The sequence below is a fragment of the Leuciscus leuciscus genome (genome assembly GCF_965113295.1).
Source record: "Leuciscus leuciscus genome assembly, chromosome: 17".
NCBI lineage: Eukaryota > Metazoa > Chordata > Actinopteri > Cypriniformes > Leuciscidae > Leuciscus > Leuciscus leuciscus.
In genome coordinates, this window is record NC_138741.1 from 33,303,798 (window position 1) to 33,375,886 (window position 72,089).

The 72,089-nt window shown below is 39.8% G+C and overlaps 2 protein-coding genes across 3 annotated transcripts in view; both read right to left on the minus strand.

Moving 5' to 3' along the window:
- Positions 1–1,087: 1,087 nt before the first annotated feature.
- On the minus strand, positions 1,088–30,310 carry LOC309479769 (D-beta-hydroxybutyrate dehydrogenase, mitochondrial). Of its 2 annotated transcripts, none has more exons than XM_082143959.1 (5): positions 30,259–30,310; positions 4,992–5,428; positions 3,821–3,973; positions 2,586–2,719; positions 1,088–1,637 (listed from the first exon to the last, which is right to left on the minus strand). In XM_082143959.1, exons 2-5 carry the CDS (start codon positions 5,374–5,376, stop codon positions 1,275–1,277), a joined length of 1,035 nt encoding a protein of 344 aa, XP_082000085.1. In that variant the 5' UTR covers positions 5,377–5,428; positions 30,259–30,310; the 3' UTR covers positions 1,088–1,274. The 2 variants fall into 2 exon arrangements, with proteins under 2 accessions (XP_082000085.1, XP_082000086.1); XM_082143960.1 differs by having other exon boundaries at positions 30,195–30,262.
- Positions 30,311–59,252: 28,942 nt separating this feature from the next.
- Positions 59,253–72,089, minus strand: part of pxdn (peroxidasin) — an 88,498-nt gene continuing 75,661 nt past the window's right edge. The window contains exons 17-23 of the mRNA XM_082143403.1: positions 70,001–71,504; positions 69,794–69,928; positions 68,842–69,050; positions 66,643–66,760; positions 65,584–65,713; positions 63,757–63,870; positions 59,253–62,570 (exon numbers count right to left, since the gene is read on the minus strand). Coding sequence (XP_081999529.1) covers positions 62,436–62,570; positions 63,757–63,870; positions 65,584–65,713; positions 66,643–66,760; positions 68,842–69,050; positions 69,794–69,928; positions 70,001–71,504 — 2,345 coding nt within the window. The 3' untranslated portion in view covers positions 59,253–62,435. The remainder of the gene's footprint in view (positions 62,571–63,756; positions 63,871–65,583; positions 65,714–66,642; positions 66,761–68,841; positions 69,051–69,793; positions 69,929–70,000; positions 71,505–72,089) is intronic.

Sequence of the window (72,089 nt, forward strand, 5' to 3'; positions counted from 1 at the left end):
AACCTGTATACAGAAAAGCAAATAAACATGACTTGAAACTCGAATAACATCATAACCATGAAAGCAGGAAATATCATAGGATGAAAACCCGACTGGAGAAAGAGGCTTTTCAACCGTCGCTACAAAACACAAGTTCTCTTTTCAGTTTATTAATCTATTTAAATGCAATACATTTCCTCATACTACAAACAACACTGAATTTGCATACACACACACGGCATCGTAAAGCCCCTAAATGGACAAGTTCACCAACCAGCTTTTATTAACATTAAGTTTCTAGGTGAAAGTCTCTTCTGCTCACCAAGGCTGGATTTATTTACCAAAAATACTGTAAAAACTGTAATATTAATTTGTGAAATATTATTACAGATTAAAACAGCTTTTTTATATGTGAATATATGTTAAAGTGTAATTTATTCCTGTGATCAAAGCTGTATTTTCTGCATCATTACTCCAGTCTTCAGTGTCACATGATCCTTCAGAAATCACTCTAATATGATGATTTGATGCTCAAGAAACATTTCTGATTATTATCAGTGTTGAAAACATTTGTGCTGCTTTGTATTTTTGTGAAAACCGCAATACATTTTTTTTCAGGATTCTTTAATGAATAAAAAGGTGATTAGAAATGTAATATTATTGTAACACTGTAAATGTCTTTACCGTCACTTTTGATCAATATAATACATCCTTGCTGAATTAAAGTATTAATTTAATTTCTTTAAAAAACAAAAATCTAGGTTAGACTATTTTAAGGTGGCCTCGTTGTGTAATTATATAAATAAGTGCTAATATTTAACAACATGTACTTACTATAGTAATAACAGTAAATTATGCATAAATACAAGCAACTAGCCCTGATCATATATAGTAAGTACATGTAAGATGTGTAACAGAGACACTGTAAAATAAAGTGTTACCAAATGCTTATACCCAAACTGTAAACTGAAGTGTTAATTAGTCACCATTTCACCTTTAATAGTTTCAATGATCCTGAGGTGTTTTTGTAAAAGTATAAATAACAGTTTCTCTCTAGGAGAATAAAGTGAAAAAAAGAAGACTTTTTAAAAAAATCAATTCTTTGATAAATTCTTCAGCAAGATTTTCTGTGATAAAGACTTTATTATTTTACTCAGACAAAGAGAAGGGAAAGAGGTACAGAACAGCTGTCCAGGAAACCTTTGTAACATGTTAAGAGTTACATCAGCAAAAAATAGGAACTGAGTCATTTATGTAAAGAGAGCTCTCCTATTCTGATTATGAACAAAGTTAAATTACGAGTACAGCATTACTTTACGCTTGTGGTACATGGAACTGATTTGAAACACAGAATCAGTGAGGTATGTGGGGAGAACAGGGCATATGTAGAAAAACAGCACCTCAGCCCAGGAAACGAGCAGGTATCGGGTCTGAGGTCTGGGAGCCGTGAGAGCATGTAGCATGGCATCGATAACCAAAGTGCAATCCTTAAACCCAGAAGTGCACACCGAGTAGAAATATTCACATGCCATCTCAACGTATTTCTGGTTGAACTTTAGTCTACGTGAATCGTCAAATCCATCCCATATGTCTTGCGGCGTTTTCTTGCGCAGAATGTTTGTGGCTCCGCCAAAATTTCCTGGTTGAATAATGCTGACCTACAAAAAAGATACACAACAATTCACCATCTTCAATTTGTAATGGATACTAAATCAAGAAACAGATGATGGCATGTTTTAATTATATTATTATTACTATTTCTTTAGGTTCATAGTCTTTTAATATTTTGTGTATAAATTGTCAAATGGCAAATACTGTTGAATTTAAAATAGTGATTTATGTGATTGGCCAAAAAGGGGATTTTTGATTTAATGTCCCTTCAAGCTTGGTTAAACCATAAAAATAAAAAAAAGGAAAATATTTCATATTTTTGTAAAAAAAAAATGTTTTTAAATATGACAAAGAACAAAACACTTAACTCAGTAAAGGTATTTATCTGACAAAATAACTAATCTGATCAAACAAACATAGCTACATGTTTTATTTTATTATGCAAAAAAAAAAGCATAGAAAAACAAAAAGCTCACAGGAAAAAGTGACTACAACATAATCAGTTATCAATTTTTGGTTCTCTCATTTTTGCATGTGATCATAATTTTTTTGTATGACAGCCTGGCCAGAATTTATGTCGGCACAAACTGTTTCATTGCTTTATTATCACAAATAAAACAATTGACACAACTACGCAATATACTTTAACAAATTTATAATAATATTTGAGGTATTTTAATATTTGTGAAGATGTCCATTTTCCAAGGCAGGACATTACTTTTGGCCACTACTGTCTCTTCAGTTTATCATTATGGTTTGCCTGAGAAACGCTCGATGTCTGATGGATGAAACTACATTGTTTTAAAGAAAGATTTTTTTGTGTTGAACCTTCTCAACAGTTAGTTGAGCACCTGATTTTAAATTTCGGTCTATTTGATAATGAATAAAATAATATTTTTTTTACATTTATTTATAATAATAATAGGAACAGTCCACTTAGGTCAGTACATGTGTGAGTTCCTAAGATTCCTTTCCCAGAACGGATCAGTTCTCACCTTAACCCCAAAACTGGCCATCTCTAGTCTCAGGCAGTCTGCGAATGCTTCCAGTCCCCGCTTGGACACAGTGTATGCTCCCATGTTCAGACAATTGAAGAAAGAAAAGATACTTGACACATATAACACACGACCTAAGAAGGAATTATGAAATTAATGACAGTAGTAAGTTATCTATACACATAACACTGTCAGTGGGGCGGCACCCTTTCAATTATTGACTTATTTACCCCTAAAGGATGCATATTAGTGGCTTAAAGGTACATATTATTACCTAAAGTATTATAATTAGAATACCTACATGGTAAAAGTTAGTGGTTGGATGATATCTGGCACTTTTAAATGATCGACCGATTACATTTACATTTACATTTAGTCATTTAGCAGACGCCCTTATCCAAAGCGACTTACAAATTAGGACTAAATTCAGCGAGTCATCATAAAGAGGCAAAAGCAACAACAACGCAGGAAGTGCTCAAAATACGAAGTTCAGGTATTATTCAGAGTAGCATAAGCCTGATAAGTGATGTTTCAAAGGGAATTTTTCTATAAGGTTAAGTGCTCACGGAAGAGATTGGTTTTCAGCTGTCTTTTGAATGTTGTCAGGGATTCTGCATTCCGGATGAGGGTGGGGAGAGCGTTCCACCAGCATGGAACTGTAAATGAGAATGTTCTGGAAAGTGATTTTGTGGCTTTCTGTGATGGAACCACGAGACGTCGCTCGTTGACCGATCTTAGGTGTCTGGTAGGGATGTAGACTCGTAGGAGATTAGATTTTTTAAGTCTGGAAAGCAGCTTTTGTTTTGTCAGAGCTAAGCTTCACAGTGCAGCTTCAAAGCAGCTTCACAGTGATGACATGAAAATAATACAACAAAGTTTGTTTCTAGAAGAAAATTGCATCATCGTCCACCTTAAGTAAGGCAGATCAATAATATTGTTGAATATTAAATGTGTCACAATGATTCATGTTACAATTAATTATTTCTAATTTAGTAAATATGTAAAATAAATTTCATTGCAGCTATTTTTACGCATGTTATTATTAATGGCTTTATATCAGCCACTCTGCTCTCTTAAATATCCATATCGGCGACCACTAGTAAAAATTCCCTTTTGAAAGGATGCCACCCTAGTGACAGCTTCAGGATCTTTTTTTTCCTGAGAGTGAAGGAATACATCAATCAACAAGGACTTTGGTACATTATATTCAAGTCAGAATAGAAGGAATCAATGACCTTTGGATGCTCTAACAAGTGACAAGAATGGGATGGTGACTCTGATGGCACCAAACAGGTTGACATCAGCCATCTTCTGGAAGTCCTCAGCGCTACTCCACTCCGTCTCTCCCCAGTCACTGATGCCAGCGTTATTTACAACAGCATAGAGACCTGACAAAGCACAACAATATAGAGAGAAAGAGGGGCTTTCCATTTTTGACATTTTTAAAGAGGCCATATTATGCCCTTTTACAAAGTCTTGATTTTGTTTTTGGGGTCTACTTGAATAGATTTTCATGCTTCATGCTTCAAAAAATACATGGGTATGCTCAGGGGTGCGTTTCCCGTACAATGATGTAAGTTGCTGTTCTTACAAACTAGACACACGTTCGCTCATGCACACTCTTCAAAAACGGTGCTTTAAATCTCTTGACAAACTAAAAGACATAAATGACATTTGTATGTATTCTAAATAAAATATATAGATTGTACTGAATGTCAGCTTGCTTATTTTGCTCAAGATAAGGATTTATTAAGTCCACATATCATGCAAACTCGAAACTCTGCTTCTAACACAGGTCGAGAGCTGTCGTTCCAAACACACAACTTTGCGATGCTGATTGCGAAATTTTGTTGGAACGATGGTTTCGGGAAACACTGACTCGTTGAACTATGCTGATAACGACGGAACATGCGAACATAGTTGGCTAACGATGCTTTCGGGAAATGCACCCCAGTTTAGTTCCTGTCTCTGTGAAACTCCTCCTCCTGAAAAGCACAATGTGCTCTGATTGGTCAGCTGGACTAGTGTTTTGTGATTGGTCAAGCACTTCGAGTGTGTTGGGGAAATTACCATAACTGCGAGTTTCAACACACTACTAACTAACTCATCCAGGCCCTGCCCCTTTATTCTGCGTATGAATTATTTAAATGAGGAATATTGTGACGTGTTCGTTTCCGGAAGAAACTCAAGACTACAATGGAGGCGTTTCAGGAGTTCAGAAACAGTGACACTGATATAGAGAGTCATAGCCAATATCTTTGTGCTTTGAAACTTTGCAGAGCTTTTTCATGCTCAAACAACAACATTACACACTAAAGATGAACATGGAAAAAAGCATTATAGGTCGTCTTTAAATACCATTATGCCTTATAATATAAATAATACAAAATGAAGTGTTTAAGTTACCTTTCTTTGGCAAGTTTGCTTCCACAAAATCTTTGGCCAAGCTTACATGTTCATCTTTGGTCACATCCAGCTGGAGTACCTTCATACGGTCAGAGCCTTCTTCAACCAGACTCTGAGCTCCGGGCCCTTCAGGGCATAGACATCCAGCAAACACTGTGAAGCCCATGCTGTCCAGTTTCTTTGCTAGGTGATGTCCAAATCCACTATCACAACCTGTTACTAACACTGCCCGGCCAACTCCATCAGACAAGCCATTTCCCGCCTGGCGAACTGCGTTAGCCAAGAGCACAAGGGAGACGACGAGACCAAGATACATGCATATATGATCACCCAAACAGATGTAGGAGACAAGCAGGACAGTCATGCTGAGTAAAACTGGCTTCATTGTGAATTAGGAGCTCACAAACTCAACCATTCACGAGCTCTGATTGAGAAACCTAGGAATAGACAAAACAAAAAAAATAACAACTTGTAAAAATTACAACTGAAATTAGCGCTGATATCCAGGTGGATTAAAGAATCTCACAATTATTAGCAGTTGCATAAGAAGACATAATAAACATGCAGAAATGTTACACAACATAGTTCATTTTTATTTTATCTTGATTTAGCCTATCCTTAAGGTACCTGTTGACACACACACACCCACACACACCCACAAAAAGATGAGTAAGATAGCACTTTACCCTAACCAGGTCATGCATAAAAAGACAGATTGATCCACTGATTAAGAGCTGCGGTCGGTTCATTTACTGTAAATTACAAGGTGTGATTGAAGATAATCTGCAGATAAACAGACACAAACATTCCAATTTGAGGTTTGATAAACATATTCCATGGTTTGTTCACAAGAATGATTGAATTGATAATAATTTACAATAATTTGTGTCGATTCTTGTATTTTTTTAAAAGGAAGATTGACACAATTTCACATGCACATTAATACTGTACATTTAGATAATTTATTACTGTTGATAACTCTTTGACTCTATAATATATTTTAGAAAATAAAATTATACAGAGTCTAACTGGGAGGCTAATTCGCCATGGGTTCCTTCAGGAGATTTCCTATAGGATATTAGAAAGGCAGTTTTTTTCTTATACCTTTTATCCCTTTAAGTACAGAGAAACAGTACAAAGAGTTATGTCTTAAATATCTTAAAGGTATTTAAAGTGATACATGGATGTAAATGGGGTATGATTAGCTAGGGCTGGGCAATATGGCCAAAAATATTATCACAATATTTTTTTTCCATATGATACGATATCAATATTTATCACAATTAAATGGGGCAGGAAATGCTTTCCACATACTTGTTAGACTTTGAGAATGTTAACATGCAAACTTGTTTGTTCACAATTAAACTCCACAGAGTAGCTAACTTTTAAAGGGTTAATTTATGTCATTAAAGGGTAACTCTCACCAAAATGCAACCTATGGTCTTTTTGTTCATCTACCCGAGGCAAAGTTTCATTTAAAAGCATAATTAGAATGGAATTTCGGTCAAATTGCCTTTTGAATGGGAGTGCTTGGGGCACTTCTATGATAGCATCAATAATCACAAATTTTTCAAAAAAAAATTTGCGGGGGAATTCTGTGTTTTATGATTTAATACAAATTTATATAAGCGTTAACAATTTAATCAAGCTTTTAAAATGTAAACAAATTAAAATATAACAATTAATTTATTACAAAACATTGCATTTTTAATTTTTTGTCAAATAGTAGACTACATAGTATACAGTAGTGATATATTTCTGAAGTTTAACCGGACTTTTATTTTGACGGTTTGTCGTGAAGATCTTTGTTTCAGTGTTGTTTGACGGTGGTTTTTCTCAAATGAAACGGAAAAATCTCTTTTACTGTAAATTTATTTTACTGTCTAGGTGAAAATCTTGTGAAGTAACTCAGAGCAGCTCTGATGGGAAGTCCGGTTCTTTTCCGCGAACCGGTTCTTTCGGACAGTTCGTTTCAATGAACCGGTTCAAAAAACCGGTTCACTAGTTCTATTACGTCCTCACGTAATGACGTGAATTCTATCATCCCGGCGGATAAAAATACATTTAGATAAAGGCATTTGTAATCATAACTTATTTATCAGCAGCACAGCATGCAGTTGGCCGAAAGAAAGTTCGGTTCAGAGACGGTGCTATCACGCATGCGCAGTATCTCCAGCTCATCGGTTCAACGTATCGACCGTGTCCGAAAGAAACCGTTCTCGGTTCTGTAACTTTACTGGTGATTCGAGAACCGCTGCAACCAGTTCTTGTCTTGACTCGAGAAACTCTGTTGCAGTAGGTCTGTATGTGCTGAGCTTAAGTTACAACTGCTGAAACCTTACAATGGAGATGAGGTCCATGTGCTTATTGAGACGCAGACGCTGAAAACATCGTGAGCATCAGTGTGAGTTTGTTTATCAGTTTGTGTTTTCATCCACACAGAAATCACTTCACGTTAGCGTCATGCACTGACTGGCTGTTGTCGCGTTTATTTCTGCTGTTAGATGAATTCATATCGAGTAAAAATGTCCAGAGCTTAACGTCATCGACGTCAATTTGATCGCGATCTCAATAGCCTCGTTTATCACACAGACCTATGATTAGGCTAGGTGCTTTCAGACTGAATCTTAAGCTGCAAAGAAATTAATACTGAAAAAAAGTATTTTTATATTGCTCTTTCTTCAGGTCACTTTTACTCACCATCCTCCGTGTTATAGACCTATGTAGCCCCGCCCCTTTTCAGCGCATCGCTCGTTTTGACTTCCGGTCTGTATTTTCACTGCAATCTTGCGTATTTATGAATGAACGTCTCGTTTTAAAATCTTCCCGGTCTACTGACATTTGTTAAGACATCTACTTTAAACATAACAAACAATCCTCATGATAACTTTAGTAGAAATATACAGAGCGACCGCAAAAACGGAATTTCAAAGACAATATTCTAAAGATGGCGGCGCCCTCGTTTCTCTGGCGCATAAGGTCTATAGCATTGCTGTTCACTGTGTCTGAACGTCATTTACAGGCTTAAACTAAATAGGCCTAGGCCTATAGAGTTCGGGATCGTTGCGTCACGCCGCAATGCATTGTGGGAATCACGGTACGGAAGTAGATGTACTGTATAGTAGGCAGTGGGTAACGTTGATCATTTGGTCATTAATTTAGGTTATTTTTTGGAAAATGGTTCAGTATTGCTGTATTGTGAACTGCTGTAATCGGTCTCATGATCGACAGGGCAAACGCATCATAAGTCATATTAGTTTTCCCTATTTTCGTCGGATGTCTTGGGTCGCCGCTGGTCGTCAATATACTAGCAGCTACCGGACGAAAACAGTGGATTATTGCACGTATGATAAATTACTCCTGAAGTGTAACAAACCCGCATAGACAAGCTTCGTAGCTCACAGATTCTGACAAGTGTGTGTGTGTCACCACTGATGCTTGGTTAACGGTGCGAACGATTGTTTTCTCCGCGTTTACTTTGTAGATCTGCAGATCTTGCACTCATTCATTTGTGAAATGCAAGTGAGCCTCCAGTGACAAGTTTTTAAATTGATCGGAGCAGAGACTTCAAACAGAAAGCACAAAGCCTTTCTTTAAAGTGAATTTCGTTTTGCAATAATTTGTATTTTAATAAATATATCTATATAGAAATGTCTACTTTTAAACAAACAATTCAAAACGAAAGAAAACAGACAGCTCTCTGCTTATGTACGTTAATCCGTATGCAATGTGCATTTCTCTCTGGCGCGTTCACTACAGCGAAGATCGCCAGTCCTCAACCTCATCTTTGCAGCCGACTGACAAAAAAAACCCCCACTTGTTTATTAATAAACAATTAAAATGTGTGTGTGTGTGTGAATGTTGTTGCCGAGGGCACATGAAATTGTTAATCCGGCCCTGGATAGGAGAACATATCAGGGAAACTGAGGCTTGGTAAGTTTTCATATTACTCCAGGCTTTGTTCATAGGGATCGATTCCGCCTATAATCAACTTTTTTTTTAAGTAGCGTTGTTTGGCTTCATTATGAAGTTTGTCCGTATATAGTATAGCCAACTTTTTTGTGTCACGGTCCATAACTCTTTCTGGATACCGGCCGGCTACGCTAATATCTTATCAACAGGCTTTTGCGGTGCCTCTAAAATGGCCGCCGTTACCCACAATGCACCATTCCATAACATCTACGCCCGAGCTCTATATGAGGATCAAATTGCGAGCCGTACTTGTTAGTGTAGGCACCTGAAAGCAGCCTTCAACAAACTATTCATTTCAGCTGTCTCGTTTGCTGTTCTCTCCTCCCGAGTGCAAATTAAATTCAAACACTAGGATGCGCTAGAGAGCCAGCGTTCGGAAGTCGGCTCGTTTTAAATTGATTCTTTTGAACTTTTTTTTTTTCAAGCACTGAAATCGCCCCTTAAGCCGCGTTTCCACCGAAATTACCCGGAACAATTTGTCCCAGGAACTTTTTTTGCCCCAGACCGGTTGCTTTCTGCATTTACACCGCGGTCTAAAGTACCGGGAAGGTAAACTGCGTGCAACTGCTCCTCCCAGTCTGCGACGGACAGTAATCAGTTTTGAGCGCCACATTTATAATAAGTATGGAGGAGATTCAAACTGTGCTGCAGTTATGTATTGGTTTACTAACGAGGTAAATAACAAAACAAAATAGACGAGCACTGATACTAAAGCGTGTTCAGAAAGCTCGTATGCGTATAAAATTAGACAACGTATGTTATCAGTTATTGTGAGATGCCTGGGACGAACGCGCAAAAATGTCTTCTTTCGCAAATACGCTTAAAAAAAGCCTGAACCCTATCTATCAATCATAAATAGTAGGGCTGTACTCAACCAAAGAAAATCTTGGTCGACTGAAGTCCTGAAGTTTTCGACTAAAAATCGACTAAAATCGACTAAAAATGACGTTAGAAAAAAAACGTTAAATTAATTAGCTGCGCACTGTGCGCAGTACTTGGTAGCCTTGTTGTCCGCCTAAATGAATTATAAATAAACATAAAAAAAAACTAGTAGGCTATTTGCAGTATTAAATCGTTTTTGACGTATTAATGTGCACTGAAATGAGTCTGACACACGAGTCTGTCGGCTCTGACAGCGTTGCATCACGTGCACCTGCGCAATATCATAGCCTATGATTTCCGAAAATAGTACTATGTTGTCAACTAGTGATATCATGACAACTTTTGAGGAATATGTAACATAATTTAGACAATTGTTTCTGTCATATGTATTATAATAACTGACAGACTCTATAATTTCAGCCGCTCTGTGCAGCTCGCACAGAGTGAGGCTGAACCTATTTTTTACAGTCTATGCTATGGGCTGAACATAGGAGCTCAGCTTCGCGGCTGAGACACGAATAGACTATTAACTTAAAGCTTTTACTCTTAAACACAAAAGGCACGTCCACTTTAATAAAAAAATAATATTTATTAAACAAACCAGATCAAGTAATATTCAGCAAACCTTCTAGTAGCATACTTTCTTCAATCTGTCCGTCTTCTCCGGTGAGTTGGGCTAATCCAAAAGAAGTGAAAACAAGGGGGGTGTTCTGAAGACAGACTGTTACCTGTGAAACAGGGGTGCTCTGAAAACACCCCCATTAGCAATTAGTGCTTTCCACCTGATGAAATGAACGCGGCAAAACTGATGAAATGAACGCGGCAAAACTGATTACCGGTAAATGAACGCGACAAAACTAATGCAATGAACGCGGCAAAAAATCGACCAATCAGAATTTTAGTCGAGCCAGAACGTATCGACCAAATAATCGACTGGAAGAATACAGCCCTAATAAATAGTGAATAGTCTTGTAAATAGTTGTTTGTTACTAACCTCAAAGCGCTATTTCAATCCTGTTATAGTAAATTTGTAACACTGGTTTGGAGTGCCTTGCAATAGATGACAATGTGTAAACATAATGACTTAATAATAAAAGCTGTGGCAGAAAAGAGACGAGCACTGATAAAGCGTGTTCAGTAAGCTCGTAATGCTAACGTTAGATATCAAATTTGTATGTTATCAGCTATTGCGGACATTGACCGTGAGATGGCTGGGACGAACGCGCAGAAAGTTTCCTCTTCCACAAATACCCTTAATAAAGCCTGAAACTCGTCGCCAGTCCACCAGTTTTTTTTTTTATTAAATTCCATATTTGCAGACAGACAACTCTTACTGCATGAAGCCACGACACAAACCGCAATAGATTTTTTAAAAAGGGAGGTTAAAAATAAATAAATGCTGCGTGGAGTCATCCAACCAAAATACAGCGTGAACACAACCAATCAGCTTGTGCAGCACACAAGTCCCACCGCTGAAAGTTCCTGAACTTTGAAAAAGTACTACCTCATGAGCAGGGACTATAGGAGGGGGAAATATTTACCCGGAACTTCATTTAGACCCTGGTTCCTGCGGTGTAAACACATCGAGTACCAGCCCAAAGTTCCTAGTTCCTGGGGAAAGTTCCTGCGGTGGAAACGCGACTTTATATCATTAAATAGGGCACTAGTTGAGGGGACTGCCATTTTTAGTGGTGTCTGAAACCATAGTGGATGTTATCGAGTGCACTCATTCAATCCCATAACGCACTGCAATAATGAGTGTACAACCAATGTACACTGGGTGCGTTCCACGTCGCGTTTAGACATACACTCGTGAAGTTCCCTAAGCACTTCCCCTCGGGGGATCCCTGCCTCCATTTTGAAGTGAGTTTCACTTTGTCAAGTGGGCGAGGGAAGTTTATGTTATTATAAACAAACATTATAAAGGCAGTCGTGATAGGCCCTCGTCCCCTTGATTTTGACAGAGTCTACTCTGATGTACACTTCAAGCAGCTCTATATCCCACAATTCAACTTTGATGTGATGTCATAGCAGATCGTGCTTAACTGTAGTGTATGATATATCAATTGTTTATAGGCTACTATTGATATATTTTTTTCCTTTGTGTAATTTTATTTTTCTCCAAAGGGTCACCTAGCCTATAGGATTTTATATATTTTCTCCATGAACTTATATGCATATAGAATGGTGCATAAAACAATTCATAAGTAAAAAGGGGGTTTAAATAATAAATCAGCTCCATAGTGAATTCCAAATGATCAATGAACAAGTTCTGCCAGTAGTGGGGACTCATGCCATGTAAGCCATGACACACATCCGCGTCCACGAAACGGAGTGAAGTTAACGAGGGCATACAAATTTGGAGTGGAACACAGCCACTCAACGGCCAGAGAATACCCATAATGCACTATGATGGTCGTGGTGAATGAATTCCCACATCTCGCCATGAGATGGCGCCTACAGATGAATCATCCATCCACTCAGCGCATTCAGTGTCCGAATTCACTCACTCGTTTTCATCCACTGCTTCAAGTGGACTATATTAGTGGTGTAATCTAGGGAATAGTGAATGAGGGTAAAGGGGACGATTTTGAACACAGCCTATAAAGGGCTTCACACAGCGCGTTGATCCTGGGAAATTGCCGTAAAATTGCTAGAGTGCCTTCTGTGTGAACGCAAACACGTCCCGGGATTGATTCCGGCATCGATCCTGGGATGTGGACCTAGTAACATTGCTGGGATCAGTCCCGGAAAGCGCTCCGTGTGAACTAAAGCCATAATCAATGCCGTAAGGGGTGTGTCGTAGTGATGACACTAAAGCTGAGATCGTTCACCAGCTTAGTGAAACGGTAAGTAATGCGCTTATTTATGATCGAATCAGAAAAAAATGCACGAGCGTGGAGAAAAATTGCAGATCATAGGCAAACTTAAGACACTGCAGAGACATTACCCGTCACATCGATGTCACATGTCTTTATGGATGTGTGTGAACTAGGGATGGGCATGATTAATCGACGATCGATAATTGATCGTTAAGAATTTCGTCGATCACGTTTATTTGTTATCGATTAAACTAATGCAGGTTGCGTTGCGTAGTGTGAGTCTTGAAGCAATGGAATTAATTTTAGCGCGGAGGTACCTGTGCATCCCGGCAACGTCAGTCCCCTCAGAGCGGGTGTTTTCGGCGGCTGGACTGGCTGTCACCAGGTTGCGGTCGCGTCTGATCCCAGATCATGTCAACATGCTTATCTTTCTCAAAAGAAATCAGTAGACTGGTGCAGAAGTTCTATGGGAACTTCATGCATTTTCTCAAATCGGATAGCTATCTGATTTATCAAAACGATTCCATTTACACCTGGTCACACAAATGTGTTTTTGCAAAACGGATATAAATCCGATCTTGAATTCCCGCGCTATATGCATATTTAAATTGTTGCACGTCATCGAATCGAAAGCAACTGATATGAGCTGCATTTATTGATCATCAGCGAAAATTTCTAAATCAAAGACCGCAACAAGATATTGCGGCAACAGCCCTGGTAAGATCATTTCGGTTCTTTACTTTTAATGAAGATGATTGTGTGTTGATGAATGACTTTCACTTTGATTTGCGATAGTTTGCACGTTGGCTTGATGAATAGATGCTCATCTGTGGTGATGCGTGTTGAAGTAGCGTCGTCATATCTGGATATAACATGACATATAGCCTATAACACGCTCTCACACGTTTATTTCTTATCCTTTTTGGGATAAGTCAAATTTACATATGTGGTTTCAACAACCAGATGCATTTACTCTTGTCCAGTTTCGTCTGGAATGCGTCTCAGATCTCCTCCTGAAGTGGTTTGAGCGATCGGATTTAAATCCGTCTCGAATGCGTTTCGGAGGGCATTTAGATTTGGTCTTTTCACGAGCGGATAGCTATCCGATCACAGAAAACGGATGAAGTGGCCATGGGTCTCTGTTTAAGAACGCCGGCTCGCAGCTGCAGGTTCCGCTGGTTTAGAGCACCGCAGGAATCTTCAAGTCTACCGAACGTCCAGTTTCACTGCCACAAGTTGATCTTCTTGTAATAAAGATCTCATCGAGGACATACAAACTGTATTTTTGTATTTTCATTGCATTTTTAATTTATAAAAAGTTAAAGAAATAATGAATTTCAATATAAAAATATTAATGATTAATCGATAGTCGATCGTTAATTCTCCCGACGATCGACTAAGAAAATTTAATCGAATGCCCATCCCTAGTGTGAACGCACGCACAGACAAATTCCGGGACACATTATCAGTGTATTTTCTGGAATCTCTGTGTGAAAGGGGCTTATGTGAACGTTAACAGATCTGACTCGTAAAGAACCAACTCTTTTGATCTGCTCGTTATAATAGGTGTGTTCGACTTGAGGCGGCTTTGCGCAGACTGATCAGTGTATGACTTAAGCTGGGCTCAGACTGCAGGAGCTTTTAGATCTTAACCGATTGTGAAATCTGGTTGCATTACGCACATAAGGAGAATCTTCACAGATTTTGCGGCAACTTGCTGTAGACATTATATGAGGAGACATTATAAAGTAGGGCTGGGACAGTAAATCGCTCCATCACGATTCGTGCAACGATTGCAATATTTTCTGAATTCATTGCGATTCTCTCTCGAATGTCTGAGAATGTACTTGCACCTCAGAATGTTTTTATGATGGCAGATTAATGTAACAGCCCACTGCAAACACCCTTGTAATTCGCTTCACCCTTTTCAAATTTTATGAATGATTATTTTATAGAAGGTTCAGCAGTGTCATCTGCTGTTAAAGGTGAACTAAGTAACTTTTTTTTTTTTTCGAACAGCTTCGGAGTCATTGGAATTGTTATATGACTTTTTTCGGGTTAAATGGTGGTCGTCTCACACCCCCCAAGCGCCTGTGAGCCGAAAAACCACCCTTACAACTTTGAGCCGGCGGGCCGCCGGCCGCAGCGTCAGGAAGTATCGCGTGATATCAGGTCTCGCGATGTAACGAATTCCTTTACGGCCAAAAAATCTGCTAAAATTCTGTCATTATTGCGCTCCCTCACGCTGTTCGAACCCGAATGAAGAAGACGTTTTAAAGAATGTCCCATCTGCTTTGATGTCGTTGATCTACTAGCCTCTGGTATCTGAGAGTCGCCAACGAGTTTTTCGACAGTGTTGTCAAATATCTATTCCGAAGCTGTAGGGGGAGCTCTATAGAGAAACCTGCGAGCAAAAAGCGAGAATACAGCGAAGAAATTCCCGAAACTGCATAGCCCTGCTTTAAAAACTAAGCTCAGAATCGATTCGAAAGGAAATCGTAATGCATTTGGAAAATCAGGAGTTACACATTCTGACTAGCATCTGAGGTGGCGTAAGTGACACGTTGTATTAAGGCCCTTGCGAAATTCGCGTCCGAAAGTTTCGCATGTTATGTCAATCACACTTGCACACTGCCTCCGAAACTTTCGTCCGTCAAAAAAAATTTCGGATCGGGTTCGATTTTCTGCATTTTTCGCATCCGTAACAAGCGTTTGAATGGTGTTTTGACAGTTTAGAGCCACAGAATGACGGATACGAAAAAAAGCATGCGAAAATTTCGGATTCAGTGTGCAAGGACCTTTAGTCGTTATATTCGATTGTTAAATAAGTAATTTAATTAATGATCAATCACATCAACTCATTTGGTGTAACATTCTCATTTTCCACTAGATATTTTCCTCTACATCTCATCAGCAACTTCGATTTTGGCACGCTCTGCAGCAGCTGACCACTAAGGAGCGAATGTAGTGATGTGACATAACTGCCAGATTCAAACTGTGCTTTCGCGCTATGGCTGGCGCTAAGCCAAAGACGGACGCGCTCAACGCTTGTCATATATCACAACTATTCTGTGTTTTTAACCACATAATGTTTATTTTAGGTTTCAGACATTTAAATACATATAATTTATTGCAAAACAATACATTTATAGTTTGTAAAATACACAATGGTGTCTTTGGAAGCAGCAATAACAATCCATTCAAATATATTTGCCAACGTGTTTTATAGATACACTATAAGTAACTATAAAGTTTACTCTATTCTTCTCTCAGTTCACCAGCCACTTATTTTGGGAGCCATCATGTATTCGGAAGAAAATGATGAATTCACGTGCTTTAATAAATCCAACAGACAGGAATCTCTGAACTGCGGCCCAAACAGACATGGTGGCGCGCATCTCCCGTTACAGATCAAGATCATTTATAATGGTTTTTAAAACGACAAAACAAACTCACTTACACGTATTGGAGAAGCGGAATAGAAGATAGTTGATGACATGGTAAGCAAGTTTGTTAATATTTAGAATTAAAAGCGCTACATCTGTCATACAGCGCTATTTTGGCTATGGTGAATCACGTGCCAAGCACAGGGTTGCCAGATGCCAGCAAGGTTTTCCAGCCCAAAACCTCGTAAAAAACGCGAGAATGCCCAAAAAGAATGCCCAAAATAGGTTTGGCTTGTTTCTAGTTTAAACATATTGAAATCATTAACAAGATTTAAAATTACCCATTTTTCGACATAGCCTATCCGATTTCAGAAACAATATTCAATAAAATGAATGCAAAAGTAGGCTACACTGACCTCAGTCAGACTTTTCTACTATTAAAGCCACACCGTGGACTTTGTGACCTAAAGAGTTGACGCATACGAGTTATTTTAAATGATTCCTCAGGCCAATATACAGCGTTTGACACTATTAATGCTCCGATCGGGGCTGCCCTCTTGAAATACCGCCTATGTAAGTTTGGAGAAGACGGACCGTCGTTGGCCAGGTCATGTGACCTGGAGAACGTATCGCTTTACGGCCGTCACGTGACCATAGGCTCTCTGATATACTCATGGAGCTAAGGCATTTGCTACTATTTTCCTGCCTGCTCGGCTCGCGGACATGGCTGAGGCAATAAAAAAAATTTAAACTGCTTCTGAGGAGGCAAAAAAGAGATGTCCTCCGCGTCCTCCTCGTCCTCTCCCTGTTTCGGGAGAGGACTCTGAAGATTCTTCAAGCGGTGAAGAAAATGACTGACAATAAAACGAACATCGGCATAAATGTGGATATATAATGTAATATTTACTGCGAAGTCTGGAAATCGTGTAACAAAACTGATATAAGTCACAACATAGCCTACTGCCGTTATTTGTAGGCTTCAGTTTCTTTGTCCTTTTACACATTCATATATGTGTGTATTATTATTAGTGGCTTATATGATTTTAGATACAAACGTGTATGTATTATTAGAGGCTTATATGATTTTAGATTCAAATTCATAGGTTACTACAAGAAAAACACAAATAAAACGATGTAAGTCCGATCTAAAGATAAAATGACTCCAAAACAAGCACAATAACAACTTAGTTTTAGGTACAAAACGTCTATAACCTGCTCCCGCCGATCGACTGTCCTGACCTGCACAGTTTATCTCCAACCCTAATCAAACACACCTGAAGCAACCAATTAACGTATTCAGGATCGCTTGAAAATTAAAGACATGTGTGTTTGATTGGAGATGAACTGTGCAGGACAGACGATCGGCAGGAGCAGGGTTGTGCACCCCTGGTCTATGCGACTTACCTGATCAGACATTATTTTCTGTTCACTTTTTGTGCAATTAATTTATTAAGTGGATGTCTTCTAGGCTTTTGCGACAGTGCTGCGGCGCTTGTGGCCTCTAGGGGCGCTAGACGTGAAAGTTACAGGTCTAGCGCCCCTAGCGCCCGCAAAAGTTCCGCGGTGTGGCTTTTAATAATAATAATAATAATACTACATTTTATTTCTAATGCGCTTTTCTTAGACTCAAAGTGCTACAATACACAAAAGAGAATAACAACAATAAAATGCAATAAAGCAATCACAATTCAGTATTCAGTACTTCTATTAAACTATAAGCTTATGTTATGGAAAATAATGCGATCAACTTAGGCTCTCAATGAGTCTCTTTATTGTCAATAAAAGTCGCTTGGAACAAAAGCATTCAGTAACATAAAAACATTGAGTGGATAATGGACATACAAAAGAACCCACTTTAACATTTCAATTATTTCAAATAGCAACATGAAGCATATTCATGAATAACATTACATGAATATCACATTGATTATAGAACAGGGGTGTCGACTCTTTGAAGAGGCAGTGCATTCATGACTGGTGGGCAAATTCTAGGCTACACAAAAACAATTTTTCACAGGCCTACGCCAAATATAGGCTAAAGGCAAACTTGAGTTTGACACCTGTGATTTAGAACAATTAATACCAAGGAGTTATGCTATTCCTTGAGACAGGCAGTTAAACCTAGAGTTTTCATGAAAATCACGTTGAACATATTGTTTAGAACAGGGGTGTCAGTGTGCTCTTTGCAGAAGCAGAACGTTCATGCATGGCGGGCCATCTCTACACAAAAAATATATATTTTCATATGCCAAATATAATAGCAAACTTGAGTTTGATACCTGTGATTTTGAACAATTAGGCCTAATACCATAAATGTATAGCCTATATTCCCTGAGACAGGCAGTTAGGCCTAGAGTTTTAATGAAAATTGCTTTGAATAATTGTTATTTAGAATAATACACAATAACATAAACAGTAATGTGTTAATAATCATTTTAATGTGTTAATAAAATTATTCTGAATAACATGTTCAAAGCGATTTTCACAAAAACACACAGGTCGAACTGCCTGAGCCAGGTTATTCTCCGTCAGACAGTTAGGAGTGTGAGTTTTCGTGAAAATCGCTTTGAACAATTTTAAAGTCAAAATTAAGTATGTGTTCTGAGTTTGTCACTCCACAGAAAAATTTGTTATTAGCCACCCAGCCAAAATGTAATGATAAAAAAAGCAGCCAAGTAAATAAAATAAGCTATCAAAATCTTGCAAAAATGAGCAGTGGTCTCTGCTCTCAAACGCTGGGGGCGTGTCCGCTGGCTGTGCTGAAACCACGCCCACTCGCGGGAAAGTTGACTCGCGGGCACGCACTGCTGATGATGGCACCAGTTGTCGGCGCTACGGGAGGATGAAGGGCGAGGCAGGAGATAGTCGGTTCGACCCTATTCACCAGTAACAGCGGATTATCAGTGAATCCCAGTTGTCTCCGACGAAAGTTTATAAAACTACCCTGTGTAAAATGATCACTACAGATGCGGGTGTTGGTGGTGATCCTCGGCTCTCCATCAAGGTGGCTCTTCACAAATTTAATCCACCTCTTGTTGATATGATCGTTGTTCGGAAATTTAAATAAGGACACCGATATGTTTTGTAAGTGATCGCATCCAGGTAATACGCATTTTCCATGACGAAGGCATAGCTAGCTAGCAAACTGTAGGCTGTAGTAAATAGTACTGACAGTAACTCGCGATTGAGCGGCAAACTGATAGGGGAGGGGGCAGCCTCGGTGGCTCCAGTGCGTCACCGACAGTAGGGGCGGGGCCAGGAGCTCAGCGGCTCCAGTGCGTCATCGAGCCACTGTTTTAGCCCCTCCCAAAAAATCCTGAACACAGCAACTGTGAAAAACTGTTTGATGGTCTAACTCCACAATTCAGTACTTCACAGTTCACAGTCTTTGTAATGTGTTTTAGCAATACATTTCTAACATTTCTAATTAGGCCTGTCGCGATAGTCAATAAATCAATTAATCGCACGACAACAAAAAATGAGCTCGATTATTTTTCCGGCCGCGATAATTCCATTTGCATGCTTGTTTGTTTTCCTCGTCTCTCTCTCTCTCTACCAAAGAGACTGGATGACCACTCTCGGTTCCTTAGCGTATAGGAGGAGTGAACCCTCTTGTCAGTTGCATGGTCTTTGTATGGGAAAGCGCCGGCGGGACTGCTTGCGGCGACTGTCGGGAGAGAGAAAAGACGCTAGTTGTGAGTTGGAGGAAAAAAAAAAGAGAAAAAGATGGAATTGGTTTCAAAGCCAAACGCGACAGCGAGCCCGATCTCATGAAAATGCGTATTTATACCACGAATGTTATTTCTCGTGCCATTTATACGCCAAAAATAGTTTTTGCGTGCATATGATACGCTCTTTATGGCGTGTAATACGCACGCACTCCTCACCCCTAATCCTAAACAAGTATTTTCAGTGCGTAGCATATACACGCAATAAAGTGCGTGTAACAGTAAGTTACACAATCACTCAGCGTTTAGTCGACAAAGTCAAGTCAAGTTTATTTGTATAGTGCTTTTCACAATACAGATTGTATCAAAGCAGCTTCACAGTATTAAATTAAAATAGTACAACAAAGTTTGTTTCAAGAGGAATTTATTGATTGATAAAATTAAATGAAATATCCCCAAAATATCCCCAACTGAGCTAGGGGTGTAAATATTAATCGATTCGTATCGATGCATCGATTATACAGCCGACGATTCGATGCATCGATGCGTCCGCAAGAGTATCGATTCATGTGTTTATTTTCAGCGATCTGCTCCGAAAAATGCGTACAACCTATAAGCTGCGGGTGGCGCTAACCTCATTATTGTCTTCTACTTCACACGCTTCACACGCGTTACTTACGTTTCACAGTCTATCAATGTTCACACACATTGTTGAGTCTGACTTTCAAGAGCGATGGATCCTTCAGAGCGAGCTGGCAATGACAGTGAAATGTTACACACTCCAGTCGGCGTCAAGTCATGGGTGTGGATGTATTTTGGCTTCAGGAAAACAGATGGAGCAGTGGTAAGAGATGTTGCCGTTTGTCTGATTGCGCCCGTTTCACACATACTCCGTTTGCAGTGCGTATGCGGTGCGTATTGTTTTCAGTACCCATGTTAACAGGTCAGAGCTTTCACACTGCACGCGGTTGCGGTCCGTTTATCCGTTCCAGTTGTGGTGCGTATACAGCAGTGCAGAGATCGTTTCCACACCGAGTCTATTTATGCTGTGCTGCACGCGCTGATTTAAAGTAACAGCGCATGTTTTGTGGTCAAAATGAACACAGATTGACATGAAAATGTAGTAATTTCACCAGAAATGAGTTTAATGAAATAAATTGTAGTAATCTCACCATAAATGTATTTAATTTAATTCTACTATTTTTCACAGTCATCTTTTTTACTTTAAGACCGGGGTAAAGCAAGGAAAACTACAATTTACCTCAACAAGGCGACATAATGAACAACATTCATTTGTGGAGGTGGAAAAACAATTTCTTTGTGACATGCAATTGTATTCTGTATACTCAATAAAAGGCAAATTATATATTATTTTTGTTGATTTATTTGAAACTTAATAGATATCATGTAAAAATCTAGTATTGAATCGTATCGAATCGAATCGTATCGCGGGGAATTCTGAAGTATCGAAAATAATCGAATCGTTGGCTTAAGAAATCGGTATCGTATCGAATCGTCATGTAGGCTCCGATTTACACCCCTAAACTGAGCAAGCCAAAGGCAACAGTGGCAAGGAACCGAAAAACTCCATCAAGTGACCTAATGGTGTCCTAAAACTCCATCAGGTGACCTAATGGAGAAAAAAAACCTTGGGAGAACCCAGGCTCAGTCGGGGGCCAGTTCTCCTCTGGCATTTATGAGCTAGAGGCTGGATTGTAGTTTGAACTATAGGATTATATGAATGCCTGGCTGAAGAAATGCGACTTTAATCTAGTTTTAAACTGGGAGAGCGAGTCTGAGCAACGAACAGTATCAGGAAGACTATTCCAGAGTTTTGGAGCCAAATGTGAAAATGCTCTCCCTCCTTTGGTGGTTCTGGATATCCTAGGTATGACCAAAAGCCTTGAATTTAGTGATCTTAAAGAGCGCGATGGATTATAGGGCGATAGAAGATCCGTTAAATAGACTGGAGCTAAGCCGTTTAGGGCTTTATAAGTCAGTAGCAATACCTTGTAATTAATACGGAACTTTATAGGTAACCAATGCAGTGATGATAAAATCGGTGTTATATGATCATATTTTCTTGATCTCGTAAGAACTCTAGCGGCGGCATTTTGGACTAACTGTAGTTTGTTTATTGAGGATGCAGGACAACCAGCTAATAAAGCATTACAGTAATCCAGTCTCGAGGACATGAATGCATGAACTAACTTTTCTGCATCAGAAACTGATAGCATATTACGTAGCTTAGCAATGTTTCTAAGGTGGAAAAAGGCTGTTTTTGTAACATATGAAATATGATTTTCAAAAGACAGGTTGCAATCGAGTATAACACCCAGGTCTTTTACTGTAGAGGATAAAGTAACAGGACATCCTATGATGTTAAAGTTGTATTGTGCGAGGTTTTGTGGGCGGTTTTTTGAACCGATAAGTATTACCTCTGTCTTGTCTGGATTTAATAAAAGAAAATTACGCGTCATCCAATCTTTAATATCGGTAACACACTCTGTCAATTTGGAAAATTTAGCGGTTTCATCCGGCCGTGATGAAATATATATTTGAGTGTCATCAGCATAACAATGGAAACTAATTCCATGTTTCCTTATAATATTTCCGAGTGGCATCATATATATTGAGAATAACAGAGGGCCTAATACAGATCCCTGCGGCACTCCATTGTTTACTGGAGTTATGATCGATTTTTCTCCATTTAAATAGGCTAGACAAAATGGTAGCGGTCAGATAGGTATGATTTGAACCAGCTTAATGCTTGTCCTTGAACACCAGTATATTAATTTTGTAGTCGATCTAAGAGTAATGTGTGATCTATAGTATCGAACGCAGCACTAAGATCAAGTAAAACTAGTATTGAGATACAGCCTTGGTCAGAAGCTAAAAGTAAATCATTTGTGATTTTAACGAGCGCAGTTTCAGTGCTATGATGCGGTCTGAATCCAGACTGAAACTTTTGATAGATATCATTTTGTTGCAAGAAAGAGCCCAGTTGAGCGGACACCACTTTTTCTAATATTTTAGACATAAATGGAAGATTTGAAATGGGTCTATAATTTGCTAGATTATTATGATCTAATTGTGGTTTCTTAATGAGAGGTTTTATAACTGCCAGTTTAAATGTTCTTGGAACATGACCTAAAGATAAAGACGAGTTAATAATATTGAGGAGAGGCTCTTCCACTACAGGTAACACTTCTTTCAGTAGTTTAGTTGGTATAGGATCTAATAAACATATTGTTGTTTTAGATGAAGTGATAAGTTTATTTAACTCTTTTTGTTCTATAGTTGTAAAGCACTGTAATTGTTCTTGCGGGGTGATAATTGAAGCTGAATTATAAGGCGCAATTGAAGATTGAACGTTTACAATTGTGGTTCTGATGCTTTCTATTTTCTCAGTGAAGAAGTTCATGAAATCATTACTACTGAACTGTAACGGGATATTTTGTTCGGGTGACGTCTGTTTATTTGTTAGTCTAGCCACGGTGTTAAATAAAAACCTTGGATTGTTTTGGTTGTTTTCTATTAGTTTGCGGAGGTGCTCAGCCCTGGCCGCTTTTAGGGCCTTTAGTAACAGTAACAAAGTAACAGGAGGACAGTGCAAAATGGTGTGATATGGCCTGTTGAGGCTTTTTTTAATTTGTTTACAAAGGTTTACCGGCAGTTTTGCCTGTTATGGAATGTATCACTATTTATGTCTGAGCCTAATGTTTAATATTTTTTGAAGTGCAATTTTGTTTACATCCATTTTATTTATTGTTTTTGGTATTTATTCAAGTGAATTTTTTTGTTAACAGACACTGAGAGTCCATTGCTTTTATTGTTTTTGGTTGTTTTGTTCATTTTTTGTGGATATTTAAAATGTTTTCCGTTTTCAATGTTTAATATTTTTAAGAAATAAAAGTTTATAGATCTTTGAAAAGGTGTACCTGCATCATTATGCCATTATCATTATATTAGATGAAAATGGTCTCGAACGACAATATTATAGTTTATCGCAATAATTTCTTGGACAATTTATCGTCCAGCAAAATTTGTTATCGTGACAGGCCTATTTATAATGTGTATAGATTTTTATTTAATTTTTTTATTGCCTTTACAGGGACAGAGACAGAATAATTTGATCAACACAAAAGCTCTAGTATATACCAGTGTCAAACTTCCTCGGAATGTAGCTGATGTCAAGCCATTACGCGCAAGACCTGTGCGCACGTCCATCATCCCTGAAAGAAGGGGTAAGCCCATCCTGCTTCGTAGGTCATCTTTCAGCAGTGTGACTTGAGAAAATGCTCTTTCAACTGGAACGTTGGATATGGGGAGGGTGAGCAATTTTATAGCACCAAAAGCTATATCCTGGACAGTGGTTTCCTCCAACATCTTTAAAAGATTCCACCTCAAGCCAGAATGCGTCAATGGCCAGGTTGGGAGAAAAACCTGCTGAGGCAACATTTCTCAGCCGAGTCTCAAGAGAATCGAGAGAGCCAGAAAAAAACTCTGTCCGTTGGCTTGAAGGACATCACGGCAGCAGGACATAGGAGCTCCAGCTTCGCGAGCAGCTCCATGGATGCAGGCAGGCGCATTTGGTATTGGACCAGGAGTTCTTTCAAAAAGTCTGTGCAACGTGTGTGGACCAGTAGCTTCATTTCAGGGGACAAGGTGCTTGCTTCCAGCTTCTGGCTGAATGTGGCCCCCAGGTCAGCATCTGCAGGTGAGAGATAGACACTGGTGGAATTTAGGTCCAATTCTCTGAGTTGTTTTTCATTATTCATGCGGAAAATGCTAGGCTTCATCACGGCTGACATATAGAGCTGGTTAAGGTCTTGGAATACAGTGAGGCTGTCCCCAGTCTCCAACTGGAAATTCTTGTTTATGGCCTTAATTTCAAACAGCAGCGGATGTAGAAAATGCAAGTACAGACGGTTTGTCTTGTCTTTGTACATCTCGCTGAGGAGACGCGTGGCATAACAATGCTCAGCATTAGCAGCCAATGTAAAATGTAAGGTCAGCTCCTCTTCATGGTCCAGAATTCGGTCTATGCAGTCTGCTGTTGCCAGCCAGCGGGTGACGCTCGGGGATAGTAACTTTAGGGGAGACCCTCCATTGATGGTCTTGTATATGGCTTTATAATCGGTCTGGCGCTTTGCGGAGTGTGAGAACCAGTTATACGTCTCCCTGATCAGATAGTCTATATTGCTGGGCAGCTGTTTCATCGCTTTGTGGGCAATTATATCCAGGGAGTGGCACACGCATCTTATAAGTTGTAAATTCTGTTGCATCTGTTTCAGTAACGTGTACACCGAATGCTGTCTGCCGACAATTACACTGGCCCCATCTGTTTCTATCCCTACCATATTAGCAATGTCCAATGCACACTCCTGCACAAATCGAATGACTGCCTCCACAACTCCATTAGCATCAGAATCTGAGAGCTAATAAACCGGTTGTGTTTTTTGGAGCAATATTTATTTTACGATATAAAATGAGGTGCTAGCAATGACTTAATAACAGCAGTGCATTTTGTTCTGTGCATCTGGAATGCACCTGTCTCGTCTTTCAGTATATCAGATAGTTCATCTAAATAAAACAAAACTATTTTTTAAACATTTTGGATTATATATCTAGATTTTTTTATATCATTATTAGCTGAAGCATATGGAGAGTTCTGGTAACATGCAAAATCTGAGTGTATAAATAAATAATTATATTTCCTTCAAGCAGCTGACATTAGCCAGCAACCCTTGCTTCCCTTTCAGTTACAGGCAGGTGATTTTTTCAGGGTTGGAGCTAAACTCTGTAGGACAGTGGCCCTCCAGGACCGAAGTTGCCCATCCCTGACCTAAGCCCTGTCCCATCTCCGCCTCAATAATGTGGGGGGATCAGGAGGCTTTTGTTCAGGCACTAAAAGGTGGCAGCACTAGTGGCGTTTTAATAGGGATCCCAATCAGTCGGCACAACGACTACGCCGAACGTGAGCGACTGAAAGGGAATGTCTCGGTTACGTATTTAACCCTCGCTCCCTGAAGGAGGGAACAGAGTCGTAGTCCCGTCGCCACTATTGCTGGACCACCACTGACTCCGGGGTCCGCTCGGCTCCTCAGTGAAAAACAAGTGGTGCGTGCATCCACTTCCGTATTTATACCCGCGCTGCGGGGCGGAGCATGGATGCAAAGCTTGCACGCCAGTGTGTGCATTGGCTCGTTTTATCAATACTCGAAGATGACAGGCTCCCTAAGCGTGATTCCAATCAGTCGGCACGTCGACTATGTCTTCTTTCCCTCCTTCAGGGAATGAGGGTTACAAATGTAACCGAGATGTTATAGAGAGTTGACATGGTATCTCATGTAGGTCACAAATGGCATGATCAAATAAAAAAATTGTCACAATATATTACTATGTATACAGTATTACTGTACATTTATTTTTTAAGTATATCATTAATACATTATATTTAAAGCAAATTGCAATATGGTAAAAAAAAAACAACAACATATATTTGTTTTTTTTTGTTAGTGTTACTGACTTGATTATGTCATGTGCTTCATTGGAGTAGGTAGTTGCTGTCTTTTTCTGATTTCAACAGTAACAATGGGTGCCTATACCCACACTTTGGGTACTGCCTATACCCGCAGTCTTTGCACTGGTCTACTTTATGTATTTCCTGTTTTTGGCCCAGGTGTTCAAGTGGGCATGAAGATCACAAGTGTGCGTAGAACTTTTGATTAACCAATGGGACACACTTTATGAGTCTGATTTAGGGATGTCAATTTACATAAATTCCCATAATCTATTGTTTAAATTAACGATCAATTAATCAATTAAATGTTAACCAATCTCTTAAATCCAAAGTGGGGGTGCTACTAAGGCTATGTTGAGACTGCAGGCAAAGCAGATCTTTTCAGGCAGACTGTCCGCACTATTAATTGCAAGTGATCAAATAAGATTTGTGTGTCCAGATATAACCAACCTATCTGTATGGGTTAGTTTGGTAACAATGTAGACGGACCCATGTATGTGACAAGGCTCTCAAAATGGATACAGGAAAAATGGAGGTGCATCATCTACTCTCCAAATAAGAGTGAGTTGCGGTGCAGAACTCCTACGTCGCACAGGATAATGCAGAAATCTTTGGATATGCCATTTGAACACCATATGAATTCTTCTGATATTTCTGACGCCAGTTTGGTGTTATTGTTGTGTGTCACTTTAAGAGTGAGGCAAAACATGTTAAATCCGATTTGAGCAATGTGGAAGAAATTTTATCTTTCAGATGTGTGTGACCATCATATTATGAGAGTAAAAGAGCACACACAAACCTTATTCTAATATGGAATTTTATTGCAATGGTAAAGAGTGTTGGTACGTGACAGGAGGGCCTCCACTCAAGGATAAAATATGATGAACAAGTCTAAGAATGTTCACATATGGTTGAAAATACCATCATTGGCCTAGAAAGATAACATTCTGGGAGTCAAAATTATAAAAGAGGAAGGATGCCCTCCCTTTACTGTCACACTCTGTAGCCACTCTGACTGTATGTGACTGTATGACTGCTGACCTTTTCTTAAATAAACCTCATCAAAGACTATTGGAAATGTTTGTCTCTTTAATCAGTGATATAATTTTCTTTGCCACCACAGCAGACAGAGCGTCCAGACTGAGACACATCTGTAAAAATCTAATTGGAATTGCATTTCAAACCACCTCCATATGTGGTTTGAATCAGATTTTATCCGAATTCATGTGTTTTTTGCTGTCAGGACTTTCAAAAAGCCATCTGGATAAAATCAGTTTATGCAAGAAATTGCCTTTTTGCTGGCAGTCTGAACATGACCTTAGTTGTTACTTTACGACTTACTTAACCAACACAAAATAGGCTACAGTAGGTGTCGTATTTAAGCTTCTAAGCTTGATTTACAGTGAATATAGGAAACATGATCATCAATTAACAAGTGCTTTCAAATTTTCTGACATATTAGAAGTGCTCTATTTTCAGAGCGTGAAAAAATAACTGCTTTACATGAAAATGTGATCTGTAAAATCATCGTACATAACATATAAATTGTGTCATATATCGTTGAAAGGTCTCAAATTGCAGAATACAACTAGCATATTTGTTTCAGTTAGAGACCAAACTATACCAAGTATTTGTATGAAAAGCGCACATATGCTTATTTAGAGCAGGTGGTCTCGAATGAGCCCAAACACAACATAAGACAATGCTGTAGATCCCAGAGTGACATGACATGCTGCTTGGATAAAGCTGACTCAGTGTTTTCCAATGTCATTTGAAAGTTCAACTATACGAAACGCTGCGTCCGAAAACGTAGGCAGCTGACTTGTTGCCTTACTGCTTTATCAGGCAATGACTTTGCAGGCAGCATTTGCGCATGAAGGTACCTCAGGAAACTGATTTCAGACAGACTTCTTAGGCAGCGTTACAGTTTAATGATCTACAGCAAAATACAGCAAGCTTTGGTGATAATTAAGCAAATATTTAATCACTACAATAGTAATTATGTTTCAAAATAAATGGCTAGCCTAGCTAATCCATTGCATGGTTTGAAGACATAAGGGCTGCTTTCGAAAGCTTAAAAATGCTTCCTTCAGAGGATGCATTCCAAGGTAGGTCCCAATCCAATGTTAGCTTCACTTCCTGTCTCCTGAGATACCTTCATCTGATCGATTTTCGAAGGATAGCCTACATCTATGCTGGCTTCTGATCGAAGGCAGCATAGATGTATCCTTCGCTGCCTTTGATATCCCACAATCCTTTGCTTTCCATTCTGTGACAGTTGAGCTAGAAAAATAAAGATTTGCGTTTGATGGTCAGTTTGTGTGTAAATGTACATCTTTGACAAACGTTTTCCACTTTAGATGTAATTTCTAGCGGGAAATTACTATTGTAGTAATTATATATTCACTTAGATTGTACCAAAGCTCGCATTTTGCTGTAGATGTGTGCAAACGCTGCCTGCAAAGTCATTGCCTGATAAGGCAGTGAGGCAACAAGTCAGCTGCCTACATTTTCAGATGCCGCCATGATGACCTTGCTTAAACAAGCATCCATAAGTTTTATCGATTAAATTATAATCAACAATTAAATGATCGTTGATAAATCGTTAGCATCTTTACTAGTCTGCTCGATGAATCCAAGAAGATGCTGCTATAATGGTTAGTGTTATTCTTCACATAATATTCTTATTTTCTTATTATCATTACTTCTCATTACTTAGTACATTGCAGAGCTGGTAGGTCTGCCTTACAAGAAATCTGTTTCATTGCTAAAAATCCATTTCTCTATGGAAATAATTAATGGGATTTTTTATTTACTTTCATACGTAACCCGAAACATTTTCGTTTATTCGTCTTTTTGGTTTATAATGTTGAGTGACAGATGTTATGTTTAATTTAGCCAAATTTTCTCTGTGACATCTTTTAACTGTGTTGACAGTATCATGATAAGACAAAAATAACAAATAAAATTCTTGTATAGCCAACATTTTACATTTTATATCCCCAATGTCTCTTTCTTTAGGGGAAATTTAAATGTGAGATTCTGGAAACAAGATATACATTTAGCTGGACCGGTCTGGTTGGGAAGAAAATAATTTTAAGCAGATAGCGGATGAACACAGAGGGAATTTTTAGTAGGAGTGGGCGGATGCGGAATAGAACCTAGTGGGAGCAGGCGGGAGTTGGACGGAAAAAACTTAAAGCACTACTTTCATATAACAGAAAGATTTTCAAAATGGGTAAGCATAAAATAAGTTAAAGCTTTTTGTGGATTCAGTATACGTGTAACGCGCTGATCCAAGGAAGAGGATGATGAGGATGATAAAGATAACTCACAATTTATTACGCACACAGAATAACAGGCAAACATGCTTGACAGTGTGCTAATGCACAGACAACAACCGACAAAGACCATAACAAAGGGAGGAAGTTAAATACACAGAGATGATTAACAAAAAGATTGATCATTAGTGGTAAATGATATAGTGGCGGGAAAACAAAGACAAAAAAACATGTGATGAATGAAAACAAACTAGCAGACTGGAGTCAATGAACAGAACTAAAAAGGAACATAATGTGACTACAGGAGTCTGTTCTAGAAACAGCACATCAAATTGGCTTGAAATGTTGTCCAGTGTGACAACATGTCCTGTGGCATTACATGCTGCTATCTCCATCTAAAACTATTTTAAATTTAACTTTTACAGTTCTATTATAATTATTATACACGCAGTTTTTATTACCACATAATAATTGAGAGACAAACAGATTATATGTACTTAAATCAATTAAATCAACTTTCTCATATTTTGTCAACTATTGAATTGACTTATTGAATTAGTATCCGGCAGGGACAACATCTAAAATATACACTTTCTCCACAATTTTTGACCTAAAATGGTAATAGTATTTCTGTCCACGATGCAATGCATCCCTCCCCAAACTTACTTTTGACTCTTGTGATGAATATCCTGGAATATGAAGAAAAAGTTAATAAAAAAAAAATACCAACCCTTTATTTTTAATCTGCTGAAGAGTTTGACGTCAGTCTCACAAGAGGTTTCTTGAGCTGAATGATGGTGGGGAAACCTTCTTTCCCAACCTAACCAAATACAATGACATCATGGCACTCGTGATTGCAGTGGGAAATGCCATGCATGAATTTGAATGAAAAGGATAAACATCTTATAAGTATCTGACAAAGAGTATAAAACTGAAAACATGATTTCATGTCTTTGTGAATCAGATTGCTGGAACAAGAGCAACTGTAGCTGCGAGCCATACGAAAGCTTAATGTCAAATCTGATAAAAAAAAAAAAACATTGAAATGCAAAGTTGCCACTCAATAATATCATAACACTACTCATGTACTAATACCTGAATTAATAGTTACTTAAATATGAACTCATGATTAGTGAAGATATGAAATCATGAACCAATGAAGAGTGATCCTTAACTACGACAGAAGTCATAATGATTCATGTATGAATAACAGAAACCTTAAACATGTTAGTACATGTTGGATAGTTAATGCATTAATAAACATTTAGGGGTAAACTAAATCAATCAGGCTCCGTAAGAATAAATAAGAAGTCATCTAAATTTGAATTAATTTTTTTTTAATACTACCATAATTGAAACTGTAATATCATAATCTGCCATCAGCTTTGTGACAAATAATTAGAATGGCACATAATTATTTAGCCATTCATTTCACAGATCCGTCTAACCAAACGGGGTTTTGTTGTTTAAATATATATGCTTCGATTAGCATTAGCTTATAGCTTATGCCTTATTTTACATGTAAACGTGCCTTATGTGTGTCTTTACAGGAATGTTTGGGCTTTCTTTTAAGTCCATATATGTTTAATTGTAGAATTAAAAATAAAAGAACTACACATTTGTATCTTTTTTTTTTTTTTTTTTGGTACCATGGGTGTAATGGAATAAGGATGGCACTCTTATTGTATGTTTATTCATATTTCAGTTAATGATTTGTAAGTGCATCATTGTGTCATGACTTTACTTGAGGGGGCACATAATTACTAACTCATGATTAACTAACCATACACTAACATAAAGTAATGTCTTGTTAATGCATGGCTGTGTCATGACCTTACTTGAAGGCAGACATGGGGACTTGTGACTTGGTGACTTGGACTCGAGTCGCTATTTTTATGACTTGTGACTTGACTTGACAAAAAATTAAATACTTGAGACTTGACTCGGACTTGGAAGTTAAAGACTCGGGACTTGACTTGAGACACGATGACTTGAATGACTTGAGTGTTAATCACATCATGTTTTCAGTTTGAATATATATAAATTATAAAAAAAAATAAAGTTGATTACCCAGCTGGAGCGCAGGCTGAGAATAGCGTTGTCATGACTGGATCATGAAACTATCATCAGTAATGCCCTCTCGTACCTTACGCACACCACGCCCACTTAGATCAGATATCACATCAACATGTCAGCCGGAGGGGTACCGAGGGTCGTCGCTTTCGGCTTCAAGAATTATTCACAAGATGGCAAAAGACGAACAGCGCTTTGCAAGACATGCAACATTAACAGCCATTCTGCCCAGTAAGTGCTTGTCAGTTTGTTAATTTTATCTGGTTAGTTGGTAGTTAGCTAATGTAATAATAGCTAAAGTAGCCATTAAGGTTTTATCAGTGATTTCAGGCCCAAAAAAGGCCCAAATATAAATGATCACATTCATTTAATCTTTACTAACGATACGCTAGCTGCCCGCCCCATAAGCAGGTGGTCAAAAAAACGCGTCTCTGTAGGCCAGTATTGATAAATGTAACTATAACTATAAAGATCTTACATAATGAACCGTTATGTTTTTATTACCTAAGAATGAGCCATTTCTATCTACATACACCACGGGTCCCCTTACATTGAAATGCCATGTTTCTACAGTAGCCCTAAATGGACAAACGCGTTTCGTCACTATGTTGTTCTTCATGCAAAGAAGCTAGCTAAAGTCTGTGAATAAAACATTGACACAATGATAAACAAGTAACAATAATATTCACAATAACATATCGTTTTACTTAATAATTAAGTAAACCTAATTTCTTAATTTATCTTTGTAAAGAAACCTCATTGGTTAACTGTCTACTCTACGACATCTTTTCCTGTCGGCCACCGCAACTTCTGTTGGTTGCAATTCGCAACCTCACCACCAGATGCCGCTAAAATGTACACACTACACCTTTAACACCTTATAGATTTCTTCTTGAAACTCTGGATTCTGATAGAGGGACATAGACATGAGTGCAAGTTTGGAGGCTCTAGAGCCTTTCAAAGCCTTACACGTTCGTGGGTCATATCCAATCTGTGCCATATGGGAGGGAAAAGCGGAATTGGGTAATTGAACCATGCACTGTAAATGCGGCCTTACGCCGCCTTCACACTGGCAGTTGAAATCAGCTCCGTAATACGCAATACGCCCCCAGCGGACGTCGTACTACACTGTTGAAAAGCTTCGGAAGCGAGTAGAACAAAAATGGCAGAGAGATTAACGGTTGATTTTGTCAGTGTCAGAATGTACAATTCTGTATGATCTCTCTGATGAGGGTTATAGAGACATTAATCGGAAGGCTGCTGGTTGTGGCGGGATACGTGATCCAGGGCTACAAACTGCGACTAAAATGGTCGCATTTGCGACCAAATATATTTATTTGCGAGTGAAATTTCTGTCAAGGTCGCCATTGGCGACAATTCAAATTTACTCCCTTTGATTGTAAAATTTGCATCCTACGTGCATGTTTTATAACCAGTAGCCTATCGTTTCATTTGTTTTGTTAACGTCATGAAATGAGATGCTTTGTGTGAACGTCACTGAGTGAAAGCGCCAAAATATGAACGGGTAAAGCGAATGTCACCTTTCCGCTCCAGAAAAAAATGTCAAAGCGAAAAATATCTGACTTCTTCAAGCAATCCTCATCTCTGTCAATCACCAGCACGGATGACACACCTGCTAACAAAAAAGCAGGCTCCAGCAGCTGTGCCAGCACGACACAGACACAGGGATTCATCTTTCAGTCAATGAACACCGTGCCGAAAGACATTTCAAAACGTCCTGGATTCAGGAGTTTTCTTGGCTGAGGTATGATCACGAGACACAAAAAATGTTTTGTGACTTTTGTTCAAGAGCGGGCAAAGAAATAGCGGGGAAAATGGAGTTCATTGCAGGAACTAACCATTTCAGAAAAGAGACTGTGAGAAAACACGGGGACAGTAACAAGCATAAAAATGCAAGTGATCACATAATCGCGAAGAATGCTCCACAGACTACACCGTTAGCACGTGCAGTTTCTCGTGCAGGAGTTAAAAATGAAATTTAACACAGCCTATATGATCGCACGGGAAGAGCTGCCGTTCAATACATTTAGTTCACAGATATTATTAATGAGAAAAAACGGACTTGATGTGAGCAAAACGTATGATAACGACACATCTTGTGCTGAGTTTGTAGGATGCATTGCAGATGAGCTCAAAGAACAAGCACTGACAGACACACAGACAGCTAATTACATCTCCATTATCACTGACTGTGGCACAGACGTTTCTGGGAAAGACAACGTTATTGCATACTGCAGGCACATTTCTGCAGGTGTGGCAGTGAACAGGTTTATTGGTTTAACTGAGCTTGAACACTGCCATGCACATGGAGTATTAGATCAAATAAAATGCTTGTTTAGTGATGCTAAACAAACTGATCGTGATTGGTGGCACTGCATTTGGAGCAGATGGGGCTGCCGTTAACATGGGTGCTCGAGGAGGAGTAGGTGCTCTCTTAAGAGAAGAAATAGGACAGCACATTCTTTCCTTCCACTGTATGCCACACAGACTGGAATTAGCCATGCTGGATGTTCAGAAGTCTGTTCCAATGATTCAAAATGTCTATGACTTGCTACAGCTAATATGGAAAACATACCATTTTAGCCCCAAAAGCAAGCGTGAGTTGAAAGCCTTGCTGCATGCTGTGAAGACCCAGCGCTGGCTGCCTCACATTTACAGAGCCCTTTCTGTTTTTCTTGCATCTGATCAGACTACAGGCCAGGGCCAATATACAGCTGTGCACTTCCACATGCAACACCTTGCTGCCTCATCCAAAAACACTGAAATAACAGGAAGAGCAAAACACATCTCACAACAAATGGAAAAGTTGCCTTTTGTGGGGTTTTGTCACTTTCTCCATGACCTGTTTGGAGAAATCTCAAAGCTGAGTCTTGTGCTTCAGAAGAACTCGCTTATTCTACCTCAGGCTAAAGCAGCTATTGATCCTGTGTTTGTACAATCAAGGGAATGAAGGACAAACCAGTGAGAAATGGAAAGTTGGAGGAATTTCTCAGTCACACAAACTTAAATTCAGTTTCTCAGCATGAAAATGTGGTGCAGCAGGACAAAGCCCAAAGAGAAAAACAGACCAGAAGGCAGAAAAAAGCAGCCTCATCTGACTACGTGGGCATTTCCTTTCAAAACATACAGCTGAAAGGCTGTGATCTCCAAGGTTTCAGTGAAGAACTAAACCACCTCATTGATGAAACTGTAGACATTACAGTTAAGGAGCTTGAAAGGAGGTTTGAAATAATGAGAGACAACACACAGCACAAAAACATACAAGGGACAGAGATCATTCAGTGCTTCTCAATCTTTTGTCATGATTCTTGGCCAAACGACATCTACACTTTTGGGGTAAATGAAATTGACACACTGCTGAAATGGTATCAAGACATCTTGCTGAAAAATGGATGTGACATCACTGCTGTACAGGCAGAATGGAGATTGTTGAAAACCCTTGTTAAAGGAAAGTTTTCAGAAAAATCCTATTGCAGCTTGTGGGAAGTCCTACTAACAAAAGAGCCCTACTGCACAGATTTCCAGAATGTTTTGCATCTAGTTGAGATAATGCTTGTCCTACCAATTTCGGCTGCTCAGTGTGAACGTGGCTTTTCAGCTCAAAACAGGATAATTGCTATTATTTCTGAATGCTCTCTATTCAGTTCTCATTAATGATCAAACAACCTAGAAGTAACGCTCAGATGCGTTAAATTAAGGTGAAACTCAAATATTCTGGATAAAACGTTCCATGAATGATGTTCTTTTGAGAAGAACATACTGAGAGAACTTTACCAGAATTTTTGTGAGTTCTGAGAATGTTACCTTGGAGGCCTAGCCTGATGTCGTCATACTCAGATTCCAGTCAGAATATGAGTCTGATACTGCTCCATTGGGCTGTGATTATGGGGCGTGTTTCAACCGAACCAGGAAAGAAAATGCCTCTGCGCTCAATTGGAAAGACCTACAACCAATCAGAGCAACGGAGTAAGTAATGTTGAGCGATGCATAGTTCACAAGTACGCAATTCACTCCATGTGTCAACCTTGGAAGATTTGATCAGGATCAGCACTGATGGCCCATCACTTGAACAGTTTGATCCTGAACCATGTGTCAAACGCTGGCTTTCTGCAAAAAAGAAGAGGAGACGGCCAAACTACACTCAGTGGCCAAGTGATATGGACATAATCATGGTCAGTGGCAGTGACACTGGCTCAGATTCTGCGTAAAAAAATTCATTTGACTGTATATAAGTCAGAAGTGACATTCAGTTCCCAAATAAGCTTCAGTTCCCAGAACATTCACAAGATGAAAATGCTGAAACTGTAAGAAGAGGAGAGACATGCAAACAACAGGGTGACTAAAAGTAAGTGCATTGTTATGTGGCTCTTAAAAAAATTATTTGGCGCCTGTTTTTTCCCCCTATAGGAGCCAATGGCTCCTTAAAGGGATAGTTCACTTTGAAATTAAATTTTGGTATGTTTTAGCTTACCTCAAGGGCATCCAAGATGTAGGTGTCTTTTTTTCCGCAGTAGTTTCAATTTTGATATTTTTAGGTCAAACCGTTCTTGTCTGTCAGTCATATAATGCAGGTCGATGGTCACTGTCTCAAAGAGCATGCACAGAGTCCAAATTAAAACAATTCCCCATCGTCCAAATTAAACAATTCCCCATCGTAAGTACACATTGATGGCCTAAGACACGAAACGAGCAGTTTGTGTGAGAAAACGAACAGTATTTATATCGTTTTTACCTCTTGAACACAGCTGCGTCCAAATGATCTGAGAGCGCGGGCGGGTATAGATACACTAGATGTCGCATTGGCTACTGCCGCTCGTTTCGTGTCTTAGGCCATCAATGTGTACTTACGATGGGGAATTGTTTAATTTGGACGATGGGGAATTGTTTTAATTTGGACTCTGTGCATGCTCTTTGAGACAGTGACCATCGAACTGCATTATATGACTGACAGACAAGAACAGTTTGACCTAAAAATATCAAAATTGAAACTACTGCAGAAACAAAGACACCTACATCTTGGATGCCCTTGAGGTAAGCTAAAACATACCAAAATTTAATTTCAAAGTGAACTATCCCTTTAATTGATTTTTTTGTTTGGAGCCCTGTGATCATCAGCACAACCCTAACTTCTGCTCTGACGCTTCTGCCATCAAACTGCTGTGGTTCTGCAGTTAGATATATCTCGAATTCAATCACTAGTTTTTATTCACTCCTTCAAATGGTCAAACAGGAATATTACACAATAACAAAAAGGCAATACAATTAAATATAATACAATACAGTAATACAAATATAGAAAATACACAATAGACAGAATTACATACATATGCAGATATACAGTTTTGTGCAAAATGGAAGTGTAGTGTGTGCAAATGAAAAGTGGAATAAATATACGAAGGTAGAAAATAAAAATACGCTGACAAAAGGATTTACAGTATTTTATATTAATGTCACATTATATGAACATTGAAGAGAGCCTTTTGGCAGTTTTAACTGTTCAGGTGGAAGAAAGCCTGAGGGAAAAAGCTGTTCTTGTGTCTGGCTGCTTGGGAGCAGTTCAAAGAGAAAGTGAGCTGGGTGTGTGTAGTCCAAGTTATTTTCTTAGCCCTTTTTCTTACTCTGGAGGTGTAACGTTCTTAGAGGTTGGGAAGGCGGTGCCAATAATCGTCTCAGCAGTTCTAACTGTGCATTGTAGTTTCCTTCTGTCTGATTTGGTGGCTGAACCAAAGCAGACAGTCAAAGATAAGCACAGGATAGACTCAGTGATGAGGCGAGTAGACCGGTGTCAGCAGCTCCTATGGCAGGTTGAACTTCTTCTTCTTTGCTGCGCTGCTGCGCTTTACGTTTACGTTTACAGCAACAAAAACAAAGGTTTTTACAATTATGCTAAACAGCCTTTTCCTCTCTAAAAAAGTATAAACTATCTATCGGATGATAGAAGGCATGTAGTAGATTGTGGCAACTTTTTTCAGCAAAGTTTTGATTATAGTAATCATTTAGAGGCCTTTCAAATTCCACCTATGGTACAGTAGGGTTTATAGGGCCAGAGCAAAGCATGAGAATGTGTCTTCTGCAAGTGGGTCAACAGCTGCAAGTATCCAAGCTACGGGCAAGCCAACCAGTGACTCACTGTATGTGTTTGTCTCTTGCTCGTTTTGGTGTGAAATTTGTTATATTCTTTTTCTCACAGTATCTTGAAAACAATGGAGCTAACAAGCAAGCTAAATTGTGTGTGTGTGAAAATGTTTGCCTGTGATATGTATTAAAGGAAAATTGTATGTTGCAGGGATCAGAAAACATATGATTTGTTCAACATGATTGAAGATTGCCAGCCATTTACTATTGCGGAATGATGTTAGTGGGATTAGGGTATATGTGGATATATTAGATCCAACTTTCATTCTTCCATTGAGGCAATCAGTAAAAAAAAAAAAAAGGAAACATTTAAATAAAAGAAGCCCAGCTAACAAAAATATGTTCTAAGAACATTTTGCTCAGCTTGCTATTATTTCTGAATGCTATTCAGTTCTCATGAATGATCAAACAACATAGAAGTAACGCTCAGATGCGTTAAATTGAGGTGAAACTCAAATATTCTGGATAAAACGTTCCATGAATGATGTTCTTTTGAGAAGAACATTCTGAGAGAACTTTACCAGAATTTTTGTGAGTTCTGAGAATGTTACCTTGGAGGCCTAGCCTGATGTCGTCATACTCAGATTCCAGTCAGAATATGAGTCTGATACTGCTCCATTGGGCTGTGATTATGGGGCGTGTTTCAACCGAACCAGGAAAGAAAATGCCTCTGCGCTCAGTTGGATAGACCTATAACCAATCAGAGCAACGGAGTAAGTAATGTATGTTGAGCGATGCATAGTTGTCAACAGAACTCAACTGCACGCACGCTGGAAGAAGTAGAAGAAGAAGATAAACGATCTTTGCCGGTGTTGTAAAAAGAATTTAAGGATACACGGAGTACTTACCAACATGATCATCGTTCTTGAGAGAAATAGTAAAGGTGAATGCATATACGAACAAGTTCTCCGTTTAGGATAGCTAGCTAGCTAGACTACGACTTCATTATAGATGAGAGAAACACTATGAACAACCAAATCAAGACAGTTCTGAAAACCTGTTTAGATGACGAGCTGCTCATAACATTTACCACAAAGCACAACGCATGGTGATATACATGGCAGTCAAAACCATAGGCAGAGATTAAAGTTGATTCAGCCACTTACTCTTAATTTTTCGGACCCCCCCAATACTTCCCGTAATTCGAACCCTGGTTGTGGGCGGGGCTCAATTCGGCTGGCTATTGGAGGCCAGCAAGGCAAAATATAAACACTACTTAAAAGTTTTTAATGTTGTTTATGTCTATGTGGTGTTTTTAATATGCTTTAAGACAAACCATGTGCAAATTCTAAGTCGACACCATTGCTGAGTATTTTCTCCTTAAAACTGCAGTGAACCAAAGGCAGTCTCAAAAACCCAGTTTGAAATCACCCGTTTTCTACGTCACAAAATATTGTAACCAATCCCGTCAATGCACAGGCGGGTTTTAGCATATCATTAACTATTTTCTGAAGCAGGGAAGTCTCAAGAGAAGCCAGGTCATCCCAGTATATTTTTGGTGATATGAAAAATCAGGTAGATTTAGCAATATAGTTGGTTACTTTTGTATATGATGTGTATTACAATGTTATGATGAACTATATGCCTTTCTCCACTGACATTCTGAGTTGTTCAAAGCGTTTCTAAGGATGCTGATTTTTAGAGTCAGCTGACTGACTCTGAGAGGGCGAATGGGAACATGGTTTGTGTAACATTTGGAACACATTATTAGCTGTTTGATAACGTAGTCAAGCCAAAGGCTAATCATATCAATTACCATTTTGTGTCTGACGTAGACAGAGCGATCCATAAAACGCCTTACCATTCTGACGCATGGAGTTGTATGCAGTACGAGCCTGTATAATTCATTCTTCCACTTATTTTGAATCAGTTTCTGGTTCATGTGTGTGTGTTTGAACTTTGTTATAGTTTATATGGATAACATTTGCTTTGCAAGGCATATTAATTCTGTTACACTTTTTTTTTTTGATTATTCTTTTAAAGGTCCAAATCATTACCCCAGCAACCCAAAACAAATACCATGCAATTCTGGACAGTGCAGTGCTTTGAATCCCCGTTTTATCTTTAGTTATGCAATTCTGCCTTCTCAGGCCCTTGTGAGAGAATATTATTCAAACACCGATAGTAACAGTAAATTAAATGTTCACAAGCATAGTCATGTTCACTAGCATTTTCATGCATTACATAAATAGAATATATACCTGCATGACCCTTAACTATGTACTAGGTGTAGGAATAGGACTAAACTAAATGTGTTCCTTTCCTCAAACAGTAGCGCATGGCACCAACCATGCCCATGTTATAGGTTTAATTCCCAGGGAAATGTACATGTCAAGTTTATTTGTATAGCGCTTTTCACAATACAGATTGCATCAAAGCAGCTTCACAGTATTAAATTAAAATAATACAACAAAGTTTGTTTCAAGAGGAATTTATTGATTGATAAAATTAAATTAAATATCCCCAAAATATCCCCAATTACCATGTACATGTATACCTTGAGTGCAATAGTCCCTTTGGATACACGCCTACCAAATTAGCAAATGTTAATAAGGCTTGTGTTATTCATTGAAGGTTGATTATAATGGCCAGTAAAGCTGATGGTATTCTTCCATCCAAGTACTCACACGCCATCACAAATCTCTGGGTCTGGTTGCATTAACGAGATGCTTTGACAGGCCTTTAACCACCAGATGGCACTAATGTGCACCATTTTGTCAAGCTTTGAAAGCCTGTTTTTTGGCCATCACTAAGCAACAGTCTAACAACTCCCTGCAAGGGCACAAACTTATTCCTCCTTACTTTTTTTCAAGATGTCTTTTTATAATCGAGACTCTCCCCTCAAATTCAAATAGATCAATGAAATCAACAATTCATCAGAATCCGAAACAAAACTCCATCAATTTATAATACATTATAAAGGGCCTTTAAATCTAATCAGAATCTTTGCCCATTCTATTCATGCTTCCTAACTGCATGTATCCCTAGCCTAATACAGTGAGGAGTGATGATGATTTAGTTATTCATTGCAAAGTAGGTATGGATGTATGAGATTTTGAAAGTGTTCTTATATGGACATTAAAATGGCCAATTGGGAAGCAAATAAGTTCTGAAGTGAGAGAAGATTACTGGAATTGGAGTTGGTGAAAGGAATAGAGGAGTCATATGAAAAAAAAAAGTGTTATTTTATTAAAAACAGCAGACAAAGTTATAGGGTAAAATCCAAAAGCCAATGGAAGACAAAAAGTTTTGTCTGGTACTGATTTTTCAGCTCTGTGACCAACAAAAGTTTATGATTCTAACATGTTTTGTTCATCATGATAAACATCACAAGTAAACAACTTTTATGAATTTTGAAGCCCAAATACAATCAGCAAAAGTCAAAAGCAAAACGTAGGCTATAAATGAGCTGCACCACGGTCACATGACTTCAACATCACAATCACTAAGCTTATGACAACTCTTTCAGTCTTTATTTAAAAATATTTTCCATGTTAGAATAGTTTGAGTTAGAATAGCTTGCTAGTAGTTTGCAAGAATAGTTAGAGACATTGAAGCTGTGAAAGTAACTAGTGAGTAGATGAGTTTACCTATTCACCGTGATGTTTAATGTCTCCATCAACATCTAGTGTCGTTTAGCAACTGCCTTGTTCAAGACAAATAAAAGCTCAAAATCACAATGGGTCTTTCTGATGTATTTTATGATGATGTATTAAAATGTAAAATATCTTGAGCTTGTGTTCACCACAGACCTTATTTCAGGCATTTGACCAAAAACCACTTCAGAAAAACTTATTGAGTTCAGGATGATTGAACCAAATGTGCTAAAATGATAATATTTGGCCTACAAAAACATGTCATCCCTGCAGCACTCATTAGAATACAACAGTCAGGGTTCAGAAGTAAAAACTCCATTGCTCCATAGGGATATAGATTTTTAACAGTAACTTATAAACATTTAAAGACAGACCTGCAGTGGGCTTTGAGGTTTTTAATCAATGGTATATGCTTTTGGTGAAGCCATCTGTTCACATTATTCCAACTTGTTTTAAAATAATCCTGTTTAACAGTGGAATTTTTGGTGAAAAACGACATTACCCATAATGCTGTACAGAAAATTCTTCCATAGGTCAGAGAGTTGTGGCGAGCACCATGAATGCTGTAATTGAGTCTCGCTATGCTGTCAAAATAATTAAATATTCGTATATAAGCATATTTGCAATGAACTTAAAACATATTGTAGCCTATCTATAGATAAAATCAACAACTTTAAATAAACAGTTTTATATTTCACCTTTGTTTTTAATTCTTCATGGAATTGTAATTTTTTCCCCTCACTAAAGCCGTTAAGTTCACAGTCTTATACCTTTGTCTTTTTGTCAGATACTTTTTTGCTTTAAACTTAAAGGCACACTGTGTAGAAATTGTTTTTGTCAAACAGCGACCCCTAGAGTCGCTGTGGAATTCTTGTACTGTCGTAAATACCCCTTCACCCCCCCACCTCCCACCCTGTACACCGGTACCTGCGTCGGGCATGGAACAGGCACAGATAGACTCCGAAGACATGATTATTGCAATTTATCATAATAGTTTGCATATTGTGCTCGTTTACACTATTTACAACCTCTACGTTAGGCTTATTTATGTCCTGATAATTATGTGAGATATTGAAAACTGTTCTCATGATAATCACAAGAATCAACGTCAACAGCGTCGTCTGATATCCCTCAGGACTACATGATAAATACACCTCACAACACCTGAGTTCAGCTGGCAAACTAGTTTGTGAGGCAAGCTAGGCAATAAAACATAACGCAAAAAACACGTAAGAGAAACGAGTGTTTGTTAGCAAGTCTGTTAACAGCTCTGATAATCGAAAGCTAGCTAGACATATGTGGAAATTATTGGACTGGTCTAATTATCAGCAATGGATGAATGAACAGCATGTAAAAAAATGACATACTACAAGCAAGCGCAACAACATAGAATGCAAACAAGTTTACAAATAAGAGATTTATTTACTGGCCACTTCATGCGTTTTCTCAGATCGGATAGCTATCTGATTTATCAAAACGATTCCATTTACACCTGGTCACATAAATGTGTTTTTGCGAAACGGATTTAAATCCGATCTTCAATTCTGCTATATGCAGATTTAATGGAGTGCACGTCACCGAAAGCAACAGATATGAGCTGCATTTTATTGATCATCAGCTAAAATTTCTAAATCAAAGACCGCAATAAGAGAGAGCAGTAACAGCCCTGGTAAGATCATTTCATTTCTTTACTTTTAATGATGATGATTGTGTGTTAAGCGTCTGCGACTTACTTTCACTTTGATTTGCAATAGTTTGCGCGTTGGCTTGATGAACAGATGCTCAGCTTCTCATCTGCGGTGATGCGTGTTCCAGTAGCGTCGTCATATCTGGCTATAACATATAGCCTATAACACGCTCTCACACATTTTATTTATTTATTTTTAGCATTTTTGGGAGGAGTACAATTTACTATGTGGTTTCAACAACCAGATGCATTTACACTTGTCCAGTTTCGTCTGGAATGCGTCTCAGATCTCCTCCTGAAGTGGTTTGAGCGATCGGATTCAAATCCATCTCGAATGCGTTTCGGAGGGCATTTACACCTGGTCTTTTCACGATCGGATAGCTATCCGATCTGAGAAAACGCATGAAGTGGCCAGGTGTAAACAGCCCCCATGTCAAAAACATACGCACGAAAGCCGAAAACAAACGCTGGTTGACCTCTCTCGTCCAAATTTGAGGAAGTGGTGGGGGAAGTGACGTATGCCGTAAAGCAGTCGAATTTTGTAGTTCTTTTTGTGCTCGGGTTACTACCCGAACCTCGAAGTTACGTAGTACCAGTAAAAGCGATACAGACCCCGTCAGGCTACGGCAGACGTGTCATTCAACCTATTGTAAGTCGATGTACCATCACAAGGGTCTTGGAAATATATTATGAAGGTTGAAAAGCTACATAGTGTTCCTTTAAATAAATGTTGTAATGCTGTGCTTCACCTCTTGGTTGGTTTTGTTCATGGCTTATAATGCTTTAACGAAGTTTTTTTTTTTTTAAATCCTTATGGAGACATTTTTTTTTCCCCAGTATGAATGCTGCTGAAAAAGCGGGTGGGCATGATGCACACTTTAGAATGTTTGTCAACCAATCAGAATCGAGCATTCTTTTTGTGCAGGTTTACGATCTGCAGAGTTACAAAGCCTCCCACAAAGGGATTCATTCAGTCTAACAGAGAACACTGATCCAGACTTGCGTAAATCACCTCGACCAAAATCGTGTAAACGTTACATTGATACTGACTGGGGTCTCACTGGGAGCCCAATCACCTTCAAGTCAACTAAACAAGCCAATGGACATTGGCCAATGAGATTTGCATTCTGAGCCACTCCTACCCTGACATACAGGTATAAATACTCCCAGCACGCACTTCTCATTCATGTTTTGCTGAGGAGCCGAGACAGGGATCCCAGCCATTCATTAGTAACCTAGACGTTCCCATTCAGTGCCACAGTTCCGGTGGTCCCTGTTCCGGTGGTCCCTGTTCCGGTGGTCCCGAGTCCGGTGGTCCCGAGTCCGGTGGACCTTGTTCTGGTGGTCCCGAGTCCGGTGGTCCCTGTTCAGGTGGTCCCAGTTCTGGTGGTTCCTGTGCCGGTGGTTCCAGTGCCGGTGGTCCCGAGTCCGGTGGTCTCGAGGCCGGTAGTCCGGAGACGGAGAAGGAAAAGAAAGGCCTCCTCAACGACTTGTCCAGTGGCTCCTAACCCAGAGCACATTCCGGAGGTGACTGCTATCCCTGACGCGCCGCTCAGGCGCCTTGCTCTGCCTGCGCCACCCAGGCACCCTGCTCTGCCCACGCCGCCCAGGCGCCCTGCTCTGCCCGCGCCACCCAGGCGCCCTGCTCTGCCCTGCCGGCCAGGCGCCCTGCCCTGCCGGCCCCGCTCAAGCTGCTCGCCCTGCCGGCGCCACCCCAGCGACCTGGCACGTCTGTCGATCCAGTGTCTCCGGACAAGATGGCCGCCGCTGAGCCTGTGTCTCCGGACAAGATGGCCACCGCCGAGCCTGTGTCTCCGGACAAGATGGCCGCCGCCGAGCCGGGGTCTGTTCCTGAGCCGGTGTCTGTATCTGTTCCTGTGTCTGAGCCGGTGTCTGTGGCTGTTCCTGAGCCGGTGCCTGTTCTTGAGCAGATGCCTGTTCCTGTTCCATGGCCGCCCGAGGGGTCGTCTTCGCCATGGCCGCCTGAAGGGTCGTCTCCGCCCTGGCCGCCCGATGGAATGTCTGCTCCGCCCTGGCCGCCTGAGCGGAAGTCTCCGCCATGGCCGCCCGAAGGGTCGTCTTCTCCCTGGCCGCCCGAGGGAAAGTCTCCGCCCTGGCCGCCCGAGGGAAAGTCTCCGCCCTGGCCACCCGATGGACTGTCGTCTCCGCCATGGCCGCCCGAGGGAAAGTCTCCGCCCTGGACGCCCGATGGACTGTCGTCTCCACCATGGCTGCCCGGTCGACTGTTGCCTGCTTCGCCCTGGCCGCCCGATGGACTGTCGTCTCCACCCTGGCCGCCCGATGAGTCGTCTGTTTTGCCCTGGACGTCGGCTAAGCAGTCAACCCCTGTTCTTGTTCCCCTTCATGGACCTGGCCCTCCATCCCTCCCCCTGATCTTCCACCGTTCCACCTCCCGCCTGGACTTTTGTTTTGTCTGTTGTTACGTCTTGGAGCGTCTGGTAGCCGCTCCGTAGAGGGGGGGTTATGTCACAGTGTCTGGTTTGTGTATCCCTGGTGTCCACTAGAGGTCCTCTTCCCCACGGTGTCCTATTCATGAACTGCATTCCCCACAATCCTTGTCTGTACCAATCACTGTTCATTGCACTCAGCTGTTCCCCGTCATCATTGTACCCAGCTGTTCCCTGTTATTCATTGTTAGTTCTTTGTTATATATGCCCTGCCTGTCTAGTGTTTGTTACGGATTCCTTGTCTATTATCACGCCACTTCTGTTCCCTGTGTTTCCTGTTTGTGTTCTTGTTTTTTTGGATGGATTTATGATGACGACTAATTGCCTGGACTGGATTTATGCTTACGGAATTCCCAAATAAATAATTACTGCACTTGGATCTTCCCTTTTCCCGTTCCTTCGAGTGTGGATCGTGACATTCAGTCAGTCATGTTTGACGTTACATCAGTACTGATGTATTGGGGTCCCTGTGGAAAGTGCCACAGCCACTGAACTGTCACGAGTGTTGGAGATGCAGATGCTGTCAAGCTGTATCATGCCCTTTGGCAACTTCTCTCACATAGTTGTAACCTACCCAGTGACCCATGTAAGCCCAAGGAGAGTAGTCCTCCATACTAAAGGGATGGAAGGGACAGGGCCTACTCTGGTCGTAGCTGCTGTTCCTCTTATTGTGACATTTCACGGGGAAGAGTGCTTCGGATCTCAATTCCCACACTTTTCAGCCATGACCAGTGTTGTTAACGCTGGGGAAACATGCCTAATCCAATGAAGAGGAACTCTACGGAGGTCACACCCTGCCCGAAGGGAGGTAACGTGTGGAGATTACACATATGGACTGACCCGTGGGGCAGTACTATATATGTAAGATCTCTGCGGTAGGTCCTGCTTAACCAGGGAGGAGCTACTATCCAGCAAGCAATTTGGCATTTAAAAGACGTCTAATAGCCATTCAAACACAGCCCTGACATCTAGGCTAAAACAAGGCCAGTGAAGATCAGTGAAAATTAAATAGACGTCTAATCATAGCCCAAGTACAGAAACACAGGCTACGCATAGAACATGTCAAAGAAATTAAACCAAACACCTTGTAATCACTGTTGACTTTGCTTACATGATGGAATATCATACATCTTGCAAGTTATTTTGACAAAAACGACATGTAACCAAATTCAAGGTTATTTGGGCTAGAAGTGGGTTACTCATAGTCGGACTAAATTGGGTCTATAGTTAACCTAGATGGTGAAATGGCGGCTATTGCTTGCTGGGTACCGATACAGAGACAGGGCAGAGCAGAACCACCCAGGGAAATACACGTGTTTACCGACAGGGAAATCGTATCGTGGACAGTACACATATGGGATTACCCAGGGGAAATCACAGCATATGGGCATCTAGCCCAGTACTGACCGGCCTGGCATGCACATGAGTACTGGGCCTGGAGTCGGACGCATACCGAAGGATGCAGGAGGAACTCAATTCAGGGATCGCCAAGTGGGGAAGTCACCTGAAGTGCAAGTAGGTGCTTGTATCCCCCATTAAAGGAGAATGGCGCTGCAAGAGAGACCGAGCCAGCCTTCCTGCACATTACCTTTTTTGTGCCCAACACACAGGAAGAAACTGGCTTCACTAGGAGATTGTAGAATCTTGCAAATGTGTCGCCCAGCCCGCACCTCTGCAGAGGTCTGCCAAAGAGGCGCCATGCGCCAATGCCCAGGAACAAAGCAACACCCTGAGTGTAGTGAGCCCTCAGTCTGGTCTGGTACATTAAGGCGATGTCATCCACTATCCAGTGGGCCAACCTCTGTTTGGAGACAGCCTTTCCCTTCTGCTAACCTCCAAAGCAGACAAAGAGCTTCTCTGATGCTGCGTCTCAATTCGCCTACTTATACTATGCCCTAAAAGTATGTAATAATAATAATAATTCATTACATTTATATAGCGCTTTTCTGGACACTCAAAGCGCTTTACATAGAAGTGGGGAATCTCCTCAACCACCACCAATGTGCAGCATCCACTTGGATGATGCGACGGCAGCCATATTGCGCCAGAACGCCCACCACACACCAGCTTACTGGTGGAGAGGAGACAGAGCGATGAAGCCAATCAGTATATGGGGATGATTAGGAGGCCATGATGGACAGAGGCCAAGGGACAAATTTGGCCAGGACACCGGGGTTACACCCCTACTCTTTCGAAAGACATCCTGGGATTTTTAATGACCACAGAGAGTCAGGACCTCGGTTTAACGTCTCATCCGAAGGACGGTGCTCTTTGACAGTATAGTGTCCCCATCACTATACTGGGGCGTTAGGACCCACACAGACCACAGGGTGAGCGCCCCCTGCTGGCCTCACTAACACCTCTTCCAGCAGCAACCTGGTTTTCTCAGGAGGTCTCCCATCCAGGTACTAACCAGGCTCAGCCCTGCTTAGCTTCAGTGGGCAACCAGTCTTGGGCTACAGGGTGACATGGCTGCTGACTTTTGTGAAGAAAAAGTGAATACTTTTGAGTGTGAATCAGAAGAGTAGACAAGCTTTGGGACATACTATCACGTCATACAATTGCGTATTTAACGGTTGCTCTCTGTCGCATCCTGTCACGCAAACTGGCCTCTCAATCATCTTGTCAAAGATAAAATCCTCCACATTTCATTTCCTACTGTATCGGAGAGAAATGCAGTAGCACGTTGATCTGCAGACGCGGGTCTTTCATGCAGAGAATTCTCCTCATATTAATGCATAATGTTGCATTTAAAAGTTAATGGCCAAACGGATCTTTATAAAAGTCCACATTGTTATTTCAGATGAAATATAACACGGATAACTTTAAATAAATATTTTTCTATCAGGTTCAACTTTTATTAGTCACTCATACCTTTATCTCATTTTTTTTAAACACTTTTTACTCGTGTTTGTAGTTCCTCCTCCAAAGCGCAGTGGGTTGTGGGCAATATTAGAGTGTTTAGAGTGTGCACGGATTACACTTCGAAAATCCACCTGAAATAGTAGATCCGGGGACTTCTGGCATACTCTTTTCAACTTTGGGACACATTATTTTAATCTTAGATACTGTTTAGGATGGATAGTATGGACATGGAAACGCAGAGTGAGCTTCTGAAGCTCTGCTTGCAGTCCATGTAAACACGCAATTCGCATACAGGACACAGCAACACAAAGGCTGGGTCTGCCTCCTCTGGGGGCAGCGCTTACAAGTTTGGGCATGTATCTGGGCCAGGGTCTCAGGATCATGTGAGACAGGGCCTGACCGAAAATACCTGCAGGTCCCCGACCCTCTTGAAGGTAGCGAGCTCGTCAGGAGCACTGACTTTAGAGACAGGATCTTAAGCTCGACTGACTCAAGCGACTCAAAGGGAGCTCTCTATAGACCATAAAAAGGACCACAGAGAGGTCCCAGTAGGTCCCGTTCTGGAAAGATTTAACCTTCTGGTGCCTCTCAGGAATGTGCTCAGCTTCATCATCCTCTCCAGAGGACAATAACCTGCTCTCCGATGCAGTGATTGACATCTGGTCCTCATCCAGAGTGCCAAATGAGACACAAGGTTGCCCCACTAGAGGGACCCACACCATCACTCGGCAGCTCTACGGCACATGGCATGCTAGAGGAGTGGGAGGTCTGTGGGGGCTGGTCCAACACACACTTGAGGTGTTCAGCCAAACACAACGCACTTAGTCTGCTGGCTAATCAGAGTACTTGGAGCTTTTCGGAAGGAGGGGCTCCTCAGACTGGGAAGAGAGGTGCAGCAATAATGTACAGTATCTGAAAAATAATGTGTTTTTTGAACATTAAAGCATTAAATCTTTTTACACCAAATAAACAAAATAATGAACTTTTAAAATAGCATCATATGACCCCTTTAAATCAGAGGGCTAAAATCAGGGTAGAAAATGGCCTTTTATTTCTAAATTTTGACCGTTTCTTTTTATATAAAATCCCTACTAACATTATAAGTGCACCTTAGAAAGGATTATAAAATAAAATGTTGCTTCTTTATGCTTTTCCTTTGGTTTTGTGTGGTGTTTGCATCCCTTGAATCCATTAACTCTAAAGATTCATCATCCCCACTGCTCCACTTTCAGATGTGTAATTCATTATGCACTAGATTCTGGGAGTGAAATCTCTGAGCATGTAAAGTTCTGGACAGTCGTTTTCATCAAACTTTTTCTCCTGTATCCACTTGGAGGAGTTTCTGTGAGTTGGGAGTCCCCACAGAGAGATAAGCCTCTCTAAAGTCAGGGGCCACGTTATGGGACCTACACACACATATCCAAGCCCAGCAGATGGGGAGCCTTTGTGGCCTAATTGTGCAACTTGGCTCTAATCCCAGACTGAACCCTGAAAAGAAAACATCTCATGTGAAGAGAATGTGTTCTCCTCCAAGCCAACAAAACATTTGCACAGATTGCTCTCTTTTTTGGGGCGGAAAAGATAGTGCTGATCTTTTTTTCCACCCTGTCTTTATTTCTTTAAATATACTTAACCTAAAGCCATGGCGTTATATAACAGGATGGTGCTGCTTTCTGTCTGTGGAAGCCTTGGTGCATTACAGGAATCATTTATCCCTGCAGCGAGAAAGAAAGTCTCCTCTATTCTCTGTGATATCAGTATAGTATAGTTTCGTCATAGTCGTCATAGTATATTTTAGAGAACAAATTACCATCCAATCACAATTCGTTATCGATTAACTTGCAGTTAGTGAAGGTGGGATATTAGAGAACGTGGAGATCATCAAGTCAGATGCGAAGATGTCAAAGAAGCATGTGTACATTTAAAGAGGATCTTTAAATGGAAGTTATTATGCGCAGTAAGTTGTGAAAAAAGAACTCAATGTGGTATCGTACTAAATGAAATGATTGGGAGGGAGGTAGGGATGTCTGTCCATCCCGTCCTGTATTCTACCATGAAAAATCTGGTCACCCTAGTTTTAGGGTGTTTTCACACCTGTATCGTTTGATTTGTTGCAAAACTAAATGAAACTAAAATTTTATACAATGTTGCAATAATTTATTGGTTCGGTTCACTTTCACAAGGCAACATTGCCATTCAAACACCTGTTTTGGAACCTGCCGCATTTTTCCCTTGTTTCCGTTCATTAAGGCATATATGAACACGCCAATCACACTCGGATCCGCACCAAAAAAATGTGTCCGAAATCCCCTGGACGAACTGGTCTTGACCCGCCTGAAAACATACTCTGCAACAGTTCGCTTGTGGAAAGAAAGCAATCCAACCCAACGAACCAGGCTGTATCACAATGTATAATCGGTAATTACATGGGATGCGTGAAGAGCAGCAGTGTTTGTTTTGCTAATACCTCTCAAAATAATTTGTGGGTTAACATGGAGCAAAGGCGAAGTGAAATGCCTAACTGAAATTTTTACATATTTCAGAGCAACTCTCCAAAACACACAAAAATATTGAAGTTTCAACGCATTCTCATCCTAGGGCGTCATATACTGACACTTTTGACATTTCGTCTACATCGAACGCACATGGCACCCTTTAGCGTCAATATGACACGCACAGAGGTTTGTTCGGTTATGGGTAGGTTTAGGTCTGGGGTAGGGTTAGACCACTAGGAGGTGCCTTCTGGCCCATATCTATCTGCGTCTCATATTGACGCTAAAGGGTGCCATGTGCGTTCGATGTAGACGAAATGTCAAAAGCGTCAGTATATGACGCCTTGGGATGAGAACGGGCTGGAAGTTTACAAGGTGTTTCACGCGTTCACACTTACAGATAATCAGATCAGATTATCCTCACACTACGGTCTGCTGTAGGCTATTGGTGGGGAAAAAGATTAATGGCAGCGGGAGGAAAAGGAGAAAGAAGTCTTGTCTGGGCCTGCATCGCAAGCTGAGGCAGCCTCACGCTAGGAGCTGCAGGCCAAGGACAGTGGGGAGGGTAAGCGAAGTGGGATCGAGAGGCCGAAACGGCTGAGCCTGCTCCGATAGTAGGGGCAGGATCACGCTAGGGAGAATGCTTTCATTGGGAGAGGTGGGTAATGCGGCTTCGGGAAAAGCCGCGTTGTGTGGCTGAGCAGAGGGAGGAGGAGAGTGGGGACTGGCAGTGGAGGGATCTGGGGATCTGGGCTCGCTGAAGGCCTGCTGCCTTACTCTTGGAGAGGATACGCTCTTGCCTGGGAGGAAGGAAGTGTTTTGGAGAGGATGTGGCTTTTGGCCCCCACTATCTTTGTTCGCTTTATTGGCGGCCTTAGAGGGTGAAGAGGATTTATCTTCATTTTTTTTTCATTTTCATTTATTTATATAGCGCTTTTAACAACGTAGATTGTTTCAAAGCAGCTTCACAGAGATAAGCGTATAATTTAAGGTAACAGAGATTGTTTTGGCTTTATAGCAGAGTTAAGTTATTTTCCATCTAAAGTTAGTTTTGATTGATTTGCTTCCGTCGCAACGATCATTTGTTTTTAAATTAGGGGCCGCTAAGACGACACCATTCCCTCTACACAGACTTTAAACGCGAACCTGTGAGAAACGCTGATGGCGTTCACATGCGCATTTAGAATGGGTTCTATAGTTATGTGCATTTGAAATTACGCAGGTTTGGATTTTCCCTACAAGCCAAGCCTAAAAGCCAAAGTAAAAGTACTTGTCTTTCCTTATAAATTTTGATAAAGAATTTAATTTTATTTTGTCGCTTAGGGGTAGGAACGCGAAACGAATTTTCCCGACAACGCCTTATCTGTAGAGTGGTAGAGGGATCCTCCATAGGGACAGACTAGTTGGCACTTCAGCACTGCGTTGTCATCGGGTCCAGGCGAAGGTCCATCGTCAGATCTGGATACGGCCCGGATCCGGCAGGCTGCAGGAAAACCTCGGGATAAACACAGACACTAAAATTAGCGTAGATGCCATTCTTCTCATGATGTAACGAGTACATCAGGATTTATGGGAAGTGTTCCCGGTTCCGGCTGACCTAATCTATGCAGCCTAACATTAAATTATAGAAGTCTATAATGTATTATGTGAATGCTAGGTCAAAGAGATGTGTCTTTAATCTGGCTTTGAACTGACAGAGTGTGTCTGCTTCCCTGACAATGGTAGGAAGACTGTTCCAGAGTTTTGGTGCTAAATAGGAAAAGGATCTACCGCCAGCAGTCGATTTTGATATTCTAGGTATTATCAACTGGCCGGAATTTTGAGATCGCAATAGACGTGAAGGACTATAATGCGTTAAGAGCTCGCTCAAGTACTGCGGAGCTAAACCATTTAGTGCTTTGTAAGTAATCAGCAATATTTTAAAATTTATGCGATGTTTAATAGGGAGCCAATGCAGTTTTGACAGAACTGGGCTAATATGGTCATACTTCCTGGTTCTGGTAAGAACTCGAGCTGCTGCGTTTTGAACCAGCTGTAGTTTGTTTATTAAACGTGCAGGGCAACCACCCAGTAGAGCATTACAATAATCTAGCCTTGAGGTCATGAACGCATGAACTAATTGTTCCGCATTTGTCAATGAGAGCATATAGCGTAATTTAGATATATTTTTAAGATGGAAAAATGCAGTTTTACAGATACTAGACACGTGACTTTCAAATGAAAGATTGGTATCAAAGAGCACACCCAGGTTCCTAACCGACGACGAAGACTTAACAGAGCAGCCATCGAGTGTTAGACAGTATTCTAGGTTATTACGTGAGGACGTTTTTTGTCCAATAATTAGAAACTCTGTTTTTTCAGAATTTAGAAGTAGGAAATTACGAGTCATCCAATTTTTTATATCTGCTATGCATTCCGTTAATTTTGTGAATTGATTAGTTTCGTTAGGTTTTGAAGAAATATACAGCTGAGTATCATCAGCATAACAGTGAAAACTAATTCCATGTTTCCTAATGATATCTCCTAAGGGTAGCATGTACAGAGTGAACAGCAGCGGTCCTAGTACTGAGCCTTGTGGTACGCCATACTGAACTTGTGATCGATGAGACATCTCATCATTTACTGCTACAAACTGATAACGGTCAGATAAGTATGATTTAAACCATGCTAGTGCATTTCCCGTAATGCCAACATAATGTTCTAATCTATTTAAAAGAACGTTGTGGTCAATGGTGTCAAATGCAGCACTAAGATCGAGTAACACTAATAGCGAGATACAACCACGATCGGATGATAAGAGCAAATCATTTGTGACTCTAACGAGAGCAGTCTCGGTACTATGGTAAGGTCTAAATCCTGACTGGAAATCCTCGCAGATATCATTTCTTTCAAGAAAGGAACACAGTTGTGAGGATACTGCCTTTTCTAATATCTTTGACAGAAAAGGTAGATTAGAGATCGGCCTGTAATTGACTAATTCTGTAGGATCAAGTTGCGTTTTTTTAACAAGCGGTTTAATCATAGCCAGCTTAAAGTTTTTTGGTACGTATCCTAGAGACAAAGATGAATTAATGATATTAAGAAGAGGATCTATGACCTCTGGAAGCATCTCTTTCAGTAGCTTAGTCGGTATAGGGTCTAACATACATGTTGTCGATTTAGATGATTTAATGAGTTTAGTAAATTCTTCCTCTCCTATAGCAACGAACGAATCAAATTTTTCCTCAGGGAGGCTACAATGCACTGCCTGATGCGATACTGTAGTAGACGGTTGCATAGTTATAATTTTGTCCCTGATATTATCAATCTTATAAGTGAAGAAGTTCATAAAGTCATTACTGCTGTGTTGCTTGGAAACTTCTGGGCTTGAAGATTTATTTTTCGTTAGTTTAGCCACCGTTTCAAATAAATACCTAGGATTATGTTTATTTTCTTCTAATAGGGTTGAAAAATAAGCAGATCTAGCAGCTTTTAAAGCCTCTCTGTAAGTAATCGAGCTCTCTTTCCATGAAATGCGAAATACCTCTAGTTTCGTTTTCTTCCAGTTGCGCTCCATTTTTCTGGCTGCTCTCTTAAGGGCCCGAGTGTGCTCGTTGTACCACGGCGTTGGACTATTTTCTTTAATCTTCTTTAAGCGCAACGGAGCAACTGTGTCTAAAGTGCTGGAAAAGAGAGAGTTAAAAGTTTCTGTTGCAATATCAAGTTCTTCTAAGCTATCCGGGATGCTGAGATGATGAAACTGATCAGGAAGATTATTAATAAAGCAATCTTTAGTAGCAGAAGTGATAGGTCTCACATATTTGAAACACGGAGTCGGCTTTGAAGCCTTGGCTAAATGTAATTTACACGAGACTAGATAATGATCTGAGATGTCATCGCTCTGCTGCAGAATTTCAACGGCATCAACATTTATTCCGTGTGATAATATTAGATCTAGAGTATGATTACGACGATGAGTAGGTCCTGACACGTGTTGTCTAACTCCAATTGAATTTACAATGTCTTTAAATGCCAATCCCAATGCATCTTTTTCATTATCGATGTGTATATTAAAATCACCAACAATTAGTACTTTATCTGCAGTCAATATTAATTCTGATAGAAAGTCAGCAAATTCTTTGATAAAGTCTGTATGGTGCCCTGGTGGCCTGTATACAGTAGCCAGCACAAATCTCAAACGTGATTTATCGTTTACACTATATATTTTTACATTAAGCACCAATGCTTCAAAAGAATTATATTTAAAACTTGATTTCTTAGTGGTTTTGAAGCTATTACTATAAATTACAGCAACACCTCCTCCTTTGCATTTCAGACGAGGCTCATGTTTATAACAGTAATCTTGCGGGGTTGATTCATTTAAAGTAATGTAATCGTTTGGTTTTAGCCAGGTTTCTGTCAAACACAGCACATCTAGGTTATTATCTGAAATCATATCATTAACAATGAGTGCTTTTGAAGTAAGCGATCGAATATTCAGCAACCCAAGCTTTAGCATTTGCTCATCTGTATTATAGCTGTTTTTTATTTGTTGAACATCAATTAAATTTTTAACCTTAGATGGGTTAAAACGTTTTTTGGATTTCCAAATTCGGGGAACAGACACAGTCTCTATATGATGATAGCTAGGTGAAAGAGGCTCTATGTGATGTGATTTATCTGACCTGGGTGACGCGAGGCCGCTAGCAGACGGTCGGTTTAGCCAGTCTGTCTGCTTCCTGACCTGAGCCCCAGATTGTCATGTTTGAGCTCTAAGACTATGAGCCATATTACTAGAGAGAAGAGCAGCACCATCCCAGGAGGGATGAATACCATCTCTTTTCAACAGGTCAGGTTTGCCCCAAAAGCTTTTCCAATTGTCTATGAATTCTATATTATGTTGCGGACACCACCGAGACAGCCAACCGTTAAGCGAACACAATCTACTAACTATCTCATCACTCCTGCGAACAGGAAGGGGGCCAGAGCAAATTACAGTCCTTGACATCGTACTTGCAAGTTCACACACCTCTTTAATATTAATTTTGGTGATCTCCGACTGGCGGAGTCGAACATCATTAGTGCCGACATGAATAATGATCTTAGAGAATTTACGATTAGCATTAGCCAGCACTTTTAAATTTGCTTTGATGTCAGGCGCTCTGGCTCCCGGCAAACATGTGACTATGGTGGTTGGTGTCTCTATTTTCACGTTCCGTGTAATAGAATCGCCAATAACTAGGGCACAATCATTCTCAGTGGGTGTTTCACTGAGCGGGGCAAATCGATTTGTTATGGTAATCGGAACGGAAGAGTGGTTTTTAGATCCGCGACTAGAGCGATCCCTCACTGTCACCCATTTGCCCGGCTGCACAGGCTCTACTTCAGCCGGAACCGACTCATGTAAAGTGTTCACTATGCTATGCACATCCAAAACATCTGAAGCTCTAGCACTCTTACTATCCTCAATTAAAGTTTGGATGCGTGTTTCTAATTCTGAAATCTTCTCTGTCAACCTAACTGTCTCCTTACATTTATCACATATAAATCCTATATTGTCGACAGAGAAGGCTATGCTAAACATGTGACATGAAGTGCAGGTGACAATAACAGGACAAGACATTACTCACCGTGTTTGTTGAGTGATTCTTACTCACCTGAGCTTTTATGAACTCAAAGGCGCGGGCGCGCGAGAGAAAAATAAATAAATAAAAATACAGCAGGCAAGGCAACGAGGCAGACAGGAGCAATCGATCAGCGAGGTCTGAGTGAGAGCTGTTTCACCGACCAAGAAGGTTACCAGTCCTTAAGGTTAACAGTACCAGTTTATTAAGGGCGCAAGCTGATTGTAGGTTGACATACAAATCATATAGCTGAGATTTATTCAAACATCTTGAGAAATGGATGTCCGTGCTGATCAGTGCTTGCCTTAATTCCAGCACTATCCATTTCTCAATTGCAGGTATATTTGGCTGGGCCAAGGTGTATGAAGACTCCGAAGAAGACAAAGAGGAAGATGGTGGGTGTCTCACCGGTGGAGGTTATGGCAGGTCTAGGCATCTTGGAGTGTGGAGTGGAACGGCACCTGGCGGAGTGTGGGTGCTCCTTGTAACGGCGGAATGCAGCGAAGGATTCTGGGAGAAGATGGAAACGCCATCAGGCGGGAAAAGTTTGATCTCTGACATAACGGCTATTGGGCGGCTACAATGAGAGGACAGGTTACTCACTCATGACTTGTATTAACATATTTTGGTCCATTTAGAAATGTAGCCTTTTGAAAGTGAAATAAACCAAGAAGAAATTGTAACAATTTTAAACCCTGTTTCAAAACAAAGCAGACGATCTACAGGTCTGAAAAAAACAAAACAAAAAACAGACTGAACTTTGTCACGTGTGAGTAAACTGAGTTTACAATGCATGATGTAGTCAGCCGGACATGAACACAACGCATCCCTGAAGTGTCAGCAGAGATTGGGTCAAATTAGACTCTCCCCTGTGAAGGTCTCATCGACACGACAGCCATCGGCACTGATCCTCAACAAACCCGTCTCCATACCGGCGTGATGACTCCGATCTTCAATCAGATGGAACTGGATAAATATTCTGAATGTTCTGATCCAATCTGACTTCTGGCCTGTAATGCTGCCTGAATCATAATCATACACTGTTCATTTGTTGGCCAGAGGAGAACTGAGCGACTGAGCCTGGTTTCTCCCAAGGTTTTTTTTATTCTCCATTCTGTCACCTGATGGAGTTTTGGTTCCTTGCCACTGTCGCCTTTTTCGCCTTTGTCACCATTGGCCTTTGGCTTGCTTAGTTGGGGACATTTACTTTAATATTCAACAATATTATTGATCTGCCTGCATTGACACCATTATATGAGAACTGAACTGAGCATGACGATGACATCACGGTTTTCTCCAGAGTGGCTATATATATATATATATATATATATATATATATATATATATATATATATATATCTACGTCTGCCAGGACGTAAAAGTCCTGGCAGAAAGCGATGCATAAGGATGTAGTGTAACGACGAATTTATTATTTTTTTCCAAAGTGTTAACAACTTAGTGTTAACTAATAATTGTTGCAAACTGGTACTACCAACAAAATATTAGTGCATTCCTGGAACTGGGCGTCGTTACACTACATCCTTATGCATTGCTTTCTGTCAGGACTTTTATGTGCTTTTCCCAAATCACTGAAGTGACCTCGAGGTCCGGGTTAGCAGTAGCATGAGCTGTCAGGCAAGTGTTATTTAAATAAACTCCTGATGTACTTACAAACTTTCCAATGCCTCATTTTATGAGTACAGAACCTATTTCTACTACTGTAGAAGTTTGGTACCATTCTGGGCATTATTAGTGGGGTAATTTACGAGACACATCATAGGATCCATTAGCGCCTGCACTAAGCCATTCGGCTGATATCTCTAAATAAGCTCTAACTTTAATAATGTTCAACCACGGAAAAAAAGGCTTGGGGGGGTGTTTGGTCGAGGTCATGGTGCAAAGGACCCTAGGTTGATTTTACTCGGAACCATCCCTTTAATGCTTCAAAAAGTTCATAAATGGAACTTAAAATAATCCATATGGATTGAGCGGTGTTGTCCAAATTTTCTGAAGAAACACATTCGCTTTATATGATGAACAGATTGAATTTAAGCTTTTATTAACATATAAACTTTCAGCGAACATAAACAGAAGGTCAACCGAACTTGCTTGACACGTGAGAACAAAACTCATTGGTTCTTGCAGAAGCTCAAACATTCTGTGAAACACACGAGACTAAACCTCATTGGTTCTCACATGCCAAGCAAGCATGTGATCCAGATCTGATGTGAATCTGATCTGATGTGTGATGCTGCCTCTGAATTGGGACACGGAGGGTGCTTCTCATTTCTTATTTGTGCATCCTCGTGTCCTTTGCTCGCGTCAGGATGCACCTGAGCTCAATTTTGAGTGTCAAAGGCTGTGAATACTTATATACATATGAAAAAAAAAAAAGTGAAGCGCTGTGAATACTTTCCGGATGCACTGTACATGTTTCACCACAAACAACATTTTCTGAATCTGAAACTGTTACGAACACGATTAAGCCATGAATCAACTGGGCTTTGTTCAGAACTACTGTATTCACACATTTTAAAAGAAATGATTTAAAGGACAATTAATATTCAGCAATATTATCGCTTTTACTGCACTGGATGAGAACAGAATATGAACTGAATTGAGATGGATAATGACGCTAACTTTGTAGCATCAACGCTGTTATTGAACTGAACTGAATCAACACTGAAATAAATTTTCCTGTTCATGTAAAGCTGCTTTGAAACAAGTGCTATAGACAGTAAATAAATAAATGTGATGAAGTTTTGGAAATAAAACAGTCAATGATACATATGTGGCCATTTTATTGTTGAAAGGCATACGTTGCAGTGCAAACAGTCTTTGGCAAAAATACAATACAAAAGATAAGAATCATTTTGACCACTTGTTTGAGCATGTTCAGTCTTGCAGGGCAGTGCATTTCCAAGGCAGATGGGCACAGTTTGGTTTGGGGGAGGATCTTCAAGAGGTTGTTAGATCAAGGAAGGAAGGAAGGAAGGCTGTTTGAGAGTAATAAAACACTGACACAGAGTCACATAATAGAGATAAAAGAGTTGAACGCAGGTCAAACATGGTAAAACTAACAGTCCAACACTCTCACCACTATAACAGTCACTTTTCCAATCACTAACCAGCGCCAACATAACTGTACAAGCAAACTGTGATTCTGATTATCTGCAATCTGCAACGCTGAATACGTTTAATCAGGATACAGTGGAATGTTCTGAGAAGGGCAGAGAGACACTGGAGTCCTCCAGCTCAGGGTATGGCTTCCATTTCAGTGAGACTTCAAAAAACTCCACCAAACTGACACAGATTAGACTTCTTATAAGTCCACTAAACAAAACAGATGCATGATTGGCCTTTGGGGGAAATTTACATTCAGCAAAAGAAGTGTTGTAGAATTCCTAGAGTCAAGTTTCTACTAAAAAAACTACTACAACTAGACACTACTGGTCAAAAGTTGCAATAATTAAGATTAAAAAAAATTTTTTTTTTGATAGAAGTCTCTTCTGCTCACCAAGGCTGAGTTTATTTGATCAAAAATACAGTAAACCAGTAGTATTGTAATATATTATTTCAATTTAAAAACTGTTTTCTATTACAATATATTTTAAAATGTAATTTATTCAATTGTGACCAAAGCTGAATTTTCACCATCATTACTCCAGTCTTCAGTGTCACATGATCCTTCAGAAATCATTCTATTATGTAACAAATGATTTCCATTTCAAATAAATATTGTTCTTTTAAACTTTCCATTCATCAAAGAATCCTGAAAAAATGACAAAAATTTGGATAATAAGAACCATTATAAACATTTGAGCACCGATACTAATTGATAATAACTGAACATCAAATCATCATATTAGAATGATTTCTGAAGGATCATGTGACACTGAAGACTGGAGTAATGATGCTGAAAATTCAGCTTTGGTCACAGGAATACATTTTTACATTTATTAAAATAGAAAACAACTTAAACTTTTTTTTTTTTTGGTATATATTTAACAATATTACTGTTTTTATAAATGCATAAACAAGAAACTTCTTCCAAAACAAATTCTAACTTTTGTATTTTTAATTATTCCAAACTTTTGACCGGTAGTAAACTACTAAACTAGTTTTTCTACAGCATCAAAGCAAAACGTTGAGTCTTTAATCTTCATTGAACATGACAAACACTGGGCGCTTGAAAGTAATGACAAACACACATAGACAGCACTGAAGTCCTCACTGGTTCACCCAGCGACAAACATACAGCATGAGCAGTGCAGTCCGATTCACAAACCAATTACTCTTATGAACCAGTTCAAACGGTACAATATTATTTGAAGGAAGTGATGTGACATGAAGGCCAAGTATGGTAACCCATACTCAGAATTGGTCCTCTGCATTTAACCCATCCATGTTAGTGCACACACATTAGGAGTAGCGAGTAGTGAACACACACTGCAAACCGTGGACACGCCATTCACTGCGGCTCTGTCGGTATTGAGAATCGAACCCACTACCTTTGGGTTACAAGTCTGAGTCTCTAACCATAAGGCCATGTATTGCCATGAGGCAGAACTGTTTACATCTCTAAACACCGTTTGAAAAGAAAGGAAACATCTGGACCTTCATTCATGACAAGGATATAAATACTGTGCTGGTAGAATGGAGTGTTATAGAAAAGTAGAGTAACACTTTAGATAAGAGCCTGACTTCAGCTCAGTGCTGCTCTTCCCAAACTCTTCACCTCAGTCGCTCCCAAACCAAAAACATCAATAACAGCTTTCTGTCAAGATAAAGCCCAAAGTCCAGGTCTCAGAAAACCCGCAGTTGCCAAGGGAAACAAACATTTGGTGATCAGTAGAGTTTTTTCCCCATTGCAAAGATTGTTTTCAAGGTATTCACATTTTTCTCCATATGAGAGGAAGATACAATAATGGGAACTAATGTTTTACATATGTCCAGAATATCATACTATGCAACATAAACAAAGTAAAAGCACAAGTAACGTTTAATTTTTTTTAAGCTTAACTACAAAATGACAAGTTTTCGCTCAAATGGTGGATTTAAAAGCACATAATGAGTGTATATATTGTATGATGCATTGCATATTGCAAAACAATTAAATGCATAAAACAACACTCGTAAGACTCGGGTAAATCACTTAAATGATAGCACCAGTTCTGCAGCATCTCCAGCCTGAGAATGCTTCTTCCATAAAACAGAAAAGGGAAACTCGGGTCCTGGAAAGACGTTGTCCTGCAGAGTTCAGCTCCATCCCCAATTAAACACAGACTCAAAATATATTTAGGTTTAAATTTAGGATTGCATATAACATTTACATCCATTTAGATTACACAGTTTTAACAAACTCAAACGTAATGTGATACATATTTGTCAGTCATACATTCTGCATTAAAAAAAAATCATGGCAAAGTTTATTATTAACTATTTGCATTAATTTTATTTTATTTAAATAATCATATTTATATGCATCACATTAGGTTTAATACTTTATCTTACAACTCTGTAATCCAAATGGATGGAATTTTGTATATGCAATATAAATTCATAAACATTTAGGTCTAATTTTTTTTTTTTTTTTGAGTGCACCTGCCTGTAATTTTCAAGTAATCCTGAAGACTGTGGCTTTTTCAGGCATGTTTGATTAGGGATGAAGCTGAACTCTGCGGGTGAACATTCCTCCAGGACCGCAGTCGCCCATCTCTGGTCTTGTAAATGAACACCTTGGGTAGTCATCTCCCGGTTAACAGGCCTGAGGAGAAAAACAGGGTCCCACATTCATCTGTTCAAATACTTTTTAAGGCAGTGTATTTTTTGGTTCTTTGTAGTGGGTGTCTGAGGATATGCAAACAAAAAAACCAATACATGACAAACAACAAAAAAACCCTGAAACACAACTATAGACCAAATGGAGGCATGAGCACAAGGTCACATGGGTTAAGTGTCCTGAGGTTACACGTGATGCTCTGTATCCTGCGGTTGTGAAGGCTGGTTGATGCACATGGGGCAGCATGAGCCTTTGGGCGTCACAGGATTCAGACATGCTGCCGGGGGACACTTTTCCACGAAACACGTCACTTGGGCCCCCTGACAGAGACAGACCGGAACAATTGAGCTAAAACCACAATTTTTATGTAACTTTATTAGAAACTGATGCATGCATAAATAAATTAGCAGGAACTGGATACATCAAGTTGTTTTCATTTCAAATTGCACTCTATCTACTCTAGAGCGGGAGATCTAAAAGGCTGCGTTCACACTAATTAAATGCCTCAAGTTGCTAGAGGTACTGCTAGCCCTGCAGAGGCTTCGGCCGTTGATCGCATGTGTTGGTCCGGAAGGCATTCACATTGCATGTTGCAACTCCTCCACCATCTCCTCCTTTAGAGTCAGCAGCGACTGAGGTCACTGCGGGCCACTCATCTCCCAGTTGAACTTGAACATGCTTTCATGACGAGTGACGCTTCAAAGAGAGTGGAGACTGATTTGGAGTTGATTTGGCAAAGCACAAGTAATCCTCCTGTTGCCCGCTGTGGTATTCCCTGACTGGGGCCCCTTTCGGCACGGACGCACTGGCACACAGCTGGCTCCGGGGCCTACGCAAATGTGCGTTTCCCCCAGTGAGCCTGGTTGTACAGACATTGTGCACAGTCAGGGAGGACAAAGAACAGGTCTTGCTGGTTGCGCCAAACTGGCCCACCTGGACCTGCTTCTCAGAACTCACGCTTCTTGCGACAGCCCCTTCCCGGATGAATTCCCCTTAGGAAAGAAGCTAGTTCTTGGTTTTCAGGTAGGACCTCCTGCCACAACGCTGAACTACCTGCTGAAATGGCCGGGAAACTCGCCAATTCTCATTGGTCTTCTCTGAAAGTATCAGCGGTATCTGGGGCTTCCAAATGCGACCCCTAGTGTCAGTAAATTGACAACGTCTCGTTCCCTCCATCAGGGAACAGATGTTACAATAGTAACCAAGATGTTTCCCACAGCGCATTTCATGTGAAGTTTTCGATAAAGAGGAATCGCGTTACATCAGAGAAATAATTTTTTACTATACTATACTATACTATGCTTTGCAAATTCACGTCATAGTACATAATACCTGAACATTGGTACGCAGTGCAAAACTAAATTTCTGTGCATTCACTTCCACTCTACCGCATTTATGTGCCGATGTATGCAGCACAGTCTACTGTGACCACACCTTAAGATTTACAGTATCTGGGGAAAACTGGTGTCAGAGTGACAGAGAGTTTCAGTGCACTGATGAACTTACTTTACACTGACATATGGTGCAGGGGTTCTTCTTCCAACTCTCTCCATCTACTCGCTCTCTCCCGTCCTCATCTGCACAGTCTGTCCTGCTCAGACGACCTTCAAGTCTTTTTATCTGTCAGTTTCAACAGAGAGAAAAATTATTGAATTTTTTTTTTTTTTTCATAATATACATTGCAGCATCACCTCTATTCTCACAGTTTCTGAAATGGTTTTGATAAAGTCTCTCTACACCCTTCCTTTCCTAATTCAACAAAAGCTCAGTTGCTGCATTACATTTTTATGTAAAATTCTAATTAGCTATTGGTCATTTCAACAAAATTTTTTTAAAACTCTTGTTTAGCAGAATCTTTAAAAAAAAGTGTTAAATTATTTTGATAATATATTTTGATGAAAGGCATGTTACCATGACTTATTGATTATAATTGTATACAGTGCACCACTAGAAAATACTAAATAACTATAATATTTTGGACTGTTCTACACACAAACGTCATATGGCTTTAGAAGACTTTATGTATGAGGTGTATGCACAATTTTAATGAAGCTTAAAAGCTTCAGTGTAATCTTGAAAAGCTGTCCTACTCCATTCATTGTAGTTGTGTGGAAACTACAGTCTTTGTGTAAAATCTACAATCAAGATTTTATATTTACATTTATGCAGTTAACAGACACTTTTATCCAAAGCAACAAGTAACTAAAGCAAAGCAACTAACCCTAACTTACATGAAGATGAGTATATAATGTGAATTTTCACTTTTGGGACAAACTATTGCTTTATGAAGCGTGACAGTGGAGAGACACTAAACAAAATAGTATGAACTATAAAAATTCAAATACCATTGCTGAATCTATGCTTGAGAGAATTGTAGGGTCTTTCTGTGTGTTAGTTTGATATCTACTCTTTTGTGATGTGCATTCCTTCACAGCTCTGTTTAAGTGGGCTCTAAATATATGTGGTTAACTGATCTTTGAAAGAGGCATTTAGTACAGGGCCAAGTTGTTCCTTCAGAGAGCTTTAATGTGACACTTTCCTCAGTGTCTTATTTTCTGTGTGAGAATCACATTTTAAAAACAAAGTAACTCGTAGCTATCACTGTGTAATTCATCAGAACTTCAAAAAGTTGAACAAATGCATATCTTGATTTTGTATATCAAAAAGAAAAAGAAAAAGAATGGCAATCAACTGGAGCTCTATGGTTGCAGTGATTGAAGGTGAAGGTCATATAATCAGTTATTAATAGTGAGCCGATACCTTTTACAAATAGGGGATATAATGTATAATCTGTTATTTTGCCAATTTTGCTATTGTTGGTCCTCAAACAACCTTCCTATTAAGATTTTAGGGCAGGGTTGATGTTGAGGATTGTGTTTGGACTATGTTTATTTGACAGCCACAAAAGATGTTGATCCAGGAACAGTCATCTGTAGAATAGTGAATCAGTTAATAGTTAAGTTCTACTTAGTTCACAGAGGATCGCTTTATTTGATAGACTTTAAACATATGGCGTGAAGTGGACATAAGAAACAAGGCAGATATTATTTGTAATGTCGCTGTAGATTGCCATGTGTTTTTGATTTTAAATCAGAGCGTCTGGAAAGTTTGATTCTTGGCCTGGTGTACTGGACAGTGAAACGGACATTTTCAGCATCTCACCATCACCGCCAAACGCATGTGTCTGAGCAGATCTTAATCATCCTTGTATATTCAGATTACCAATTCATTCACAAATACATGCGACTAGGTTTTCAGAAGGGTTTACATAAATAGATAAATATGCATTGCAGCTTGGCATTGCAATGTACCAAGTGAATCATGTGTCCTAACCTGTTTTCGTAAACTTGTGATAGTTTTCTGCATGTCAGAAACAAAGTCTTGGAAATCCTTAATGGAGGGTTCAGTGCTTGACTTTGGTGATACAGTTACGTTTACTGCAGTTTGAACATCTTCCAAAGTGCTGAAAAACAAAATTCATTAAAAGTAAAATAAATAAATAATCCAAAATGTTGTAATCTAAAGCATCCATGTTCTTTGACTAATTACAATTATGGATTAATTATTAATTACAATATGGTTACATTACTTAGGCCGTGTGTCCACCAACGTTTTTAGCCAGCTGAAAACGCCTTGCTGTGGGCGCTTGCAGTTGAGACGCTATATGTGCTATGAAACTGAATATCCGCGGAAGTGTTACTGGTATCTGATGTCCCAGATAGTTTGTTTCTGAATATAAAAATGTCAATACAATGTAAAGTATTTGTTGTTGTTGTCTGTTGCCGTTGTACAAGCATGATGTGGCGGTTGGTCACTGTGGTATTTGTCCCACCCCTCCTCCACTGTGATTGGACGGTTGGGTAAAAAGTGACAGTGTTGAACAAAGTGGAACATTCGTCAACTCTCAGCGGGCAAAAAAAAAGTGCTCAGAGTGAAATAGACACTCAGCGCCTCGTCACGCTGCGCTCCCATTGAAAACAATTTGTACAATTAGCTAGCCTCGGGAAAAAATGCTTTGGTGGACAAACGGCCTTAATGTTAGTTAATGCCTTTATTAATATCAACCATGTGCAATACATTTGCTACAGTATTTATTCATCTTTGTTAGTTAATAAAAACACAACTGTTCATTGTTAGTTCATGTTAACTCAGGCCCATTAAATAATATCAACAACTTTTGATTTTTATAATGTGTTAGAAATTGTTGAAATTAACATTACCTAAGATATATAAATGCTTTAGCAGAATTTTGTATTATTAGTTCATGTTAACCAATGTAACAAATGTAAACCTTATTGTAAAGTGTTATTATTATTACTATTACTATTATCATTAACTTCATTAGAATTTACAAATGACAGGCTGACTGTGAATGGAGAATGTGAGTTGTACCTGCTGTTGTCAGTGATGTTGCTGGCAGGTTTCTTCTCCTCTGCATAGCTGTGCTCCGCTGACCTGCGGCTTCTGAAGTGGTATGACAAGGCATTGAACTGACCTTTAGTGCGACAGTCTGCAGGTGCAAGATATTCAGCCTTTTATTTGATGCAGGAAAAACAGCAGTACGAACATTACAGGGATTCAAATATCAAACAATACAAGCCTAAAGGACTAGAGGCCATTTAGTGATACATATGAAGTGCTGCAAACACAGGCCACATGGTAAAGACAGAAGATGATCCCTTGCCAAATGGGACACTACACACTTGACAAAAGACCTGTAGACAATAGCCACCAATAGATAGTTCTACATTCTCATGCTGCTTTTATGAATGCTTTATCAGTGTGTTGCATATTGTAGCATACAATGTTAAACAATAAATAATCTGACGATGGATAATAATAACGGTTAATTTGTTAATTCTTTTATATGCTGGACATTAGATAGAATTCTCAAATAAAATAAAGTAGTGCACCATTTGTTTGAATAAATTGGAGAGAGACTGGGCATGTGTGAATGGACGCAATGTACGAAAATTGTGAGAAAATCTTGAGAAATTGTCACACAACACAGCAAATTAATATTGATAAGATCCTCCTTCTTGATAAAGGTATTTCGAGCTTTTGAAACTCATTACCAAAACAGTATGATTTTATGTAATATATTAAAATGTTATATTTACTAGAGTTTTATAATATACTACATTATAATACAATATAATTATTTGTAATCAACAGTTATTAGAAATATGGCAGAAAGAGTTTGTTACTACCACAGTTTCCTAAGGATACTATACCAAAATTTGCTGGACCTGAAAACCCTGAACTCATTTTACCTTTCGTTTTAAATCTAAGAATCAACTCACTGTTTACCACATCAGATTCTGCTGTACATTAAAATGAATAACATGCACAGTAAAAAATTAATAAAATAAATAAATAAATAAAATAAACATAAACAGTAGGGATTGTCAGAACAGAGCATTGTACTGCAATTCCATAGGACCTATGTAAGATAAATGGCTACATTGATGGGGCCTGTAGCTAGCAGCGTGTCAAGGCAGAGGTTATGGCTGCGAGATTAGAATCAAGAAGTTCCCATAAACCTTTAATTCTGCTGAACCCTTCCATCTGATTATAAATACAAAAGTAAACAAAAGATGCTGATCGGGAAACATTTCTACTCTGCAAAATTTCAGTTATCCCCTCCGAAATCCAAAGCATTACAACATTACTAGCCTTTAATGTTTGTACAGTACTCAATCTTCAAGATGGTCTATTCAAGAGAATTCAACTTAGTAATATTGGGAGTCAAAATTCATATAAATGTTCTTGTCATAGATTTTAGATAAATAAATAAACAAACAAATACATAAATACACACTAAAGTTAGGAACAATTAAGATTTTTTTTATGTTTTTGAAAAAAATCTCTTATGCTCACCTTGATGAAAGATACAATTAAAGCAGTAATATTGTGAAATATTATTACAATTTAAAAATAACTTTTTTCTATTTTAATATATTTTAAAATGTAATTTATTCCTGTGATACAAGATGCATTTTCAGCATCATTCCTCCAGTCTTCAGTGTCACATGATCATTCAGAAATCATTTAAAATAAATGATTTCTATTCAATCAAAGAAACCTGATATTTTTTCTTTCACCATATTGCTTTCACAAAATATTAAGCAGTAAAAACAAATGTAAACACTGATAACAAGAACCATATAATAATTGATAATAATAGAGAATCAAGTCAGCATATTGACACTGAAGACTGGAGCAATGGCTGCTGAAAATTTGGTGACTGATTGTCAACATTATAGCGGTGGTAATGACATACAGAACCAGGAGTGAACAGAACTGAACTGAACTGAACAGAACCAAGAGTAGAAATACACACGAGTTAACAAGGAAATTAAACGAGACACAGGTGACAATAATCAGTAACTACAGAAACTAACTAGGAAACGATGAAAGCTAAGCTGAAAAAATATACAAGGAACAGATTCATGAACAAAAACACAATGGAACTAAATATAACCCTGACACTGATGTGAGGCCGATAAATGAACTGATGCTAAATCTCAAATATCATGTCATGGCAAATTGATTTTATATTTTGGGGGAAACACAATCCAAGTCTCGTACCTTCACAGCAGTCCTGCCACATACGTAGGTCAATCTTAGGCAAATCGTCACAGCTTCCATAACCGTGAGGGAAGTCAGCCACTTTAAAGACATCTGACTGGACGCGGGTGATGTTGTCACTATTATCACACAGCACCCGGGCAAGCGACGCCTGCTTCAACTGGGTCAACTGCGCTGGACTAAAGGAGCCAGGGTTCTCATACCAAAACCTACAATCATATAAATGAATCTTTTGAGAAAGTGACTTATATTTGACTTTCTTTCTTGTGTAGATCACAAATAAAGGTTTTAAGAGTCCATATAATGTAACAGGTTCATGAGTAAACGAAACTAATGACTCGTTGCTGGAAACGATTTATAGTTTAAAAAATGTTACGTTTAGTATTTTCCTCACACACATCCTATCATTTAGCTTCAGAAGACATTGATTCATCATCTGGGGACATGTGGATTACCGTCATATTAGTTTTGCATGGTTATTGAAGTGTCAGCTTTGAGGTACCCATCTACTTGCATTATATGGACTTTCAGAGATGGATTCATTTTCCAAAAATCTCTGTTTATGTTCATCGGAAGAAAGAAAGTCATTTCAAACATGCCAACACTAGTTGGCAGTAGCTAGTATGGACTTGCCACTGCCAATAGATAAACAGACACACTGCTGTGAGAATGTAAAATATGTCGATGCTGCGTGCATATGCATACATAAATCCCGTATCAGATCTAGACAGGTGGAAATGGGGGAGGAGGAGGGTTTCAAAGGAACTCTGATAACGTGGTGTAGGACCAGCTTACAGCGAACACTTAATCTGACTATTTAAATGTTGAGCAAGTGATCTCATTGGCTGCAGGATCAGCGGAGAACAATCAGTTTGTGCAATGTAAATAATGTGATTGCTAGCAGATTGGACGTAAAGGACCTTCAATAAAAACTGAATTTAAAAAGTCTTACCGGTCACCATCTCTCAGGCGCTTAAACTGGGTTGCCAGTAAACACATGAGGGTTGGTCCCAGTCTGCTGCCAGGCACCAGCTCTTCAGCCATCAGAGCAGGAAACAGGTCGATATTTAGAGGTGTACCATAGAGCCTGGGAGAGGAAGAGACCGTTACACCAAGAAAATGTTAAATGTGTCTTTCAATAACAATGGATGTGGCTAACCTTTGAAGCTTCTCTCGCACACTGGGGTTCTGAATCTCATTCCTCAGATCGTCAAAAGTCTGTGCGGAGGTGAGGTTGCAGTACACCCGGTAGTCATTATATGAGGGTATACCATGGTCACGGCCCCTTTGGATATTCATGGCTGCAAGGTCAAGTGCCACCGCATGCGCCATTGAGAAAAGGCGTTCGGTAAGTTCTGTGTTAAGCAGTTGAGTGGACACTCGCATTTTTCCTGCCACTCCAAACAAACCACGGAGCAAAGGATCAATGCCTCCTTCATTCACAATACGGAAGGGAGAGAAAAAAGCCTTATGAAGTGAGATGTGTCCTTGCTGAATGGGCTGGAAGGTTTCATTGAGCCGGTATAAAATGGGGTTAATTAGCGTATGACCAAAGCGGAAGGCAGCAGTGGCAAAAGCGTTGAGGATGCCAGCGTTGATATTGGGATTATAGCCATTATAGTCACCCATTAGCCTTATCCCAGCCTCACCCAGTATTTTAGGCAGCCAATGGCTGTAGGTTATATGCTGCATCTGGGCTCCGACTATCTTCCGTGCCTCATGGTAAATGGTGTCACCATCCCAATGGGGGTTGAGACGAAGCAACTCACTGGCTATTCGGTTATGCTCACGGAACCAAACCGTGTGCATAGCCGTCAACCCAAGCTGTTCATTGGCACGATGGTCACCAGCTAGAAAGCAAGGAATGGGACTCTCGTTTTCATCCCGCATGCACTCTGTTGGTGGCCCAGTTGCAAAGGGGAGCAGCGGCTTGCCAGTGCGTTGCACGATACCCTGGCGCAACATGCCCCTATGGCTGGCCAAGTCACGAATCTCTTCGGCTTCGTGATGCGAGCTGCCGTAAACATTGGAAGCATCAATGTAGGATGTGAGCTGGTTCATTTGCTCACGGGGATACACAGAGTTCATAAGCAGAGAGGTCATTCCGCTGCCGCAAACGGGACTGGAGCGCACAAAGAACATGCACCGTGCTCCATTGCGCCGCTGCCGTGGGTCATTGGGTGGAAACATGATGGGAAAGCAAGGTGGGTCATTGGTGCACACTGAGGTACACAACTGTCCATCGGAGAAACGCGACTGGCTGAGGGATACAACGGTTGAGTCCAGGTCGTGGTCCAGGAACTGGCCCCATTGCATAAGCATGTGCGTGTAGCGATCGTCTGGGGTGATGGTCTCTGAGCCGATCATGGTGGTGGAGACAAGACGTGGAAGTGGCAGAGGGAAGCCGTTGTGCCATCTTTCAGTGGTGCCACGTGGGAGATTGAAGCCATTGTCATAGACAGACTTCAGCAAGCGTTCAAAGGCAGTGAGCGAGGCGCCCCACATGGGGTGCTGCAGGTTGTTACAAGTGCCATCGTGAGTGCGATACTTCTGGTGGAAGCAGATGTCCGAGCAATTGTTGATGCGTCGATGGGCCGTGCAGCCAGACAGGTTAGCTATCATATCCAGGAAACGCGGAGACACCAAGTCATTGTAGCGGTAGGCTGTAAAATAGTTAGGAAAGAGTGGGCATCTTGTAAAATGTTGACCACATTAAAAAAATTATCTTAAAAAAAAAAAGAAAAAAAAAAGACATCATTATTTAGTGTTGTGCTCCTATTATTTTGTAAACAGACATAAATGCAGTTGTAATGAAAGGCATTAAAGGAATAGTTCACCCAAAATTCTGTCATCATATACTTCACAAGACTTTGATTAAACCACATATGGATTCATTTTACAATGCTTTTATAACCTTTTTGAACATTCTAAGTTTTAGTTACCTGGACTTTCTAAGTCTTTCTCATTGGCTGTCGCTGGCCAATTTCAAGTTCATTATGGTGTTTAAACTCGTGCTTCAGACACCGGTCATGACGGAGGCATTCCCCATAGTGTCCTCTAGAGGACGCAGTGTCTTGTTCCCCTTCTCAGGGAACCATGGAACCAAAACCAAGCCATGGAGCCCCAAATAAAATCATCCTAAAATTTTAAAAGGTATCTATCTTTTAGAAATACCCAATTTATACACTGAAAAAATTATATTATAAATCTAAAATTAGTTTCTATTAAGTTACATTAGTATATTTTTT

Excerpts from the sequence above, each read along its gene's own strand:
- LOC309479769 (XM_082143959.1), bottom strand. The coding sequence starts at position 5,376 with ATGAAGCCAGTTTTACTCAGCATGACTGTCCTGCTTGTCTCCTACATC. Across the intron at positions 3,974-4,991 it reads AGCAAACTTGCCAAAGAAAG|GTCTCTATGCTGTTGTAAAT; the intron begins GTAACTTAAACA and ends GTGCTTTGTCAG. Across the intron at positions 2,720-3,820 it reads ACTTGTTAGAGCATCCAAAG|GTCGTGTGTTATATGTGTCA; the intron begins GTCATTGATTCC and ends ATTCCTTCTTAG.